The 65,000-nt window shown below is 39.1% G+C and overlaps 3 protein-coding genes and 2 non-coding genes across 5 annotated transcripts; 2 read left to right on the plus strand and 3 right to left on the minus strand.

The window, feature by feature from the left end:
* Positions 1-9,229: 9,229 nt before the first annotated feature.
* Positions 9,230-10,248, plus strand: LOC121299804. The gene is made up of 2 exons (XM_041227894.1): positions 9,230-9,783; positions 9,879-10,248. Exons 1-2 carry the CDS (start codon positions 9,245-9,247, stop codon positions 10,153-10,155), a joined length of 816 nt encoding a protein of 271 aa, XP_041083828.1. The 5' UTR covers positions 9,230-9,244; the 3' UTR covers positions 10,156-10,248.
* A 2,062-nt stretch (positions 10,249-12,310) lies between these two features.
* On the minus strand, positions 12,311-12,417 carry LOC121300407. Its single transcript, XR_005947532.1, has one exon. It is a non-coding gene; the product is annotated as a U6 spliceosomal RNA (small nuclear RNA).
* A 6,596-nt stretch (positions 12,418-19,013) lies between these two features.
* Positions 19,014-19,120, plus strand: LOC121300408. The gene has a single exon (XR_005947533.1). It is a non-coding gene; the product is annotated as a U6 spliceosomal RNA (small nuclear RNA).
* A 1,859-nt stretch (positions 19,121-20,979) lies between these two features.
* Positions 20,980-22,305, minus strand: LOC121299805. Its single transcript, XM_041227895.1, has 2 exons — positions 21,644-22,305; positions 20,980-21,548 (listed from the first exon to the last, which is right to left on the minus strand). Exons 1-2 carry the CDS (start codon positions 22,180-22,182, stop codon positions 21,278-21,280), a joined length of 810 nt encoding a protein of 269 aa, XP_041083829.1. The 5' UTR covers positions 22,183-22,305; the 3' UTR covers positions 20,980-21,277.
* Positions 22,306-46,354: 24,049 nt separating this feature from the next.
* On the minus strand, positions 46,355-57,472 carry LOC121299803 (T-box transcription factor TBX3-like). Its single transcript, XM_041227893.1, has 7 exons — positions 56,467-57,472; positions 54,857-55,124; positions 53,838-53,984; positions 51,607-51,683; positions 50,869-51,011; positions 49,033-49,691; positions 46,355-48,133 (listed from the first exon to the last, which is right to left on the minus strand). The coding sequence occupies exons 1-7, from the start codon at positions 56,862-56,864 to the stop codon at positions 47,690-47,692; spliced, it is 2,136 nt and encodes a 711-aa protein (XP_041083827.1). The 5' UTR covers positions 56,865-57,472; the 3' UTR covers positions 46,355-47,689.
* Between the last annotated feature and the right edge of the window lie 7,528 nt (positions 57,473-65,000).

The following is a 65,000-nucleotide window of genomic DNA, read 5'->3' on the forward strand; positions in this document are numbered from 1 at the left end:
AAAAATACATTAAGGTTGTGCTACACTGCATAGCAGGCTACTGTACACTGAACCAATGTGCTTGGCCATAGCAGTGGAGCCGCTGTCAAAATACTGTAACATCCCCTGTTATTCTTTGAGTAGAATGTCAATAACCCAAGCTGGGAGCCCACTGCATTGAAGCTGTTTTAACGCATGTTGCCGCCTCCATCGTTGGTGAACCGGAAACGTCCGGTACAATGAGAGGCCTTTAAACAAGGGCAGGTGAAGCAAGGCAAAGACACACAAGGTTAAAATTTACCTATCAAGGTTTTATTATACAAAAGCTCAATACAGGCACACAAACTAATCTGTATTCCAAGACAGGCTAACTAGAAATGTCTACTAGAAGGGGCAACACTGGATCTTAAACTCATATTAAATAAACAAACCAGAGATCATAAAAACAAGATACAAATATAGATTAAAGTGTATTCAAACTGTGTTTCAAAACATTATATATTTGCTTGTTTTTATAGTCATGTTTTAAAGGAATAGAGATTTTTTTGAAGAAAATAAACAAGCAGGAGTTATACAATTGATCCTTTTGAAGCAAAATAACAAGAGTGCGACCATGAATGTCTCTACGGAAACTCTTTTGGTAAGCCATCTAAACTGAAAGTTTGGCTGAAAGAATTTTTAACTTTTGCATTGCTGTACAGACTTTACAGTGGAAGGGTCTATATTCCAGGACTGTCCCGGCCAATCTGGGACATCTGGTCACCCTAGGCTAGTATGCCACAGCATTATAAACACACTGCGAGACGATATGCAATATCTGTAGTGATTTAACTATATGATTCCATCTGTGACTGATCAACAAGTGATTGCAATATACAAGGTGGAAAGGCAGGGCCCACATACCAATCCGTCCCATGAAGTTTCTCGGTGGCCCTGTGTATGTGACCTGCGACAATTAAGCATTTTAACGAGAAATGCATTCATTAACGACTTCATCGACTCAATTTCAAAGCATTACCAAATTGATTTAATTAACACATTTCGTTTACAAATCACTTGTTACTATCCCGCAAGTTCGACACAACACTGTTTATTTTTTTTGTTTTGTTTGTTTGTTTGTTTTGTTTTTAATCCTGCCCATGGACTTTTATTATCGCTGAATACAAACAATGTCGTACTGAGTCCAAACAGTGGATTCAGACGCACCCTTTCCTAAAACAGCGCGTTCCGCTGCTACACATTCTCCTATTGGCTGATTTTTTTGTTTTGTTTTATTATTTTTATTTATTTATTCAATCAGCCTCCATTTTTAATGGAAAAAATATCTCCTTCATACAACTTTTTGGTTAACTGACGTGCACGCTAGAAGTCCTCACCACTCAATCAAAAAAGGAATCAGGAAGCGAGTTTTAGGAAGCACTTGCACACAGAGAAAGAAAAAAAAAAAAGTAGTTTAAAATTAAAAACGCCATAATCCACCCACTGATAACACACTGACCCGACCTGAGTCCAAACTACAATACACAAACTAAAACCGACCAGACCCGAACGACACTGATACACATGCTCCATTGGCCATCCGACCCACCATTGCACTGTGTGTCGGGCTCGGGTCGGGTAGCAAGGATCTAGTCTGAGGTGCCTTTGTGACTAAGCAGTCTTTTCATTTATGAACTACTGTCTTCAAATTGCATGACCTCCTTTTTCACCTCTAGAGGGAGCCAAACGCAGATTCTTCCTTTTTTTTTTTTTTTTTTGCCTATAGATCGGAGGTTTAATTAATTAATTTAATAACTAAGCTCATGCTTGGAACAAAGACCTGGACTGGAAGGGCCAATCTGGGTTGCTGCAAATCAGAATGATTGCCTTTTTCAATTCTGAATAAATAATATAGTACAATATTATGCATTATATATTGAACAAAAGCTCTCAGATTGGCTAAGGCAGGCAATCCATGCTTTATCCATCACAGCAATTGTATGCAATCTGCATAGTTAAAAATGTTTAGGTTTTCTGAGATGTGCAATAAAACTCAGACGTATGAAACAGAAAGTTTTTTGGGTTACGACATATGATTTAGATTTAGAAACTGAAATATCATTACATTAAAGCAACATTTAAAAGTGCACAATCCTAAACAGAACTAACTGGAAATGAGATTTCATGGAAAATGAGATCCCCACCCCCCAGATCTTACCAGAATACTTTAATATGCAGGGTAATCACATCTGATCTACAAAGACTTCGGCTGGGCGACTCCAAGGAAGGGGGGAGCTTTATGTCTGCACTCTTTTCCAAGCCTCACTGATGGCGCTGGACAGTCCTTAGGGTCAGATTTACAGTTTTTGTTTTGTTTCAAGATTTGTACGTGCAGTTTGTATATAATTACGTTGTGTACTGTTTTCATTAGTTTTTCCTTTTTGTGCCAGAATTAAACCAACTGTTTTAATTGTCACTATATATATATATATATATATATATATATATATATATATATATATATATATATTATATATATATATATATATATATTTGCTGAAAACTAATATCTATTACATCAAATGAGATCTCTTCTCACTCAGATCATGGACGTGGGCTCAGCAACAGGGATTTATCCTTGTGAGGGGGAGCTGGCATGTGTGCGTGCTTTTGAGGCTGCTTCTAGTTCCGGTCTCCTGCCTGTTATTTTACCAGATCAGTCAGCTTCTCCTGATTCTTTCTCCGACTCCCAATCCAAATTACCAGTGACATCATGCAACTCATTCAGTCTCTCTGCACCCCAGTCTCTTCAGTCACGACCGCCTGGATATGCTTGAAAACTGGAACGCTCGCTTAGAAAGTGGCTTGAGGTGCAGATCCACCTAATTCTTTCTGTCACTGGATTGAGATAATGGGGTGATCTGTATTGAGATAATGGGGTGACCTGGATTGAGATAATGGGCTGAACCTGAATTGTGAGTAATGGGTGACCCCTGACCTGGATTGAGATAATGGGCTGAACCTGAATTGTATTTTGGGCAGTTTGCTGTGTCTTCATCAATGGATAGTTTCAGTTTTTCAATAGTATGGCTGATAGCACTATTAAATTCTTCTGTAACATCATTCAAGTGAACCAAAAGATGATTAGCATACAATCTGCAGTAATGTAGCATTTCAATGTGAAATGTCATGTCCACAAGCATCAGATGTAACTGCTAAACTTCCTATCTACTCAAATTACATTTTTCAGATGGAAAAGTATCTGTGCTATTTAAAACAAACAAAAAAAAAAGATTTAAAAAAACATTTGCCAGGTACATTTCTAGTTTGAAAAATGTTCTCACGGGCAACATAGTAGGAATTTTACAATTCAGGTACCGTGGGAAAGCCTTTCTATTGTAGAGATAATTCATTATCTTAAGAAGGCAGTGTGCTCCAGTGGTTAAAGTCCAGCGCTTGTAACCAAACAGATCACCGGTTCAAATCCCACCTCTGCCATTGACTCACTGTGTGACCCTGAACAAGTCACTTAACCTCCTTGTGCTCCATCCTGCAGATGAGATGTTAAATCAATGTCCTATTATAAGTGACTCTGCATATAATGCACAGTTCACAGCCTAGCTTTGGTGATGGTGGTCCACTATGAAAGGTGCTATATAAAAATACAGATGTTATTTATAAACACTGTTTTTCAGTTAGGAAAAACATGTGATATACTATTTATTAAAACATACTAGACAACACTACTACAATATACATATTTTACACTACATTCTTTTAGTGCAAGCATTTTCCCATTGAACATGGATCACCATCTGTGCAGAACTGCTGGTCTAAACAGGAGTCAGACAGCTAGACAGCACAGGTCTGATCAAAGTGTTAGGGGAAAAGGCGATGTTTAAAAATACTTTAAATACTTTTCCTCCTGCATGGTTGTAAAAAGATAAAACCAACATTTTTTTCTTTTTTTCCCCCCCACTTTCTGTATACCTCAGAGGAGATTCAAGCCTCTCTGCTTATGAAGTCCATTTAATCTGGCTTTGAATCTCCTTCGGCAGCACAAGGAACAAATCTGTGTTTAATTTTCTACTCATCTGCCTTTTTAGTTTGAAAAGAGAAGCATCAGGTCCGTGCCTACTAGCTGACCGAGAATGTGCAGCGACAATCTGCAGACAACACTCTACATTCTCGTGCAGCTAGTCGGGTTGACTACAATAGAGTCCCTAGCCTTTCCATATTATCAGTCAGCTTGCTTTGAAAAGCCCAGCTATTGTACTCCTCATGAATACATTACGCTAAACCAGTTTGTAGCCAGTAAGCTGAGCAAACAAAGCTTTCAGAACTTGCCCTTGCATCCCTGAGTTTGTGCCAGTCAAATGTTGATTGATTTTCAGATCCTGCTTTTAATATTAGATTTTCTTATCATCCCCTTCAGGGAATACAATACCTGGCATTGGGAATATATGGAGGCAGTAAACCACCAGGGTGATTAAGAAAGGTCCTAATAAAAGTATCCTAGAAATAGCAAGCAGTATGGGGATCCCGAGAGCCAGAAGAAGAAACTGAGAAAAGAAGAATTGCAAGAAAGAAAGTTAAGAAAATAAGAATTGCAACAAGGTGGAAATCTCTGACTGAACCATTACTGTTCATGGCAGCACTGGTTTGGAACTGTGTTGTGATAATATATTGTGTGGAGTTGAATAATTGTAATGCTAACAGCCCCCTGAAGTCACAAGTAGCCTGTTAAAATATTTTATGGAAGGTTTTAGTGGTTTTACCTAGTGCACAGTTGTAGGTGTTTTTAGAATAGGTTTTGTATGGAGATAATGTGCAACGTGATTGAAAGGGGGGAGTTTGCAAATAGTCAGATAAAAATAAGTTGTATTTGATTATCTAAGTTTCCTGTAAGAAAGAAATCATTATTTTACTTGCCTGTTTGTGTGGCTCCTGTACACATTCTTTGGGAAGGACTGGTTGGTCTGTACAAAATCCAACACAACCTGCAGGCAAAGAGTTATAAAGACAACTATAAAAAACACATACTTACCTGGAATGAACAGTATAAGAAAGAGAACCCTGACAAGAGACCCAGTGAGCTGTGACATCTGTTTGCATTCAGACTCCCTCAAGGCTGGTTACAACAGCAGTTCACATTTATGGGATAACTCCCGTGGCAAAATATATCTGATTTGGCACTGATTTCTCATTCTACGAAATCAACTTTTTGCACATATAAAAAGGGCTGCTAACCACAGACAATTGTCTCCTCACTATAACGTGTAACCTCCCTGGTGATGTGATTATTGTTGACTTCCATACTCTCCCTTAAAGTTAACTGCTTGGACTTTTGGCTTATGGTTGAGTTGGTGGTGCTGGGCCTAAGAGAGGGGCTTTGAATGCCTTGAGTCTGAGAATGCAGAGAGCTAGGCCAAGAAATAATTTTTAGAAAAGAGGTCACACTTGAATCAGGACTGTCTTCAAAAGATTCAGCATTGGTACTGCTGTGCTTCCCAACCCCAACAGCCCTTCAGGGTGCTTTTAAAACACTCTTTGCTGGGGGCACACTTTTGTATGTAGCCTCAACTAGCACTGGCTTTTCCTACATTATCCTTTCTGACAGAACAGATTCACTAATCGTGGTATGTCTTCCTTTCCCCTGACAAAATCCATTACACAGGAAATTTAAGATTATTGTAAAGTTAAATGTGTAGGGATGCCTGTGTAGAGACAAAAAATCCCCACTGATTTACCATTTTTGCTTTATAGATATTCAATCTTTTCATCTATTACTTGTTCCTACTTCTGACTCCTTAACTGCTACCTGCAGTAAACACACTTATTCGAAAATGAAACTTCAATGAAAAAAAAAAAAAAACTGTTCTACTGATCCCCATCTATCCAAACAAGTCAGTTACCTTAACAACAAATTCAAGCCCATCTCAAACTTCCTGAGTGCAAACAAGCTGATGACATAGGAAAAAAAACAAGTTTTGTAACTATACGGTTCGATTCCCACAATCATTTAGTAACAAGGTGAAACTTTTCAGCTCGATCTTTGAGTCAATGTTGGAACACTTGTTCCAACATTGGGGCCAATCAAATCGAAAGGAGCTTGTTCCAACATTCAGTGGGGCCAATCATGTTGCGAGGAGCTTGTTCCAACATTCACAGGCGGCCAATCAAATCGCGAGCCTGTTCCAACATTTGTTTCAGCATTGTAAGGGGCGGCCATTAAAAAATACTGTTATTCTGAACTGCTTGCAGAGCCAGAGAGGTGAGTTTTGACATTTGGGCAGTATTTTATTAATATGAAAATGATATTTTTCCAACTTTTTAAGCATGTCGACGTATAACCCGTCTTTTACTGTATTCGTGTATTTTTTTTGACGAATAACAAGACTATATTGCCACGAATTAGTATGATTTAATGGTAGCGTAACAGTAAATCTACTCGACTTTTTTATTTTATTTATTATTTTAATTGTTATTATTGTATTACTATGAATTATTAATACATATTTTTTAAACGAGTATTGTGCTTTGTGTTCATTTATTTAATACATATTTTTAAACGAGTGATTTTGCTTTTAACTCACACGAAATATACAAGAATATTTCTTTTGTTTTTGTTAGCGCGTGTATTGGTGGGCTTTCTGTGTTTACGTTTAGCTACGCATATTTAGTCGAGCTAAAGCGCTTATCATTCATTAATGTAATTGCTCTTGATGTATTGCAACGTTTATAATATATATATATATATATAATATATATATATATATATATATATATATATATATATACTATATATATATATATATAATAATAATAATACAGCCCACCCCCCCCAGACACACTCTTTGAAAAACCCTTACGCTCTTTACCATTGCGTTGATTAACAAACTCAACTAATTGTTTGAGTTGTCTGATCACTCAGTTCACAGAAATGAGTTTCAAAGCTTATCGCAACAGGGGAATATCGCTCACATTTTAGCGTAACATCGATGACTTTATCCAAATAAGTAGTTCACTTAATTACAAGTGTAATTAAATTACAAGGAACATTTGAAGCTTGTAAAAAAGTGGACACCCACTTTCAACACCTGAGGAGCGATCAGCCCAGTCAGCTTGATGGGATGTTTTTGTATTATCCATGATTAATTCCTAGGATTGTTTATTTGTGCAGGTTTGATTCTTACACAATTCATTACACATACAGACATGTACCTCTTCAAGTTGTATACATATTTGTCCTAAAAGACATGCCTTTAATTTTCAATCATGCAAATGTACTGAGCAGTGCTGTTCTTGTAGCCTGTGATCTCCTGTGGTGTGAATTTACTGCATTTTTCATGTCTGGTTTCTCTTTTTTTATGCACGGACGTGTAAAGTATGTATCAATAAAATAAGTTCTTATTTTTCTAAGCACATTGTGTCGCTTCATTTCATTTGAAAAAAATAATTATCATAGAAAGGAATTAGCAATATGTCATTTTCTATAAAAATTATCTCTATCCAAGGGTTTTCCATATTGTTATTGATGTTTTAATATGTATTTAGAAACATGTGCATTTTCTATTTGCTGCACTGTGTTATTATATTTTCTATATATGCCCTATTAGGGTTTGGTATACAGTCACTATAAATTTGTGTTTTTATTGTTGTTTTTATGTTTTTGTGCACATATGCAACAACAATTATTACAGTTATTAGTAGCGCTAATTGTGATGGAATTTGTGTGTCGGGCGCCGGCGGGGGATCGAACACGGGTCTCTGCGCTTGTGGGGCCGGAGTCCTGCCGCTGTGCTGGCTGGTTGCCGCTCCGACAAGTAGGCGACCACCGCTGGAGGGGGGTTCCCGGGCCCTGGTAGTATCTCTAGCTCGAGCTGAAGGATAATTTCGTCGTCAGCTCGATTTTTGAGTCAATGTTGGAACACTTGTTCCAGCACTGGGGCCAGTCAAATCGAAAGGAGCTTGTTCCAGCATTCAGTGGAGCCAATCATGTTGCGAAGAGCTTGTTCCAATATTCACAGACGACCAATCAAATCGTGAGCCTGTTCCAACATTTGTTTCAGCATTGTAAGGGGCGGCGATTAAAACAGCAGTTATTCTGCACTGCTTGCGGAGCTAGAGAGGTGAGTTTTGACATTTGGGCAGTATTTTATTAATATGAAAATGCTATTTTTCCAACTTATTAAGTATGTCGACGTATATCCCGTCTTTTACTGTAGTCGTGTTTTTTTTTTTTTTTTTTTTGACGAATAACAAGACTATATTGCCACGAATTAGTAATATTTAATAAGATGTCACCCGTGAATTCCCCGGTCTGTAGACTAATATTAAGTATTATTTTTCCCATGGTAGCGTAACAGTAAATCTACTCGACTTTTTTATTTTATTTATTATTTTAATTTTTATTATTAATATTACTATGAATTATTAATACATATTTTTTAAACGAGTATTGTGCTTTGTGTTCATTTATGCACTACATTCTCGTAGCGAAAATACGTTTCTTTCATCGGAGTATTCCTTTTGTTACGAATTATCGTCTGTATTGGTCTTTTAATGTTTAGCTGTTATTTTTTAAAAAAGAAAACAAAAATAGCAATACGCTGCAACTTTTGTTGAGAGAAAACCATGAACGTTTATTAATGTATTTCTTTTGTTTTTGTTAGCGCGTGTATTGGTGGGCTTTCTGTGTTTACGTTTAGCTACGCATATTTAGTCGAGCTAAAGCGCTTATCATTCATTAATGTAATTGCTCTTGATGTATTGCAACGTTTATCATAACACTGTTTATATATATATATATATATATATATATATATATATATATATATATATGTGTGTGTGTGTGTGTGTGTGTGTGTGTGTGTGTGTGTGTGTGTGTGTGTGTGTGTGTGTGTATATGTATATATATATATATATATATATATATATATATATATATATATATATTATATATATATATATATATAATATACATTTTTTCCTGTAATACAGACACTTTTTGGGACCCAAATGGTACGCAACTAATTGTTTGAGTTGTCTTTCCTTCACAGAACTGAGTCAAAACTTTATCCAAAGGTAAAGTGCCTCCTTTATAGCGAGTAGAAAATAAATTGTAGCTACTGCAATTACAAGTGAATTAAAAGTACTTGAAGCATGTAACAAAATAGCTAGGAGATGAGCTTCATCAAGTTCTGCCATATGTGTTCTTCATCATCATAATAAGTAATAACGTGTAAAATTTGCATTATTCATACCTGTATTCCAGTAATCGACAATGGACAGAGTTCTTCAGAGGGTGACGGGGTCCAAGGAGCTTCTGCTGAAGCCCTCCCCCGAAGCTGCCAGTGTCTCAGCCGCCATTAAGACGGGCACTGTCCGTTTCACAGTCAGGACGGCAGAAGAGGTCCGGAGGGATGCGGTGGCCCACGTCGTGTCGGAGGGAGCCGACCCCGGGAACACCATGCTGGTACTCGCCCAGAGTACCATGCAGTTCGGTAAGTACCGGGGTCAAACCTTCCGGTGGCTCCTGGGCAACGACGTGGGCTACGCCGTGTCTCTGGTGGCCAGTCACCAGAGGGAGCGGGAGGGAGACAGCTCCACGTCACCCCTCATGGCCAACAAGGACGCACTTACCAGCTACACCTGTGCTTTGCCTGACTTTGCCTCGGCTGTCAGGGACCGGAGAGCACAGGACGTAGCCCGGCTGCGCTCCTCCCAGCCTGGTCAGGAGGACCTGCGCCTTGTGGCCTTCGGGGTGCACAAGGACGTCACCTGGAGGGACCTGTACGAGGCTACGGACAAGGAGAGGAGAGGGTTTGTATAGAATAATGATTTTTTTATTTTTATTATGTCACCAAAAACTACAAATAGACACACACACATAACACTCTGTGTATTATGTCTCGTAGGTACGTCAAATGGATCCGGCAGCAGACACCCCGACCTGGAACGCAGATGGAGGCGCTCCAGAAATACTTTCTGCGGCGAGACCAGGAGGCCCAGGCCCAGGCCCAGTCCCAGGCCCAGACCCTGACCCTGTCCCTTCTCGCGCGACCTGGGACCTCAGCTCCATCCCCGACTCCTGTGCTCTCGTCGCTGCCACCACCGAGCGCCCGCCATCTGCGTTCGGAAGCGCTGGAGGTTGGGCCTCCTGCACCTTCAGCTCGAGGAAAGTATAATGCTTAATTTGCTGTACACCAAGACCGGGCAGCTCACGAAGGAAGACGTGACGCTGCCGGTCTACCGCTGCGCGCACGGGTCCACTTCCTTGGAGTCTTTCCATCTTCACCTCAACCGCTTCATCCCAGGTATCCCAGGACCAACAACAAGCAAAGTGTATCGTGTCCTTTTGGCGGTCGTGTCGTGGGAGCCCATTCGGAGTGTGTTTTCATTACCAGAGTGTCCATTTTTCTTGTGTTTTTCAGGTACCAGTGCAAGCGCCATGCACTTTCAGGCGTACCTGCTGGAGGGGCTGGTGAGGTGGAACGAGGACCGCGGCGCAGCTGCAGTGGAGGGCCCGGGACAGATCCTGCACAGCTACAGTGGCTCCCTGCAGCATGCCCTCACCGATTGAGCCAGAAGCTGCTCGGCTGCAATCTAAGGATTTCACCAAGCCCGGAGAGTATACAGGTATGTAACAGCATTTACTTGTTAAGCATTTACTGCTTGTCAACTGCTTGCAACTGTAACTACGAAAACACTACAGCTGCTTACACTTTTTTTGGTTTTGTTTTCTTTCTGTATCTGCAGAAGAGCTCATCGGGGTTGAGTACCTGTACTCTCAAACAGGCTTTGTGCTGCAGGCCGTTGACTTGGACCCGGACGCTCCGGACGAGGCTGCAGACGAGGACCCGGACGTCAAGGACGAGGGGTTTGAGGATGACACGGGCGAACAAGTCGAGGACCCCACCATCCCCGGCCTCATTGACCCGCTGGCAGTGCCGTCCGCTCCCCGAGTCTCGGTCGCTCCGGTCCCGTCGGCAGTCCAGTCCGGTCCGGTTGACGTTTTGTAGACTGCGTTACCCCGGAAACGCCAGCGCTCGGCGCAGGGAGTCTCCTCAGGCTCTCGCTCCTACAGGTTCAGCTGTGAGAGATCCTGAGGTGAGCAGAAGGCGTAGATGTTCGTCTCCCTTTCTGCGTACTGTTACACATAAGCCACAATCTACGCCAACACGGCTCTAAGTTTGGTTTTCTTTCTGTGTTTTCAGGAGTCATGTGGTCCCGATGGTGTCCCCAGGTACCAGCACGTCCAGCTCCTGGCCAGCAGTCTGGTGAGCCTGCGTGAGTTGGCCTGTCTGACGGAGGAGAAAGTAGATGAGCTCATGGAGCTGTGGTGTCTCCTCCCCGAAGGAGATAAGCAGCGCCTCGTCTACCCTGCCCGTCACCAGGACAGGCTGATTCAGGGGCAATTTAAGGCCACGAAGAGCGCAAGCTCTTTCACCCCGGGCACGGACAGCCTGAAACGGTAATTTTGTGTATCTTTTAATCTCATTACAATAGTAACCAACAAACAAACCCATAAAATGTAAACATGTTCATATTGCTACTAAAACTTTTTTTATTACTATTATTTATTTATTAATTTTTTTGCTTGTTTGCGGGTGCCTGCTCGGACAGCGCTCGGGACCTGCCCAGTGGCCGCAGACGAGCCGGGTCGTAGAGGCCGTTTGCATCCAGCTCTGCTGCCTCCATCCGTCCTCCACCAGGTCTGCAGGTGCGAGGACTTCCCGGTGGGCGGCTGTCCTCGGACTACGTCCAAGTCCGAGAGCTGGTGCTGGGCAACCCGAGGCTAATGGAGAAGACCACCCTCCAGCTGTTCGAGTTGAACCAGCACACCCTGTCTCAATGGTAAGGTTCGGCTCTTGTCTGGATACTCATGACATTACACCACAAAGCATAATGGCGACATGTGCATTAAGAATGACCACATCTCACTCACCATAAAATTTGAGGTTAAAGGCTGAAAGAAAAAATGCACAATATCTACACAACTATCACAAACTAGTGACTGTGTTTTTGCTGTACCAGAAAACTGCAATTTTGTGCATTTGCTGGGTTTCAGGCACAACAAACTCCAGAAGGGGCAGGAGTGGGCTGTCCATCTCCAGGGGGTGCAGCCCCCTAGCGCCAGCGCAGTGGGCCCAGAGCCTCAACCCCAGCCGCGCCCGCTGCTACGAGAGGCGCCGACGTACGCCCACCTGCAGTACGTCTTTTTGAGCCCCCCCGAACGCCGTGGGTCTGGTGAAACAGAGGAACCGCCAGTGTATCACAAAACACTGCCTGGCACATAGGGACGACTTGAAAGTATGTTTATTTTTTATTTTTCCTAAATAACAAAAATAAAAATATGGAACGCTTCACGAATTTGCGTGTCATCCTTGCGCAGGGGCCATGCTAATCTTCTCTGTATCGTTCCAATTTTAGTATATGTGCTGCCGAAGCGAGCACGAATATACCCTGAGAACAGGCGCTGTATATACAGTGACACACTACCAAGCCCTGCAGCTGTGGTGGAGCAGTTATCATGATTCCTGTGATCAATAATAGTGTGCTTTGATGTGCACTCCTACATACACACTCAACAAAACACAGTCTGATTACATTGCTTTACTTTACATTACTTTGCACCCCCCACCCTCTGTACCCCCAAAAAACACTTTTCCAGAGCCATTTGTAGTTCTGTGCACGAGAGGTTGCTGGGAGTTATGCAGACTAGGACTTCCCCTTGTTACGAGTGCAACAGCAGTGCAACAGCAGTGCGGCCGAGTCTAGTTCCCATCAGAGGGGCGTGGTTTCAAATGAGGGGCTGCTGTAATTCGATACATTTCCTCATGCTTCAGATGGCTCGGCTTGCCGTTCAAAGCCCCTAGGTGCAGCAGCAGCTCGTCAGTTGAAAGCAGACCCTCGTCCCTCCCCTAAGCCCTTCTCCTTCCCTAGTAGTGCTGTACTGGTTTACAGAAACTTAAACCAAAGTAAAATAAAACTGAAGTATGAAAAAAACTAACAACTGATCTAACAGCAAAACTGCAAACCGCTTCTAGTAAAACGCTTTAACATGAGGACAGCAAACTAAATATCTGCATTACCTTCAAGAAGATTGTTAGATCTTAACTTGTATTGTTATCCAAATGTTTAACTGCTGTTGGAACATTAATGTGTTAATTTTTATTTCACAGATCAGCCCGGAGGTAAAAGATCATCAGTGTGTGAGAAACTGACATGTAAACCTCGCCAGTGCTTTAAAACTGAAACCTATTCCAGGCGTTTCAGAAAAACATCCTAACAGTGGCAGCCTGTCTCCCAGTGGCCATTGTTACATTTTAACAACATGTCTCTTCATTGTGTGCATAATGGATTCAATCCCCATTCGTTCAGCCCCACACTCTGAAAGCCATCTGGGAACCACACTGTGATTCTACAGTAGTAAATCACACCTGTTAGATCTGCCAGACTCTGGGATGTTTACTGCAAGTAACTTTTTTGTTTGTTAGCTACCTCCATGGCCATTAATGGGCAGTCAATGTAGTTACTCCATACCGGTTTGCACTAATAAAAGAGAAACCTGAAAATTCTCCAGGCAATAGAGAAGAAAACGTCGCCTCGGTGACTTCTGACCCAGAGCCGCAGCTTTCTTTCCACATGAAAGGCGATGAAGGATCCTGCCGCCTTTCTGCTCTGCTTTAAATCAATCAGCTTCTAAAAGCAGGCAATGCACAGAGACAGAGAGGGGAAGGGGGAAGAAGAAACTGCCTTCTGTTAACCTTGTTACCTTAGCGCAGGAATCTCCTTCTCACCTTGACAGCATGCTGAGGAAGTGGCTGCTTGTGTGCTTCCTCTCATCTCAGAAGTTCCATGGAGAAGCCTCGAGTTCAGCAGTGAGGACGGGGTCATTGTTTTAAAAGAGGACAGGTAGAGAGGTGCATCCTGAAACAGACTGGGAACACTGCTTTCAATTGACTTTGTAGCATTTTTTATAAATGGATATTCTTCCCCAAGAGTTACTATTTGCCCATTCGAGTCAGTACAAAACACACTGCATTGTGAAGAAAGTGCAACTACAAAAGCTGACTTTGTAATGGTTTACCTTTATAAAATTTGACCATAGTAAAATTGCAGTCATTTAGCAGTTTTATTTCCCATTTTTTCCCCCATGGTTATACTATGCATTTACCATTGTTTACCATGGTTTAAAATATGTTTACCATGGTTTAAAAGCTGTTTACTGTGGTTTAAAAGCTGTTTACTGTGTGCTGGCCATTTGTACAAACTGTCCTTGTGAAACACCCTGATTCAGGCATGTGTCCTCCTGAGATAATCATTCATTTGGACTAACACATAAGCAGTGTACAAACTGGCCTCTAACCCCGTGCAGCAGAGTGGCACTCTGGAAGAGCGCTGCCCCATAACTCAGAGCTTGATGGATTCAACCATCCTCTGCTCATTTTCTTTTCTTTTTTGGTGTAAGTGGAGGAGTTTCAGTTGAGGAATTAACATTGCTGGTGTACCAGGGTGGAGGCTGTGCACGAACCGTAACCGCAAGCGTCTTAAAGAAGAATAAAATCAAAGTTCTGGAATGGCCTAGTCAAAGTCCTGAGCTAAATCCAATTGAGAATCTTTGGTCTCAGTTGAAGAAGGCTGTGCACAAGAGAAGTCTTGTGAATTTGAATGAACTGGAACAATTTTGCATTGAAGAATGGTCAAAAATCACTAAAGAATCATGTTAAAAGCCAATTGACAAATATCCTAAACATTTAAAAGAGGTTATTATTGCTGAAGATGCCTCAACTGGGTATTAATTTCCTTGTCAGAGTGTGAATACTTTTGAATTAGCATTTTCGGAGTTTTGCAAAAAAATTACTGAAATAAATACTCCTATATTGACTTATAGGTAATAGCAGCAATCATCCTATGCCTGACCCTTTTATACTCTCTAATAAAGTTAACCTACAATCAAGCATTTTCTAGACTTTTCTAGAATTAGGTTCTGCATGATCATATTGAAATTTGTAGCACCTTCTAGACAATACTATATTAGCATCAAAGGATATGAATACTTTCAATTGAGCATTTTTGGAGTTTTGTGAAAACATTGCTGAAATAAATTATTCTAGACATCTATTTCTTGTAACTTGTTCTCCTCACCCGCAAAAGCAAAACTTTAGCTACAAAAGATTTATCCTATAATTCTTTGTTTTCAAGAAATTTCTAGAAATTATAGATTTCCATTGGGTTATGTAAACTTTTGACTGTAACTATAAATATAAGTGTGACAGTGAAAGGGGTGGCTTTACGGTCTGCAGCTAGCAGCAGGAATAACAGATTCAGAAGTCAGAATGTGCAGGTCAGAGCCCTTTCTGAGCACATTTATTATTTCAAAAATAAATCAAACAAACAAAAATACAAATCAAAAATCACCCAAGCTAAAGCGATCTGGCTGCACTAACACCCAGCGCCCAGCCTGGCTTGTACTCCTAACTTAACCCTGGACTGTCTCCACTCTCCTCTTTTACACAATGCGGCCAGGCTTAATTCCAATCAGTTAGAACCTGACCACATTCTGCACATGTTTTCCATGTTCCCCTCCAATCAGGACAGACTAACCAGTCCAGCCACATTCTCACATGGCAACCACACATACAGACACACAGTATACAAATGTGCATGTGCGGGGCGTCAGCCACAGTGACATACAAGCAGGTGGATGAGTGGACAAACAGACACCTGCTTTATCTTCAGAATCTGATATTATCAGTAACGTGTACAAATAATGTTAATACCAAGTTTCATGACAATTAGACAGCAGGTTCTCCAGATATAAGCAAAACCTTCGGCTGTGGCCAAAAGCTTTGCATCACTCTATAGAATTAACACATTTTGCTTCATAAAGTCGAATGAAACCTGCTGAATAATGTTGTTAACAGATTGTTCTTCATTGGGTGGCTCTGTTGAAGAGAAGCAGTGGGTGGAAAAACTAGGGGTGAGTGTGCTGCACATTCAATTCTAGTGCTTTGAAAAATCATACTGATGACATCACAATAGAAACCAAATCTCGCTGTCTGAACTACTTGTATCTCCAATATTATCACAATGAGGCATGATGTGTCTTTCTTTTCAGTGCAAGTAATTAGCTTGGCAAAGGCTATGCCTTCATTCATTCTCAGCTGCTTCCGTCTGCTTATTCTTTCTCGGCTTGACTTGGCAATAAAGAGCAGTAAGCATAATTGTAGCTAATGAAATTGTACACTTCTATTTGTTATAATATTTGTTTGCGAGCCATGCTTTTAGATTACACCATGTAACAAATTTTATTTATTTTTTTGTTCCTGGGTAGTAAGCGTTTTTTCCTAATTGCTTATGCCTCAAAAGTATAGAAAATGGCTATTATTCCCCACAAACTTTGCTTTTGTGACCAGTACAGTGATATTTCAAAATATCACTATTTCCAATGGGAAAACGGGCAAATGTGTGTCTTCGTTCACATAAAGTCAGAAAAAAACAACATATGAATCCAAATTAACATGTATTTATACTAAAGTAATACAAAAATGACTAAAAAATTTTTAGAAGTGAGTAGTTTTACGAGATTTACGATTATACTCTAAATACAGTATAGTCGTAAATCTCGAAAAACTACTCACTTCTAAAATTTTTTTAGTCATTTTTGTATTCACAGTGCCACTCTGCTGCACGGGGTTAGAGGCCAGTTTGTACACTGCTTATGTGTTAGTCCAAATGAATGATTATCTCAGGAGGACACATGCCTGAATCAGGGTGTTTCACAAGGACAGTTTGTACAAATGGCCAGCACACAGTAAATTCCAGTTCATTCAAATTCACAAGACTTCTCTTGTGCACAGCCTTCTTCAACTGAGACCAAAGATTCTCAATTGGATTTAGCTCAGGACTTTGACTAGGCCATTCCAGAACTTTGATTTTATTCTTCTTTAAGACGCTTGCGGTTACGGTTCGTGCACAGCCTCCACCCTGGTACACCAGCAATGTTAATTCCTCAACTGAAACTCCTCCACTTACACCAAAAAAGAAAAGAAAATGAGCAGAGGATGGTTGAATCCATCAAGCTCTGAGTTATGGGGCAGCGCTCTTCCAGAGTGCCACTCTGCTGCACGGGGTTAGAGGCCAGTTTGTACACTGCTTATGTGTTAGTCCAAATGAATGATTATCTCAGGAGGACACATGCCTGAATCAGGGTGTTTCACAAGGACAGTTTGTACAAATGGCCAGCACACAGTAAACAGCTTTTAAACCACAGTAAACAGCTTTTAAACCATGGTAAACATATTTTAAACCATGGTAAACAATGGTAAATGCATAGTATAACCATGGGGGAAAAAATGGGAAATAAAACTGCTAAATGACTGCAATTTTACTATGGTCAAATTTTATAAAGGTAAACCATTACAAAGTCAGCTTTTGTAGTTGCACTTTCTTCACAATGCAGTGTGTTTTGTACTGACTCGAATGGGCAAATAGTAACTCTTGGGGAAGAATATCCATTTATAAAAAATGCTACAAAGTCAATTGAAAGCAGTGTTCCCAGTCTGTTTCAGGATGCACCTCTCTACCTGTCCTCTTTTAAAACAATGACCCCGTCCTCACTGCTGAACTCGAGGCTTCTCCATGGAACTTCTGAGATGAGAGGAAGCACACAAGCAGCCACTTCCTCAGCATGCTGTCAAGGTGAGAAGGAGATTCCTGCGCTAAGGTAACAAGGTTAACAGAAGGCAGTTTCTTCTTCCCCCTTCCCCTCTCTGTCTCTGTGCATTGCCTGCTTTTAGAAGCTGATTGATTTAAAGCAGAGCAGAAAGGCGGCAGGATCCTTCATCGCCTTTCATGTGGAAAGAAAGCTGCGGCTCTGGGTCAGAAGTCACCGAGGCGACGTTTTCTTCTCTATTGCCTGGAGAATTTTCAGGTTTCTCTTTTATTAGTGCAAACCGGTATGGAGTAACTACATTGACTGCCCATTAATGGCCATGGAGGTAGCTAACAAACAAAAAAGTTACTTGCAGTAAACATCCCAGAGTCTGGCAGATCTAACAGGTGTGATTTACTACTGTAGAATCACAGTGTGGTTCCCAGATGGCTTTCAGAGTGTGGGGCTGAACGAATGGGGATTGAATCCATTATGCACACAATGAAGAGACATGTTGTTAAAATGTAACAATGGCCACTGGGAGACAGGCTGCCACTGTTAGGATGTTTTTCTGAAACGCCTGGAATAGGTTTCAGTTTTAAAGCACTGGCGAGGTTTACATGTCAGTTTCTCACACACTGATGATCTTTTACCTCCGGGCTGATCTGTGAAATAAAAATTAACACATTAATGTTCCAACAGCAGTTAAACATTTGGATAACAATACAAGTTAAGATCTAACAATCTTCTTGAAGGTAATGCAGATATTTAGTTTGCTGTCCTCATGTTAAAGCGTTTTACTAGAAGCGGTTTGCAGTTTTGCTGTTAGATCAGTTGTTAGTTTTTTTCATACTTCAGTTTTATTTTACTTTGGTTTAAGTTTCTGTAAACCAGTACAGCACTACTAGGGAAGGAGAAGGGCTTAGGGGAGGGACGAGGGTCTGCTTTCAACTGACGAGCTGCTGCTGCACCTAGGGGCTTTGAACGGCAAGCCGAGCCATCTGAAGCATGAGGAAATGTATCGAATTACAGCAGCCCCTCATTTGAAACCACGCCCCTCTGATGGGAACTAGACTCGGCCGCACTGCTGTTGCACTGCTGTTGCACTCGTAACAAGGGGAAGTCCTAGTCTGCATAACTCCCAGCAACCTCTCGTGCACAGAACTACAAATGGCTCTGGAAAAGTGTTTTTTGGGGGTACAGAGGGTGGGGGGTGCAAAGTAATGTAAAGTAAAGCAATGTAATCAGACTGTGTTTTGTTGAGTGTGTATGTAGGAGTGCACATCAAAGCACACTATTATTGATCACAGGAATCATGATAACTGCTCCACCACAGCTGCAGGGCTTGGTAGTGTGTCACTGTATATACAGCGCCTGTTCTCAGGGTATATTCGTGCTCGCTTCGGCAGCACATATACTAAAATTGGAACGATACAGAGAAGATTAGCATGGCCCCTGCGCAAGGATGACACGCAAATTCGTGAAGCGTTCCATATTTTTATTTTTGTTATTTAGGAAAAATAAAAAATAAACATACTTTCAAGTCGTCCCTATGTGCCAGGCAGTGTTTTGTGATACACTGGCGGTTCCTCTGTTTCACCAGACCCACGGCGTTCGGGGGGGCTCAAAAAGACGTACTGCAGGTGGGCGTACGTCGGCGCCTCTCGTAGCAGCGGGCGCGGCTGGGGTTGAGGCTCTGGGCCCACTGCGCTGGCGCTAGGGGGCTGCACCCCCTGGAGATGGACAGCCCACTCCTGCCCCTTCTGGAGTTTGTTGTGCCTGAAACCCAGCAAATGCACAAAATTGCAGTTTTCTGGTACAGCAAAAACACAGTCACTAGTTTGTGATAGTTGTGTAGATATTGTGCATTTTTTCTTTCAGCCTTTAACCTCAAATTTTATGGTGAGTGAGATGTGGTCATTCTTAATGCACATGTCGCCATTATGCTTTGTGGTGTAATGTCATGAGTATCCAGACAAGAGCCGAACCTTACCATTGAGACAGGGTGTGCTGGTTCAACTCGAACAGCTGGAGGGTGGTCTTCTCCATTAGCCTCGGGTTGCCCAGCACCAGCTCTCGGACTTGGACGTAGTCCCTGAGGACAGCCGCCCACCGGGAAGTCCTCGCACCTGCAGACCTGGTGGAGGACGGATGGAGGCGGCAGAGCTGGATGCAAACGGCCTCTACGACCCGGCTCGTCTGCGGCCACTGGGCAGGTCCCGAGCGCTGTCCGAGCAGGCACCCGCAAACAAGCAAAAAAATTAATAAATAAATAATAGTAATAAAAAAAGTTTTAGTAGCAATATGAACATGTTTACATTTTATGGGTTTGTTTGTTGGTTACTATTGTAATGAGATTAAAAGATACACAAAATTACCGTTTCAGGCTGTCCGTGCCCGGGGTGAAAGAGCTTGCGCTCTTCGTGGCCTTAAATTGCCCCTGAATCAGCCTGTCCTGGTGACGGGCAGGGTAGACGAGGCGCTGCTTATCTCCTTCGGGGAGGAGACACCACAGCTCCATGAGCTCATCTACTTTCTCCTCCGTCAGACAGGCCAACTCACGCAGGCTCACCAGACTGCTGGCCAGGAGCTGGACGTGCTGGTACCTGGGGACACCATCGGGACCACATGACTCCTGAAAACACAGAAAGAAAACCAAACTTAGAGCCGTGTTGGCGTAGATTGTGGCTTATGTGTAACAGTACGCAGAAAGGGAGACGAACATCTACGCCTTCTGCTCACCTCAGGATCTCTCACAGCTGAACCTGTAGGAGCGAGAGCCTGAGGAGACTCCCTGCGCCGAGCGCTGGCGTTTCCGGGGTAACGCAGTCTACAAAACGTCAACCGGACCGGACTGGACTGCCGACGGGACCGGAGCGACCGAGACTCGGGGAGCGGACGGCACTGCCAGCGGGTCAATGAGGCCGGGGATGGTGGGGTCCTCGACTTGTTCGCCCGTGTCATCCTCAAACCCCTCGTCCTTGACGTCCGGGTCCTCGTCTGCAGCCTCGTCCGGAGCGTCCGGGTCCAAGTCAACGGCCTGCAGCACAAAGCCTGTTTGAGAGTACAGGTACTCAACCCCGATGAGCTCTTCTGCAGATACAGAAAGAAAACAAAACCAAAAAAAGTGTAAGCAGCTGTAGTGTTTTCGTAGTTACAGTTGCAAGCAGTTGACAAGCAGTAAATGCTTAACAAGTAAATGCTGTTACATACCTGTATACTCTCCGGGCTTGGTGAAATCCTTAGATTGCAGCCGAGCAGCTTCTGGCTCAATCGGTGAGGGCATGCTGCAGGGAGCCACTGTAGCTGTGCAGGATCTGTCCCGGGCCCTCCACTGCAGCTACGCCGCGGTCCTCGTTCCACCTCACCAGCCCCTCCAGCAGGTACGCCTGAAAGTGCATGGCGCTTGCACTGGTACCTGAAAAACACAAGAAAAATGGACACTCTGGTAATGAAAACACACTCCGAATGGGCTCCCACGACACGACCGCCAAAAGGACACGATACACTTTGCTTGTTGTTGGTCCTGGGATACCTGGGATGAAGCGGTTGAGGTGAAGATGGAAAGACTCCAAGGAAGTGGACCCGTGCGCGCAGCGGTAGACCGGCAGCGTCACGTCTTCCTTCGTGAGCTGCCCGGTCTTGGTGTACAGCAAATTAAGCATTATACTTTCCTCGAGCTGAAGGTGCAGGAGGCCCGACCTCCAGCGTGTCCGAACGCAGATGGCGGGCACTCAGTGGTGGCGGCGACGAGAGCACAGGAGTCGGGGATGGCGCTGAGGTCCCAGGTCGTGCGAGAAGGGTCAGGGTCAGGGTCTGGGCCTGGGCCTGCGGCTGGGCCTCCTGGTCTCGCCGCAGAAAGTATTTCTGGAGCGCCTCCATCTGCGTTCCAGGTCGGGGTGTCTGCCGTCGGATCCATTTGACGTACCTACGAGACATAATACACAGAGTGTTATGTGTGTGTGTCTATTTGTAGTTTTTGGTGACATAATAAAAATAAAAAAATCATTATTCTATACAAACCCTCTCCTCTCCTTGTCCATAGCCTCGTACAGGTCCCTCCAGGTGACGTCCTTGAGCACTCCGAAGGCCACAAGGCGCAGGTCCTCCTGACCAGGCTGGGAGGAGCGCAGCCGGGCTACGTCCTGTGCTCTCCGGTCCCTGACAGCCGAGGCAAAGTCAGGCAAAGCACAGGTGTAGCTGGTAAGTGCATCCTTGTTGGCCATGAGGGGTGACGTGGAGCTGTCTCCCTCCCGCTCCCTCTGGTGACTGGCCACCAGAGACACGGCGTAGCCCACGTCGTTGCCCAGGAGCCACCGGAAGGTTTGACCCCGGTACTTACCGAACTGCATGGTACTCTGGGCGAGTACCAGCATGGTGTTCCCGGGGTCGGCTCCCTCCGACACGACGTGGGCCACCGCATTCCTCCGGACCTCTTCTGCCGTCCTGACTGTGAAACGGACAGTGCCTGTCTTAATGGCGGCTGAGACACTGGCAGCTTCGGGGGAGGGCTTCAGCAGAAGCTCCTTGGACCCCGTCACCCTCTGAAGAACTCTGTCCATTGTCGATTACTGGAATACAGGTATGAATAATGCAAATTTTACATGTTATTACTTATTATGATGATGAAGAACACATATGGCAGAACTTGATGAAGCTCATCTCCTAGCTATTTTGTTACATGCTTCAAGTACTTTTAATTCACTTGTAATTGCAGTAGCTACAATTTATTTTATACTCGCTATAAAGGAGGCACTTTACCTTTGGATAAAGTTTTGACTCAGTTCTGTGAAGGAAAGACAACTCAAACAATTAGTTGCGTACCATTTGGGTCCCAAAAAGTGTCTGTATTACAGGAAAATTGTATATATATATATATATATATATATATATATATATATATATATATATATATATATATATATATATATACACACACACACACACACACACACACACACACACACACACACACACATATATATATAATATATATATATATATATATATATATATATATATATATATTATATAAACAGTGTTATGATAAACGTTGCAATACATCAAGAGCAATTACATTAATGAATGATAAGCGCTTTAGCTCGACTAAATATGCGTAGCTAAACGTAAACACAGAAAGCCCACCAATACACGCGCTAACAAAAACAAAAGAAATACATTAATAAACGTTCATGGTTTTCTCTCAACAAAAGTTGCAGCGTATTGCTATTTTTGTTTTCTTTTTTAAAAAATAACAGCTAAACATTAAAAGACCAATACAGACGATAATTCGTAACAAAAGGAATACTCCGATGAAAGAAACGTATTTTCGCTACGAGAATGTAGTGCATAAATGAACACAAAGCACAATACTCGTTTAAAAAATATGTATTAATAATTCACAGTAATATTAATAATAAAAATTAAAATAATAAATAAAATGTAAAAAAAAAGTCGAGTAGATTTACTGTTACGCTACCATGGGAAAAATAATACTTAATATTAGTCTACAGACCGGGGAATTCACGGGTGACATCTTATTAAATATTACTAATTCGTGGCAATATAGTCTTGTTATTCGTCAAAAAAAAAAAAAAAAACACGACTACAGTAAAAGACGGGATATACGTCGACATACTTAATAAGTTGGAAAAATAGCATTTTCATATTAATAAAATACTGCCCGAATATCAAAATTCACCTTTCTGGCTCTGCAAGCAGTTCAGAATAAATGCTGTTTTAATCGCCGCCCCTTACAATGTTGAAACAAATGTTGGAACAGGCTCGCGATTTGATTGGTCGTCTGTGAATATTGGAACAAGCTCTTCGCAACATGATCGTCTGTGAATATTGGAACAAGCTCTTCGCAACATGATTGGCTCCACTGAATGCTGGAACAAGCTCCTTTCGATTTGACTGGCCCCAGTGCTGGAACAAGTGTTCCAACATTGACTCAAAGATCGAGCTGACGACGAAATTATCCTTCAGCCTTAATCCTTAATCACCCTGGTGGTTTACTGCCTCCATATATTCCCAATGCCAGGTATTGTATTCCCTGAAGGGGATGATAAGAAAATCTAATATTAAAAGCAGGATCTGAAAATCAATCAACATTTGACTGGCACAAACTCAGGGATGCAAGGGCAAGTTCTGAAAGCTTTGTTTGCTCAGCTTACTGGCTACAAACTGGTTTAGCGTAATGTATTCATGAGGAGTACAATAGCTGGGCTTTTCAAAGCAAGCTGACTGATAATATGGAAAGGCTAGGGACTCTATTGTAGTCAACCCGACTAGCTGCACGAGAATGTAGAGTGTTGTCTGCAGATTGTCGCTGCACATTCTCGGTCAGCTAGTAGGCACGGACCTGATGCTTCTCTTTTCAAACTAAAAAGGCAGATGAGTAGAAAATTAAACACAGATTTGTTCCTTGTGCTGCCGAAGGAGATTCAAAGCCAGATTAAATGGACTTCATAAGCAGAGAGGCTTGAATCTCCTCTGAGGTATACAGAAAGTGGGGGGGAAAAAAAGAAAAAAATGTTGGTTTTATCTTTTTACAACCATGCAGGAGGAAAAGTATTTAAGAAAGTATTTTTAAACATCGCCTTTTCCCCTAACACTTTGATCAGACCTGTGCTGTCTAGCTGTCTGACTCCTGTTTAGACCAGCAGTTCTGCACAGATGGTGATCCATGTTCAATGGGAAAATGCTTGCACTAAAAGAATGTAGTGTAAAATATGTATATTGTAGTAGTGTTGTCTAGTATGTTTTAATAAATAGTATATCACATGTTTTTCCTAACTGAAAAACAGTGTTTATAAATAACATCTGTATTTTTATATAGCACCTTTCATAGTGGACCACCATCACAAAGCTAGGCTGTGAACTGTGCATTAGATGCAGAGTCACTTATAATAGGACATTGATTTAACATCTTGTCTGCAGGATGGAGAACAAGGAGGTTAAGTGACTTGTTCAGGGTCACACAGTGAGTCAGCGGTGGGATTTGAACCTGTGACTGTTTAGTTACAAGCGCTGGACTTTAACCACTGGAGCACACTGCCTTCTTAAGATAATGAATTATCTCTACAATAGAAAGGCTTTCCCACGGTACCTGAATTGTAAAATTCCTACTATGTTGCCCGTGAGAACATTTTTCAAACTAGAAATGTACCTGGCAAATGTTTTTTTAAATCTTTTTTTTTTTTTGTTTTAAATAGCACAGATACTTTTCCATCTGAAAAATGTAATTTGAGTAGATAGGAAGTTTAGCAGTTACATCTGATGCTTGTGGACATGACATTTCACATTGAAATGCTACATTACTGCAGATTGTATGCTAATCATCTTTTGGTTCACTTGAATGATGTTACAGAAGAATTTAATAGTGCTATCAGCCATACTATTGAAAAACTGAAACTATCCATTGATGAAGACACAGCAAACTGCCCAAAATACAATTCAGGTTCAGCCCATTATCTCAATCCAGGTCACCCCATTATCTCAATACAGATCACCCCATTATCTCAATCCAGGTCACCCCATTATCTCAATACAGATCACCCCATTATCTCAATCCAGTGACAGAAAGAATTAGGTGGATCTGCACCTCAAGCCACTTTCTAAGCGAGCGTTCCAGTTTTCAAGCATATCCAGGCGGTCGTGACTGAAGAGACTGGGGTGCAGAGAGACTGAATGAGTTGCATGATGTCACTGGTAATTTGGATTGGGAGTCGGAGAAAGAATCAGGAGAAGCTGACTGATCTGGTAAAATAACAGGCAGGAGACCGGAACTAGAAGCAGCCTCAAAAGCACGCACACATGCCAGCTCCCCCTCACAAGGATAAATCCCTGTTGCTGAGCCCACGTCCATGAGTAGAAGAGATCTCTTTTGATGTAAGTAAGATTAGTTTATTTCAGAAAATTATATATATATATATATATATATATATATATATATATATATATATATATATATATATATATATATATATATAGTGATTAAAACAGTTTAATTCTGGCACAAAAAGGAAAAACTAATGAAAACAGTACACAACGTAATTATATACAAACTGCACGTACAAATCTTGAAACAAAACAAAAACTGTAAATCTGACCCTAAGGACTGTCCAGCGCCATCAGTGAGGCTTGGAAAAGAGTGCAGACATAAAGCTCCCCCCTTCCTTGGAGTCGCCCAGCCGAAGTCTTTGTAGATCAGATGTGATTACCCTGCATATTAAAGTATTCTGGTAAGATCTGGGGGGTGGGGATCTCATTTTCCATGAAATCTCATTTCCAGTTAGTTCTGTTTAGGATTGTGCACTTTTAAATGTTGCTTTAATGTAATGATATTTCAGTTTCTAAATCTAAATCATATGTCGTAACCCAAAAAACTTTCTGTTTCATACGTCTGAGTTTTATTGCACATCTCAGAAAACCTAAACATTTTTAACTATGCAGATTGCATACAATTGCTGTGATGGATAAAGCATGGATTGCCTGCCTTAGCCAATCTGAGAGCTTTTGTTCAATATATAATGCATAATATTGTACTATATTATTTATTCAGAATTGAAAAAGGCAATCATTCTGATTTGCAGCAACCCAGATTGGCCCTTCCAGTCCAGGTCTTTGTTCCAAGCATGAGCTTAGTTATTAAATTAATTAATTAAACCTCCGATCTATAGGCAAAAAAAAAAAAAAAAAAGGAAGAATCTGCGTTTGGCTCCCTCTAGAGGTGAAAAGGAGGTCATGCAACTTGAAGACAGTAGTTCATAAATGAAAAGACTGCTTAGTCACAAAGGCACCTCAGACTAGATCCTTGCTACCCGACCCGAGCCCGACACACAGTGCAATGGTGGGTCGGATGGCCAATGGAGCATGTGTATCAGTGTCGTTCGGGTCTGGTCGGTTTTAGTTTGTGTATTGTAGTTTGGACTCAGGTCGGGTCAGTGTGTTATCAGTGGGTGGATTATGGCGTTTTTAATTTTAAACTACTTTTTTTTTTTTCTTTCTCTGTGTGCAAGTGCTTCCTAAAACTCGCTTCCTGATTCCTTTTTTGATTGAGTGGTGAGGACTTCTAGCGTGCACGTCAGTTAACCAAAAAGTTGTATGAAGGAGATATTTTTTCCATTAAAAATGGAGGCTGATTGAATAAATAAATAAAAATAATAAAACAAAACAAAAAAATCAGCCAATAGGAGAATGTGTAGCAGCGGAACGCTCTATTTAGGAAAGGGTGCGTCTGAATCCACTGTTTGGACTCAGTACGACATTGCATTCAGCGATAATAAAAGTCCATGGGCAGGATTAAAAACAAAACAAAACAAACAAACAAACAAAACAAAAAAAATAAACAGTGTTGTGTCGAACTTGCGGGATAGTAACAAGTGATTTGTAAACGAAACGTGTTAGTTAAATCAATTTGGTAATGCTTTGAAATTGAGTCGATGAAGTCGTTAATAAATGCATTTCTCGTTAAAATGCTTAATTGTCGCAGGTCACATACACAGGGCCACCGAGAAACTTCATGGGACGGATTGGTATGTGGGCCCTGCCTTTCCACCTTGTATATTGCAATCACTTGTTGATCAGTCACAGATGGAATCATATAGTTAAATCACTACAGATATTGCATATCGTCTCGCAGTGTGTTTATAATGCTGTGGCATACTAGCCTAGGGTGACCAGATGTCCCAGATTGGCCGGGACAGTCCTGGAATATAGACCCTTCCACTGTAAAGTCTGTACAGCAATGCAAAAGTTAAAAATTCTTTCAGCCAAACTTTCAGTTTAGATGGCTTACCAAAAGAGTTTCCGTAGAGACATTCATGGTCGCACTGTCGTTATTTTGCTTCAAAAGGATCAATTGTATAACTCCTGCTCATTTATTTTCTTCAAAAAAATCTCTATTCCTTTAAAACATGACTATAAAAACAAGCAAATATATAATGTTTTGAAACACAGTTTGAATACACTTTAATCTATATTTGTATCTTGTTTTTATGATCTCTGGTTTGTTTATTTAATATGAGTTTAAGATCCAGTGTTGCCCCTTCTAGTAGACATTTCTAGTTAGCCTGTCTTGGAATACAGATTAGTTTGTGTGCCTGTATTGAGCTTTTGTATAATAAAACCTTGATAGGTAAATTTTAACCTTGTGTGTCTTTGCCTTGCTTCACCTGCCCTTGTTTAAAGGCCTCTCATTGTACCGGACGTTTCCGGTTCACCAACGATGGAGGCGGCAACATGCGTTAAAACAGCTTCAATGCAGTGGGCTCCCAGCTTGGGTTATTGACATTCTACTCAAAGAATAACAGGGGATGTTACAGTATTTTGACAGCGGCTCCACTGCTATGGCCAAGCACATTGGTTCAGTGTACAGTAGCCTGCTATGCAGTGTAGCACAACCTTAATGTATTTTTTTTTTTTTAACGTGGGGATGGGCGCAAACGCAATTGGGCATGTGCAGGACAGGGAGTGCACTTTTTTAAAACTTATTGTTATAATGTTGAAATGATTGGTATTGGTTGACCAGAATAATATATATATATATATATATATATATATATATATATATATATATATATATATATATATATATATATATATAATCCCCGGCCTCCCTGACCTCTTGTGGAACTGCACATACATCACTTCCTGTCTCAACGACTAAATAAGATGACTCGTTAACATGCATTAACGAGTTCAAGAAAAAATAATGGAAGCATCATTCACTGTTATGGAGGATATGCTCTCCCACCAGCATATCCTCCTTGTTGCAGTTTGTAACAGAGAAAAAGCTTCTTAATTCTGGTGATCTATTTAAGCCTATATAGGCTTATTTAGTCACAAGATCACTACTGGTATTTAAGTGCAAAGTATTTTTGTCTTGTCACAAAACAAATATTTCTGTGCACTTCACCTAAAATCTAAAAAGAAACTTCAAGTTTGTAACAGTTACGAAAAAAAAAAAAATCCATTGAAAGCAAAAAGCCATGGAAAGCCATAGGAACCCTCTCCCTCCTTTTGGTTGTGGGCATAATAATAATATAACATACTCATTTGCAACCACTAAGTAGGTACCCATAAATTTATTCAAAAATGTTTGCAGCCCAATGCAAATCTAATAAATATTTATCACCTATAGCAACTTGTTTTTTTCCCAATAAATCTATTTTCCTGTAGAAAAATTAAATTAGAAAATTAAGTTCATGTTTCTCAATAGCACACACACAGAAATAAAAGTAAAAATGTGTGTAGAAATAGCGATGTCAGTCAAGCAATGTTTGTCTAATCAGTGTACTTGAATAGGGAAACTTTTGCTCTTGATGCTGCACTGAGGAGAAGCAGGAACAATACGATGCTGATCAGAATGTATGTTAGTTAAAAGTTGAATCTGTATCAATCAACGACACACTAGATGTAAATCGGTCACCTTTGTAGAGGCCTGACTGCCCTATGGGATGTTCTCACTTGTACCTTTGTTTTGCCTGAGATGATTGAATTCTTCCCTCAGTTCCTTGAGCAACACCCTGGGCTCAATGCAGCGACGGAAACTGTGTCCTTGCTGGTCACAATTAAAACATCCATATGTTACTCTCTGTTGTGCAAAACTTTTCTGTTTCTACCGCTATAGGATGATTAATTTCATTAGCTGCATAAAAATGGCACATTTTATTCATGAGATCATCATACGGTGTGGTTGCTGAACACATGGACAGGGCTTGTCGAAGCCTGGGACCTGAGCATCTGCATTAAGAGCGGTTTAAAAGCTAGGTGGTTATGATTGGCACTGATTTTCAAAAGGTTGTCTTTGGTTGTGCTGTTCCTTATTTATTTATTTATTTATTTTGAGGGTGGGGGTCTACTTCACACTCTTGCACCAGGGCCCAGTTAATCCTAGTTCCGGTGTCACACTGAATTTGATTCTCCATGAAAATTGGTCCCACTCCCCTCCCCGGAAGGGTGAGGGGAGGCCTGGACTAAAAGTTTCTAGATTGTCTTATGAAAACACCCCCCCCCCCCCCACTGAATAAAAGTATCTAGAATAGTATCTCACTCTTAATTCTTATCAGAAATTAAGAATAGAACTTTACAAGATTTGTTTTTTTTCCTTTGAACTGAGTAAGCAACACACCACAAAAAAATTATATGCAACAAAACAAGCCTTGTTGTGGCGAAATTGGTACAAATAATAATAATAATAATAATAATAATAATAATAACTACTATTCCCAGAAGACACTACGCGCTGGTATGCCCATTGCATTGTAACACCAGCAGAGTCGGTAGAATGAGATACATTTTCAAAGTTACATACTGTATTACACTGTATACACCACTTCCTTTCTTTGGGAACAAGTCCAGCTGTTGGTGTCACTGTGTTCTCTGTTAGGGTTTGTTGGAAGTCATATTTATATAATTTTAGTCCTTCCATTATTTTAGGCCTATTTGTTTACTTTCCCTAGTACAGGTAACTCTTTCAGTTCTCGGCTCTCCAGAACTGATTTTATATTTCCTGCATTCATGTTAATATTCATTTTTCTTTTATCCCACTTTTTCTTTCAGTGGAATTTGATCTCACTAAATGCAAAGTAAACAAGGGTTTGGCTGAGTTGGTCATTGATGTGTGGATCACTGCAAAGACGGCTGATTGCTTTCTTGATACAGCACAAAGGCAGACTCATTTCAGATCCTGTCAACAGATACATTAGGAAAAATGAAGAAGTATGCAGGGCAGGGAGAAACAGTGGCCCAGAGCCTTGCTTTCAGAGAGAAGAGTTAAAGGCTGTCAATTATTAGAGGTTTGGTTGTTATAATTGTGTGTTATCAGATCTTTCAGGGTATTTGAAAATGTTTTAAGAATGACACCCAACATAAAGCATGTAATACTGTAGTAAAGTAAAAGCACTTCAGAACAGCTCTTTTCATCAGAACAGAATTGCCTAGGGATTGTTTCAGTCTATCTAGAGACTGTGTGAGACTGCAGACTGTTGCTGCTGCAGTCACTCACTCAGATACAAATATTTTGGCATAACTCCAAGACACACTACAAGCAAATGCAGTCTAGTGTTTATTATGTTATTGTTTTGTATTATGTTGTGATGCAATCCATAGGTGAACATTGTCGTGTATCTTACTCACCACCCTATAACATGAATGACCTACAATTTGTAGTTTTAGAAGAAATACAATTAGACACTGTACAATACAGAAGAGTAAAGGGAAATAGCTTGGAAAATTAACCACCTCTGATTGGTTAAACAGCATCACATGACTGTGATGGGAAAATAGTGTATATGTGATCATATCGCACTATATAAATCAATGCGCACCACGACATTCAAAATTCCACAAAAAAACGCCATTGTATTTATTATTTATAAAACCACTGCCACAAATGAGTGACATTTCACCCATTTGTTTAAATGTATTTGGGGATGAAACTTCAAAGAACTGGTACAGCACCAACCTTCCCAGTGAAGACAGTAACCCACAAAAAATCTAATATGAAAACAAAATAAAAACTACAACATGGAATGCTAAAGTACTTAAAGACTGGCTTAAAGACAAAAATAAGAACATTCATTTTAAGGAAATAAGTCCAGAAAACCTCAACAACTTTCTGAGGGAATGTTATGTCAGTGTAAGAAGTTCAACTGGCGACCAGTATAATTCAGTCTCCAGTTTTGTTTTAACGCTTTTTTAACAGTAAAAATATTAACAGCTCTGTTGACAGCAAGTTTAAGACCAGCAATAACGTCTTACTGTCAGTCATGAAAACCTTCAGAAAAGCCAGTAAAGACAAGGACAAGCACCACCCCTGGGTTACCATCCTGGATTTAAAACACCAGCAGGAATATGAACCACTTTCACCAGACTGAAGTCTATAGATTTTAAGAGGAAGTGACAATATGTATAATATAGTAGTGTTGTCTAGTATATGTTTTAATAAATAATCTGTTGCAAAATAATAGAAAATAACTGAACTCAAAATAATAGAAAATATTTATGGCAAAGTGGTTGACAGTGTGCAGGTGATGAATGAATTGACAGACAATTATAATCTAGGTGCAAAGTTTGTTTAGTAATATTTTTGTGTCCAGTGCCTAACGGCAAAACAAACAGTAAACAATAATGATGGTTAGTAATACAGTAGCGTGTATTACTTAATTTATAATCCCTGGGATTGCACCGCAAATTATAGTCCAGTTTTTATTATACACCCACACAAAACACAAGTCTGTTAGTGCTTGAATTAGTTCTAGTGGTACAAGTACAGTTATCTGTGACACAGTGCAGTGCCGTTCCGGGTTTGTGCTGGCCTCTGGCGACAGCTTCGGAACGTGTTAGCTGTCTAGTGATAGCAAACAACAAATAGACAGAGCAAACAAACACTCACGATACACATACACAAAAGATAGGTCCTTCCAGGTCACTTTTCATAAACCAAAATGAAGGAACAGATAACATTGCTTCGGCCCCTATTTATACCGTCACTCATGACCCCTTGGTAAACAATTGCAGCCTTTAATCCACGGCTGCCACATCATTTCCCTTCCTGGTGAATGAGTTAGTGTATCAAAGCTGCATCTCTTTTCTACATGACCGACATCCTTTTAACCCTCAGAACGAAGTGTCAGGCCAAGTAGTCCAGAGTACTCTATTCCCGTTACTTGGTGGCCTCACAGGTCGGGAGGGAGATTTACCACCAAGAATTATTGTCTTTCTGTCACAATATTATAAAAAGAAAAAAGGATAGTAATAATAACTAAGCCAATGAAATGTGAAGCTATTCTTTATAGATGCAATGAGAATTCTTACTGCTTTTCAGGAGTTTTCCCAAACTGCTTGCTCAGTTTTTGAAGTTCATTTTTAAAGCATCGTTATTTGAAATCACTTCAGTCTCCAATGTGTTGTGTAGCATTGTGAGATATGATTAATATTAAAAGATGACATTAGTTAAAGATAGCTCTCACAAGTAGGAGAATTGTGGACCTGCAAAAGATTCACTACACATGGAAAAGAGAAGGTGTCAATAGACATGTTCATTTCTACAAGTATATCCTATGGTAGTTCTTCAACTTCCATAGTACAGATTTCTTTTTTAGCCATCAAAATTCTAAGGTATTTGAAATATACTTGAAATACTTTTAGAAATATCAAAACACTTGCCAAGTAAACAATCTAAAATGCTTATGAGTGTGAATGTGGAAATTATACTTTAGATTGCACTTAATAAATTTGCTGTACAGGGTGAAGCTTGAACTGTAATTCTGTGAGCTGGCACTAGAGGACACTGTTTACTGTAACATTATACTGAAATAGAAATTTCTGTTCTTACTGAATTAAATATCAATAATTGCATTACCACTGACAGGCACCAAATAAAACCAGGCCAAAATGTTTTGAATATCGTTTGGTATTAACATGTCTTCTTGTTACTTATGTGTGTGATGAAATAGTGTAAAATATTAATCACACAAATCATGTTGATGGATATTCTGAAGTTTTCATCCAGATATGACATTTCTTGCAATCCCAAACCACCCACTGGATTGGTTAGAACGAGAGTTGATCTGTGGGAAAATGTCTCAGCTGCAAAATACCGCAATATTTTGCCATTCTAAATTTCTGTCGCTTTTCCGCTACGCTACTTTATTGTCAATCTGAGTTCAGTCTTATAAAAATAAATGGTGAGCAATGTGCGCAACAAAGTGTTGTTTGCTCACTTCCGCTTGGTCCTTCGACATCTTTGAAGACAGCCACAGAACAGCCACTGAATTAACAAAAACTATTTGCACTTTTTTCTCTGAAACTGTCAGTTATAACTTCATAACGATTTAAAATAAAATAGTTGCCGCAGACTAGTTTCCTTTAATCAAACATTACAGCAGCACGATTTTTAGTTGTTACATTTTCTTACCTGCTATTTTCACTACCCTTACATTGAATGCTACCCCGCCCCTCACATCTCAGTATCTCTGCTGAAACAAGTCTAACCTGAATGCAGCCAACATGTATGGCATGACAATTCCTGACTTGTGTGGCTTCAAACTTAAAACCTTTGTGGCTTAAAGCTTTTCCTAATGAATAATAATAATAATAATAATAATAATAATAATAATAATAATAATAATAATAATAATAATAATAATAATAATAATAACAGGTAATAGTGTTTGGCATACAGACAGATATCACTAGATTAAAAGGGTTTTAAATTTCATTGCAATTGGTCTCCTGTTTCCCCTGTAGGGATTATTATTATGCAATAAAACCACGCCAGGCTGTTAGAGGAGGTGAAGCCAAGTGTCATTTCACAACATTACTAGTCATTGAAACACAGCCCCTCCCAAAGAAAAACCTTCTCGTGTAAGACACCCAAAGCTTGGGAATGTAGTGGAGGTATATGTTACACTTCACATTTTACCACGTGTCTGGATTCATGCCATTCTTGTGGAGCTTGGTATTAACTCTCTTTAGCATAAGTTTTTGATAATACATTGGACTGTGGGGTATATATGTTGGTGTCTGTTTGACCGTATATTTGTCAATCTGTTGCACACTTCCAGGAATACTGCTTATTAAAGTGTTTCAAACGTGATATTGTCCTCACTTAGCATAAGTTAATGGGAGGATCAAGATTTAATGAAAATGTTTGCAGTCAAAATGTTACGTACGGGCCGTTGTTATGTGTGTTGTTTCAGGATCAGCCCCCGGTACCTATCCCTTTAAGAACAGAACGGGATCAATTAAGGGGGTTATAAAAGGGCGGATCCAGAGTACAGTAAGAGAGCGAGGAAGACGACATCAGCCGGCAGCCAGCAGCCAGCAGCCAGCAGCCAGCAGCCAGCGACCCAGGAAGATGCAAGCAGCCAGTCAGGAAGAAGCAAGCCGCCAGCAGTGAAAGTGAGAGTGAGAGTGAGAGCGAGAAACACGCAAGCAGCCAGCAGGTAGAGCCAGAACGCAGCCAGCAGCGCAGCCAGCAGGCAAGAAGACTGCGGAGGGCACTGGAGACAGCTGCGCTGACTGGAGCGGCAGATGCGGTTACAGAGGAGAGAGGGGAGGAGCAGGTGCTGCTGAATTGTAACCAGCAACAACCCAAGGGAAGTATTCTCTTTTTCTTTAAATTTAATACCCAGGCTTGGAAGTTGAAAACAAAAACAAAGAAAGAACTTATTTTGCATACGATGTAAACAACAGTGGATAAGGCAGAGGATAGGCAGCTGGAATCAATGTTTCTAGACCAGGAAGTAATCTCGTGCGGTGAACGGTGTCTTGTGTTTTTCAGCTGCTCCATGTAATGTGTGTGCCGCCGAAGATCCAGGGGAGGAGACATGCCCTCGAGAGCCGTCCAGTGAGGGCAGGAGCTGTGTGTTGCACCACAAGTGGGAGAGGGGGTATCCTGAGAGAAGTTATTGTATTTTGTATGGGGGTTTTAGGAATACCAGTGTACTGATTGGGAAACACGATTGTATTGTTTTATGGTATTTATTGGGTGGGAACATTTTTAGTTTGCACTCCAATTTGGGTGCTTTTTCTAAGGGCTTTTCTTTTTTGGTTAGCATTGACTCCATTGTGCTATTGTTTTTAAAGCTGATATACTAAAAAACAGTTGGAGCTTGGTGGTGTGTGGCATACTGAACCGCCTGTCTAAGCTGACCAGATAAATAGTGTATTTGAAAGGTTCCTTTCTATGGAGGTGTGTTTGTCTGGATATCCACTTGTTTGTCACATTTACTACCTTTACCATGGTAGTAAAAACAGTTTCTTTACCTAAACATATCTAGGTCTTAAATACCACTTAGCCAGTTTTCATTAAACTACCCTGCAGCAGGGGTGTCAAACTCTTTTTCTATGTTGGGCCTGACCTGATACCCTGGCGGTTGGCGTGAGCAAAGTGGCAGTTATAAAAGCACAAAGACGAACCCAAAACCTCAATTATCATACATAGCCTGTTTACGTTCCCCTAAATGGCACACATTGTGATTATTTCACTCCCCGTCGCTCTCAGAAAATGTTACTGTGATTGCTGTCAATCGGTGACCATGTGGGTGAGAGACGGCAGTGCATCAGATGGTTCGATTACGACACCAGTGATACCAGAAAAAAAGGTTTTTAGTTCTGATTTGTAAGTTCTGTAGTGACAAGTGTTTTTATCTATGTTTTTATCCGTGAAGAGAAAGGTTACCAAGAGTGCTGCGTGTCCCAAGAGAAATAGGGAATTTCGCATTTCTTTGTGGACATGAATGGAAATCCATCGTGCTTAATGTGTTAGCAACATGTGGCTGTTGTGACAGAATATAGCATTAAGAAGACACTATGAAGCAAACCATGGCAAGAAATATGATACATATACAGGAAAGTTACGTGAAGATAAATACTCTGAATTAGCAGTCATTGAAAAAGCAGCAATCAATGTTTACTGATGCTTGTAGCATACGTGTTACAACTACAACATAACTGTTGTTAGAGTAAGCTATAGGATGGCCCACAAAATAGATGTTTCTTCAAAACCATTTTCTGATGAAAAGTTTTTGAAGAAATGCTACTAAAAGCTGCTGAAATAGTGGGTACTGAGAAGCAGCAAGCTTTCTCCATCATGAATATCAACAAATATAAATTCTCAATTAACTAACACACACCTTAACTTAATACCCAAGATATCCTCCTCCGTCCAATCATTTGCTCCAAATGTTGATGCGCTGGTTCAAGCAGAGGTCCCAGGTATCAAGAAGCAGCAGCAGCAGTAGTCATTAATATTCTTTGTCTTTATCTGCTGGTGAGTGTTAAATAAAGTATTGATCCATATCTATTTATATTTTGTGATTTTTTTTTTCTTTTTGCAATTTTATTTACCAGCATCCCATTTGTAAACTGAAATCTTAGTGGCCTGAATTGAAGTGAATACCTACGTTAGACAAAGACATACAACTACTCCACTGTATTAGTTGGTAGAATGACAGACTGATATGGTGCTCCCTCTAATTGCTTTTAAAAAAGAAAATATCAACACAGGAAAACAACCAGGCTATGCTTCACAATGAAATCCTCTTTTGGCCCCTGTGGTTCTTGTATTGTTGTTGTAGGTGGCTGATTTGGCAACAGCCAATACTTTGTAAACAGGTCCACTGTAGTTAATTGTGCACAACTACAGGTATCTTCTATTTTAAATGAGCACACTAGTACTATATATAAACACATACAATCAATCAATCTGAATTTCTAAAGCAATGTTGATGCTTAAATTGTAATAGAAACGCCTTTCGCTGTTTGTGTGACTTCTAGACTTTCTTACAGAAAACTGTGCAATGTGTGAGTCTGGGAACACATCTGCTACAGCTTTGCTGAACAAGTCACAACATGTGAAGGTCTCTGCACGTGTAACTTTCTCGATCTCTGTTTTTGCTCTGACAACGAAAGCTGTTCTTGCTCCCACAGTTAAAATTAGTCCAGCATAGTTTACAAAAACTAGCATTTTTCAGCGTTGTTTTGGATTGTGTGAGAATATGTTGTCCAAGAAGCTTGCAATTTGCACATTTTTTTTTACCAGGAGGGCTTATTGCATGCAAAGCCATTGTAAATGGTCAAGTATGTGAGCTTGCCTTGTGCACTGAATGCATGCCTGCCACAGGGCTCTGCTAGGTACAGACGGGAATTACAGTAACCACAGACTGTACCTTACTTTTGCAGAAATTAAAGGTTTTCTGACATAAAGGGGTTTAACAGTAGAGTTTTGAGCAAAATACAGGAAAGTTCTTGAAGAATTGTCCAAAAAATGGGAGCGTCCCAGTAAATAAGGGAGAGTTGACAGAGTTGAATACAAAAATGATATTCCTGTGGGCCGCATGTTTGACACCCCTGCTCTACAGTATTCTGTACAGTACTGCATGGGTCACATGGGCTATGTAAAGCATATTACTCTGTATAACACAAGGAAACTTGTAGTACTCCAACAATACTAAAATGTTTCAAACAATGTATTTCTGTACAGTATTGGTATTTATTTCATTATGTTATACATGTCCACAGTCATTGCAATCCTACGCACTCCACAGCTTCTGTCACAGGCATTCTGGCTCACTCGCATAGTTCAAACTTCTCACTGCCTGGTCGGGTTGAGAATGACCGCCACACCTACAAAAAAAAACAAACAAACAAACAAAAAATGCATGCAAGCCAGAAATGAAACAGTAATTGTCTTTTGTGAAGCGGTACCCGGTCTCAGATCATTTCTGTTGTATAAACTGCTTTCTGTTCTCTTTTGTCTGTACACTTCAGTAAAAAGAAGAGTAGCTTCTGAGTAATAAAACATGCTCTAGTTGGTGTTTGCTCACTGATGATTACTTATCAACCCTCTGTTGACCTTCTGTTGTCTGAAGGTGTAGAAGGGGTCACGGTGACAGATCATTAAGGCATCAGGCAACAAGTGAAAGGACAAAAGCCTGCCACACAGTGCAATGAACTCATTAATTCGAAGTGCAAGGCAAAACAGATGAGCAACTACAGATTGACTGCACATTTTCACCTGGGACATGAGCAACCAGTTTCATCAAAAACGGTCCGCTGAGAACTCCACACAGCGGGATACCATAGTCGGGTTTCAGTGCACAAACCGCTCACCACACCTGGCAATGCACGTTTGCGAGTCCAGTGGTGCAAAAAGCACAAGCAATGGACTATCGAGCAGTGGAGAAATGTGATATGATCAGATGAATCATCCTTCACCATGTTCTCGACAAATGAACGAGTGCACGTGTGACGCCGTCCTAAAGAACTCTACAGCCCCGAGTGCTTGGTTCCAACAGTGAAGGGTTCTGGTGGTTCCATAATGTTGTGGGGAGCATTTTCCTGGCATAGTTTGGGTGCACTTATTCACTTAGAAGGCAAGATCAATGATAATCGCTACTTAATGGTACTGAGTGATCATCTTCACCCCATGTTGCAGCATTTCTTTCCTGCCTTGGGGGGTGTCTTCCAGGATGACAATGCCCCCACCCACAGAGTACGTGTGGTCGTCCAATGGTTTGATGAACATGACTTTGATGTTATCCATATGTCATGGCCTTCTCAGTCACCAGATCTGAACCCAATCGAGCATTTATGGGATATTCTGGAACAACGTCTGGGACAGCGTTTTCCACCTCCATCAACCAGGCGTGAGTTGATTGACTTTCTTGTGGAAGAATGGTGCCGCATACCTCCTGTATGTGGTGGCAAAATGCTAACAGATTATGAAGAAAGTTCCATATTAATATACCTGTTAATGTTATTTTGTTAACAGCTGTATTTCGTTGGCGTCTTAAATAGTTTAATAATGTATAATTCTAAGACATGTAGTTTACTGTGTGGTATAACCTACACGTTACATTTCCAAGAAAGCTAAAAAACATTTTATACTGTAATGAAAACATTTATACAAAAACATCAGCTGACAGGAAACGTGCATATGTCCAGTATTGCTAGTGGCGATCCTTGTAAGACAAGGCGCATGCGTTTTGCCAATGTAAACGCTGGTGTTGGTAACAAACTGCAACAAAGTGCCTTCAGCTCTCGTGTATGTGGCAGACGGTTAACTGCAAATGATACATAGCAGTCTGGGTGTACGTACACGAGACCTTTGTGGAACCATAGGATATATCTACATTTGAAACAACCGGCACGGTACCCATTGTTCCAATGAGAGCGGTATCATCACATTTTCTTGGTAATCAGCGTTCAGTGTTTGCTGTGTGTACTCATTTTCTGTTGACGGTAGATGGTCTCTAAATCAGATTTCACATTTCAGCAGTTTGTAACAAATGTAGGCAGTACAAGCTGTAAAGTTGAACCAAAAACGATCCATATTGTTACCTGTACACTAACTTTTTAATAGTATTTTATATTAAAAAAAATAAAAAAATAGAAGAAGGAAAAAAACATCCACATTCACCTCTATAGAGCTATGTAAACGTGGTTCCTAACCGAAAAACATCGTTCAACCACAAACTTTAAATATATGTTACGGTACCTATTTGGTTTATCAGTAATTTGCAACAGATATTTTTTATTAATTATTAATTAATTAATTAGTTAATTAATTAATAGATTTTTAAAGCTATGTTGAGACACTATTGCGCATTAACGGCTTTAATTGTTTTACAAATACACAAATACACAAATATTTACCATAATGTTTGTATATATCAAAAATAGACACTTCTGTAAAGATATGCGTCTATGGACCTGCATGGTTAGGTTTTCTTCCAAATACGTAGAAAACCTAAAGACTTGCATGCATACTGGTACACAATACTTAAGTTCTCAAAAAAGAAAAAGAAAAAAAAAGAAAAAAAAAACTTTAGAAGTAAACCAATACAAATCAATGGCCTCGTTTTCAAAATATTGAATAGGTTATCTGCCAATAATGCATTATCTCTAGTGCTGCTCTATATAGCTTTGTCAAACTCCTGGGATGGGGGATACGCTAACGATGGTGGTTTTAGAGAGCAGGGTACTTCAACAAAGTGCTGCATTATAGGCAATACGTCATGTCTACATATCTTTCTTCCATTTCTTTTAACACAGTTCGTAGACGTATGATGTTATATTGTGTTGTTTGTTTTTACAACATGTCCAAGCATATAGCGTACTAAATACCTTCCTTGTGCCAGATCGGGGAGAAGAGGGCTGTAGTTTGCTTCAGTTCGCTTCTGCACGTGAAAGGGACAGGTGTCCCGTGCATCTTGTGCAAACCTTTTTTTCTTTTTTTTTTTTTTTTTTTTTTTTTTGTCATTGATTTGCTGGGGGTCAAGAAGAGCTATTTCCTTGTAATGACCGGTGGGTAACGTCTCTGACGGCGAAAAGCTCTTCAAATTGAACTTACCATGCAATGCTTAAATAAAGCAATGGTGGGCTTGGTTAGTACTTGGATGGGAGACCTGAGTGCTATAGGCTGCATGTTAAGCTCATACGAAATATATATATATATATATATATATATATATATATATATATATATATATATATATATGGATGCATATATTTCGGAAGAACGAGAATACTGTTTTTGATTACGCCATATGTCTTTTGTGATGAGTATAAGCTTGATAGCTAACTTGAATGCTGGTGGACTTGTGACCTGATAGTCTGATTTGAACTCGGTCACACAGCAGGAGCAGTAGACGGGTTTATTGGCACCAGTACTATAGGACTATACTGAATGTTTGCACTGAATACTTTGACGTGAATGGAATCAATACAGATGCTGATGTTAGAATGTACTGTTTGGCAACAAACATATTACAGTCAAAATCTCTTAACAATACTCCCGTTAATGTTACCGGACCCGTTTATTATGCTGCTTATTCCATCCGTCGTTTATTAAAACACCCCGGTTTATACACTTCCATTCCACGCCCGTACAGATTCCCACCCAATCACTAGCACTTTAGATATAAGCGCAACATTAAAAGCTTTACCTGAAAGTAAATTGCTGTACAATAGCTATTGAGATGTTCAAAATAAAATTATAAAGGTCGTACACTATAGCATGCAGTGACACTGCCAGGTGTATTGACGGTATTCTTCTTCTTCTTCTTCTTCTTCTTCTTCTTCTTCTTCTTCTTCTTCTTCTTCTTCTTCTTCTTCTTCTTCTTCTTCTTCATAATACTAGTAATTGTTATGGACACTATTGTAATCAATGCAATACCGTTATATGTAAAAAATGTCAACACTTCTGAGTTCTTAGTGCCTATGTTGCCGGGTTTTGATAAACTGATTATAAAACAATGATATAGAGCACTTTTTAAAGCGTATTTATTTATTTATAGGGCTTAACATTAGCCTTGGCTTTTGACCTTTAGTAGTTAATTGCCTGTGTTTGGGAGTGTGTTACAAACGCAAATTCATTTGTATTTAAATAATTTAAAAAAAGTTTTTCAAATGATCAATGATCATACCCACACACCCATATGTATGTACAGTAACAATTGTGAGAAAAGTCTCCCTGTTCAAATGGCTCTACCAAAATCCTGACAAGAGTTTGATCCCCACAGCAGGAAACATCGGAAAAAAATTCTCCTAAACTTTCCTTTAACGAAATGTGCGTTTATTCTATAGATGTGGGATTAAATTGGCCAGACCTCCTTTTCTGCTACTCTAATAAACGTCTTATCCATCAAGTCCCTCCACTGGTAAATCGTTATCGTCCACAAGGTGGCACTGCTACCCACCAAAACGTGTATGCACACCAGGAGTAGTAATCGATTAACTTTACCTAATGCTGCATTGCACTAGAAGGCAGAACCACTAGAAACAAGTTAAGTATTGCACTTGTTTATAGTAAACCAATGCAACTCCAGGACAAACTCCAGCTAAATATATGAAGGTTATTATTAGGGCTATATTAACGAATTCAAAGACGCTGCTTAACACTTTGCTTCAAGGTTTACAAATATTATACACTCATGGTGAATGAACGTTTTTCCCCACGGTGCAGCGTTCACATTGTCCCTTCATTAAACCTTTTTGTTAGGTTTTTGGGGCATCTAAAGTATATAGGAGGCTGTGTGGTTCAATGGTTAAAGAAACGGACTTGTAACCTGGAGGTCGCCGATTCAAATCACAACTCGCCCATTGACTCATTATGTGATCCTGAGGAAGTCACTCAACCTCCTTGTGCTCCATCTTTCGGGTGAGACTTGTTGTAAGTGACTCTGCAGCTGTTGCATAGTCGTCGCCCCCCCGCCCCCAAGAGTCTCGTATCGTGTAAAGCGCTTTGTGATGGTGGCCCACTATGAAGGGCGCTATATAAAAATAACGATTATTACCCCTTTTGTTTTGAATATTTAATTTACATACTTTTTGACTTTTTTTTTTTTTGTTAAATTAGTTAAATGCCTACATATTTAGCATCCTCTTTTACGAGGATACTATTTTATTTATTTTTTTCTCCAGCCGTCCTAAATGACGGCTGGAGGTGACGATTGCCTATTAGGCATTTAAATAGGACTACTACTACTACTACTACTACTAATAATAATAATAATAATAATATAATAATAATAATAATGAAAATTCAAAAATGGGACTAAGGACTGTGATCTGATCAACTAATTATTTTGACTGTGAACCATATGACACTTATTGAGTGAATAACTAAAGTAGAATAATGCATATATTATATATAATTATATATATCACTATTATATTAGTATATATATATATATATATATATATATATATATATATATATATATATATATATATATGCATTCCGAAGTATTATAGTGTCGGTTACTTCAGAGGAACGTACTAACGTTTGGCCTTCATTTAAGGTAGTTTAGCCAGTTATTATGGCCAACCTTTCAACGTCATTTTATGCAGGTCAAAATAATTATTATAATAAAAAACTGCAGTTCTTTTCTTTAAAAAAAAAAAAACAAAAAAAAAAAAACATGTTTTAGTAAACCTCACAAAAAAAATATTTCATCAGATTTTGCCAGAAGAAGGAATTAACACGTTAAATAATTTCACCGTGTACTTTATTTCTGTTAAATTATACTTTATATGCACAAAACAGCGTTACGCAAAATAATAATAGAACAAATAAAAATAAACATTACATTGTAAAACATATAAATACAAAATGTGTTTACAGTCTGATTATTAGACATATATTCAAATCCCGAAGCAGTGTGGAGGTCATTTTCATTAAACTGTTGTGTAGCCATCAACGCAATCATGTTTTATTTTTATTTATTTATTTTTATTTTTTTAGCAACCGTGTTCATCCTATGAATACAAATGTGTCAGTTAGATCAAATTAAACATAATTCTTATGTAACATATTTTAAATAAATCTCAGTATTAAGTTTCATTATTCGTCTGTTTTTTAAATAACAGGCTGTTTATTTGCGCGTCCAAAGTCTTTAAAAAAAATAGAAAAGACGTGTTTTACAGTGTTGAATGACAACTTATAGCGACCTATACAGAACACAAGCTGATACAATGCCACCGCATGTCTAAAACAGAGCATTATCATTATTATAAACGTTTAGATAACTCTGTACAAAGATTTAACAATCTCTCAATAACAACCAGCAATACATCTTTTAACAGCCTGCATTGTCAAAAGTAAACATTTCCAGTCACTCTCCTTTCTTGTCATCCAGCAAAGAAAAAAAAAAAGAAATTTCCCCCAGGCCGAAGTCTTTAGAGTTTGCAACTATTTTCAAAAACTCGATTTTCCTTTTAACAAACCATTGAAGTTTTAGCTTAAAGCCTGTTGTTTTCAAAGGATTAAAAGGGCGCAATCAAAGGTATTCATCTGATAATGTTGCCCTCATCTGAAATATATATCTGCTTCGACAGCAAAACATAAAAAACTAATAAAAACATGACATTCTAGTGTAAAGGTGCATTCCCCAGGACATTAGCAGTGACGTTTCTCTGCATGTGGGCAAGACCAGATAACCTGCTCTGTGCTACAGTCGGAAAAGCACTAAAGGGCGCGTCTCGTGTATTATACAGTATACATATTGCGAATGTCAAACTGAGCCTCTACCACAGCGGGAGCCCCCATTTCATAACTCCACAGCGCAGATGAGAGCCTGCGACACCCGAAGGCAAATTGCCCTTTTCATATTTAAGAACACAGGCAATGTCTGTTTTTTCTTTCTTTCAACAACCATTAGAATCACACAGTTTTTGCACTGGAGTGAGGTCAACGTCTTCTGCATGTAATAGAAGCTTTGTGGCATTATGTTTGCCGGATGTTATTGAAGATTTTGACAAGTTTAGAAGGCTTCTAAAATATATACATTATATATTAATTAATTAATTAATTTTTATTTTATTATCTTTTTTTAATAAATATGAAGTAATTTAACGCTTATTGGCGTATTGAAATAAATGTAATCATAAATAAATAAATACGTATAAATAACACAATAAATAAAGAAATTTCAGGAAATTAGTCAAAATACTCTTTAAAACTAAAAACAAATTATTTAGCTTAGGAGGAGCAAAGGTTCACAAGGTATTCCTTTTTAAAAAGCTCCAGTAATTCTTCGCGTAACAGTTAATTGAACGGCTTTTTGTTAAAGCCGCTGGCATAGATTTCCCAAATGGGAATGGTCTCAAAGTACTTATTTGATTGAAAAGCCGCTGCTTATAGAAGTCTGCTACACAGATTTCGCTGTACCTAGGGGGTCTAAAACCCAATCCCACCTAACTCAGATAGTCCATCTCATGCCTTTACTTCTACCTGAGCTCTTCGGAATAATCGGACCCGCACTGTAAAACGAGTTGATATAAATATTCAGAACGTGGTACTGTTTTTAGTGCTGATGTATTTCAGAAACAGAAAAGTGGGCTGAGCACCCAAAGACCTGTAAAAAACATCACAGGAAAAATATGGCATGTGGACAGGGATAATGTGTTATCCGAACAACTAGGAACATATACATTATAGATCTGTGAAAGACAGTTTCAGTTTTGACCAGCTTAGTTCAATATCCTATATGGATAAAGAAAGTTACTGGATATAGGGCTACATATTTTCAAACAATAAATATAGCAAGACCATCTCTGACGACGTCATTTTCCAGGAGAAGGACTCAGCTGGTCTTTCGGGAAACAGAATGACAGGGACTTCTGCGTGTGACCAACAGGTGGCACTCATTCACAAGCGAACAGTTTAGGCAGAGAGTAGCCCTGCAGCCGCCTCATGCAATAAAATCAGTGGAGAGATCAGCGGAGGCGCCAGGTGAGTAATAAGAAGAGTAATCCACATAGATTGCACGCTGTTTACCCCCATCCACAAGCGCCACAACAGTTACTTATTAACGTTACTATATACAAATAAAGATATGCTACTGATAAAAGCTTGTCTCAAGGCAGAATGCACGAGATAAGCACGTTATTCTACATTCTTTCTTATTCCTCGCATGCAGCCAGCGAGCAATATATATATATTTTATATATTGCACACACGCAAACACAAGCTGGCGTTCACACCTACTGAGGGCCCGAGACACTGTCAGACATTGCTATCAATTTGAGGAGCTCTCAATAATGGAAATTATTCAAACCAGAGCTATATAATACAAGAAACTAATTAAAACATATGAATAAATAGAACCATAACCTCAATTCAAACACACGCACACACGCACGCACATTTTTATTTCTGATGGTTGTGGTTAAACTTTGAATATTGTGTACCTCAAACGAGTCAAGTACTTTGTATATGTAGTTTATGTATGCATGTATTATTTTATGGTTTAGGGATTCCAGGTTGATCATCTTATTATTGACAAAGAATGGTGGTATCTCTTAATTTAAAATTAAACGTGGATTATTATTATCCTTTTTTTTTGGGGGGGGGGGGGGGGGGGGGTTCCTGCTTTGGAAAATATGTACACTGACCCGTGTCAATCCTTCTTTTTAGTTATATTTGAGTTTTTATTAATATTTGTTTTATTATCCTTTTATTTATTTTAAAGCTGTTGACTGCGTAAACTGCACGGTCATGTTCAGCCAATCACAGCGTTTGATTTATCCAAGCCATTTTATAAGCATCAAAAACGGGCTTTTTTTTTTTTCAAACTTTTTTTTATTGTTTCTTAAAAATAAATAAATAAATAAATAAATAAATAAATAAATAACTACACGGCCAGACATCCAAGTGTATTTCAATATTTTATTGAAACTTTCAAGAAACATAAAAAAAAAAAAAAAAAATCCATACAAGAAGCCATGAACACTTTTAGAAACACAAAGTAAACCTTCATATTTTAAGCACTATCGGCACTTTTACTTTCAAGCTGCATTAAAAACAAATCCATTCAGCTTTTGACACTCAAGAAAATAGGAGAAAAGAGTAAAAGGAAAACAATCTTCATCGTATTTTCAACCACTGGCGAGCTTGCCTCTTTATTATTTGGAACAGACAGTAGAACTTTTAACACTGATACAAAGCTATAATGGCACGTCATTTTCTTTGCAATTATTAGAATTACACACTGCGAAAGGGCGGTTGGTGCTCTCATGGTATTTGAGCACACAGATTTCCTATTATGAACCTGTTTTAAAGTTTTAAATGTAGACAACTTAAACGAATAAACTGCCTTTATGTACATATATATTTACAACATCAATAAATTAAACATAGAATCTCAAGTACTCTAATTCGATATATTTACACGCAATGTCAAATAATTACATAAATATCTTCTTGTTTATAGTCCAAGGTTCCTTTTATTTTTATTTTCATTTTTTAGTAATTATTTTATGTGTTTTATTATTGTTAAAAATGGTTTAATTATGGACAATTTGTGCTGGAAAAAAAAAAAAAAAAACTGAATACAAGTTAACACTGTTCAAGTTCCATAAAGGCTTCGTCCCAAAAATTTCCATTTTTGAATATGTCATTTTTCAATAAGGGTCCGGGTTATCTGTTGCTTTATCTTTTTTTTTTTTTTTTTTTTTTTTTCCTGCAGTGTAAGTATTGCTACTACTGTTAATCTCGGTGAACTTAAAATAATTAAGAGAAAACAAAAGGAAACCTTGACATAAGGACATGCAAAGTCTTTACTTTTTTCAGACATCATCAAACTATTATTATATATAACCAGGAATAGCTTTACAAACAATCAAAACAAATCTTTAGTAATCTATTATTTCTATTATGTGTCTCAGTTCTTAGCCAGAACCAGAAAAGTATAATTTTTAAGTCATAGAAACACTGGAGGAGATGGCGTAGCAGCAACGTTCTATTTTTATTTTTCATACAATCTCTCCAGTCTCTCCAATACTGCTGTGGTATTCAAAATACAGAAATAAGTGATACGTAGATGTTCAAAGTAGCCGGAGAGATGTATTTATTTATTATTATTATTATTATTATTATTTATTATTATTATTATTATTATTATTATTATTATTATTTACTTATTTATTTTAAACAAAGTGCATTGAAAAGATTGGTTTGATAGATCTGCAAAAAAACAAACCCGCCTTAGCTGGAGACGGAACTCCTTTAATTAGTTGGTTATCTTTTAGTGATTCTTTTTTCACCGTTCTCTACGGAGACCCGCTTCTGTCCTGTTTAGAGTCAAGTCCGCTGACCAAGCGTTGGATGTTTTGTAGTTCGTTGATCGACTTCTTTTCTGAGCACATTTTTGGAGAAAGGGAGACCGATCCTAAAGATACAGTGGAGGACCTGCTGTTGACCTCGGAGACAGAGTCCATAGCTGCGGAGACCGGGCTGGTTGCCATGCTGCTTGCCTTGGGCTCTTCTGCGCTGTTGGCCATAGTGTGCAGTGCCGTGGTAAGTAGGGTGCTGCTGTCCGACAGGCCCATAGGAATGGAGTAAGGACTGTACCGGAGACGGGGGCGCACTGCGTTCAGAAAAGGGTGGCGATGCACAGAGGACGACGCTGCTGAAGAGGCTGAGGCAGCTGCAGCTGCCGCCATGTAGGTGTATGGATAAGGGAAAAGGCTTCCGAATGGAGACATTGCCAGACCCTGCAAATAAAGGAAGCCCATTAAACTAGTTCACATAGATAACAAGCAACTTAGCATTCACCAACTTTCTAGTTCAACAGCAATGGCAAAAAGTTTTGAATCAACTAGAATTATAGGATTGAGACATAATATATATTTTTCAACGTTTGTCAGTTTGTCGTTAAGAATATAGAAAACTGCAAGCTTTATGTATTTCAATATGTTAACATCATTCAGCAGGTTCCATTAGACTTTAAATGAGTTAATTCTATAGAGTGATGCAAGGCTTTTGGCCAGAGCTGTACAATCAAAACCAGCGTTAACATTTTTCTGGATTGCATATCATTCTGAGAGGCCCATGGGGGAATCCTCTGTAACTTAATAAGGCAATGTGGAGTTGGAAGCTGCTGAACAGTGCAGAACTGTACGAGTCCCGCAGTCTTTTTTGTGGTGTTGATAGCATTAGATTTTTCCAACAGGTATGTTACCCAACCAGTCCCGTCGCTGGAATTGCGTTGTGATCTAGAAAGTTACATCTTTGTAACTAGTATTGATAATGAGGCTCAAGTGAAGTCTTGAGATTATATCATAATTTACACTGTGTATACTAGTTTACGAATATGAGATTGGGGTAGTTTTCGACCAAAATGTATTTCATATTAATAACAATAAAACAGCTTGAAATTAACCGGTATTTTATTCCAGACATTTTGGACAGCTGCAGTTGTGTATTATAATGATAGTTTTCTTATAAAACTTTTTGAAAAGCAATTGTAGTTTAATTTACTTGAGTTAATGTACTGTATGTATTTTCTGGTTTTACATAAAAGACTATTTAAGATTAAGATAATCTCCAAGAACGAGGCCCAATTTGGACATTAATAATTATACGTATTACCACGTCCTTAAGCGTGTCTTACCTGTGAAGCCAGTACGTGCTGCTGTAAGTGGAAGGGGAGTGAAGAAGCTGCAGTCAGTCCTTGGGGTGAGGAGGCGATGCTCGCGGTGTCCATCGTGCTAACACCCGCTGACGACACAGCTGCAAGCAAGGGGCCCATACCTGCAGCAGCCATGTTAGAAAACGCGCTGCCCATGTTAAACTGGCTTGGGTGCAAGAGAAATGGGTGCGTAGCACTCAGAGGGTTAAAAAATTGCTGTCCAGTCAAACCAGGTGGAAATCCAAAATGATGCATATGTCCCTGACTCAAGTGAGCGCTGCTGTCCGTTTGAATCGTCAATGGCACATACGTTTCCTTGTTCGGTGGCCTGCACTCCTCCACTTTAGGAGGGTCAAGGATAGGACTTTTAATGTCCTGCCTGCCCGGCATCCCTGTCGTGCTCGAGGTGATGGTGGCGGGGCTCTGTTTGGAGTCTGCGGGTCTCCGTTCAGTCCTCGGGGGCTCCTCTCGACCCCTGCTCACAGGGTCATTAGCGGTAAATACGTATTTTTTGGACGGGCTCTCTTTCTCGTCCCTCGAGTCCTCATTAGTTGTAGTGGAGATCTTACTGGAGTCGTTTCGCTCCGGTTGGTGCCCATCTTTGCTTTCGTTGTCGCTGTCTAAATCACTGGGACAGAGATCTGCCAGGAAAAAAAGAAAAAAAAAAGAATTTGAGAGGCATGTTCGAGTAACACGTAGGATATCAAATCAGAACCAAGAAAACAATGATCCAATATAAAGTATAGGACTCAAGTTGTTCTTTCTGGGTTAACAAGGGATTTTATCCTTTAGAATGTTTACTTGAAGATTGGATTAAATACTTTAAAAATATATAGCCCTGCCTATATACAGCTGGACTGAATTACTGTTGGTAGAAACACCAGCATGGAACCCAAGGGTTCAATAAGTTACATATGAAGGAGAAATAACATGTCTGAAACAACCATATCAGAAAAAGTCTGCACTGAAAATTGTTTGAGAATAAAATCAGATGTAACAGATTTCAATCACACCGTAGTGTTTATTTATTTATTTATTTATAATATTTGAGAAAGGTGCTTAAAAAGTGTACCCAGAAGCTACAAAACATACAAACATGGTCCTAAAAATATGTTGCATATTTAGTGTTGCATTTTGTTTTTTTATTCCACAGAAATAAACAAACAAACAAACAAAAAACTGAATGACAGACAATAAATAATGTTTAATAGTTATGTATGTACACATGTAGGCTAGACCAGGCAAAAAAATACAACTTTTATATCTTGCATATAAAACATTATTATTATTATTATTATTATTATTATTATTATTATTATTATTATTATTATTATTATTATTAGTAGTAGTAGTAGTAGTAGTAGTAGTAGTAGTAGTAGTAGTAGTAGTGGTGGTGGTAGTAGTAGTGGTGGTAGTAGTAGTAGTAGTTATATACTGGTACATAAAACATGGAGTGTATTATTCATATCCTGCAAAGTCTTGCAAGTGAGAGAACTGAGATTACAAAGAACCGTACAAAATACAAATGATTTCAGGAACAGCTGAACGGTGTTGCTAACAAAACGTTTAGTGTTTAAAATACAAAATTCTTTGAAAATGCAAAGGTTGGCGTTTCCCTTTATCTGAATTTATGATTTATCTGAACCTAAACCATTTACTTTGCCAACAGTATCACACAGAGAAATGTGGAAATGAAGACACATCCCTGAGCCGATTTCAGGGATAAAAGATAAAGATCTACAAAGCTTCCACAGACTTTAGAATCGCATTGGAAACAAACCCAACCTGTGTGCGTAGCGTTAGACAGTAGTAGCTAACCTTTCAGAGTCGACATAGCCGGAGATAAGGCCTGACCAAAGCATTTGAAGGTCGCTTGCTCGCTGGAAGACTCGTCCGATGTCCCGTTGTCTTTTTTCTGGTGCTCCTCATAAGATCTCATGGACTGCAAGGCCAACTGTTTCCTGTTTAGTCAAATAACATGTGTTCAAATTTATATATATATATATATATATATATATATATATATATATATATATATATATATATATATATATATATATATATATATAAAACTATATATTATTAAAAAACAGCGGGCAATGTAATTTCTAGAACAGAACAGCGGGAGACTTTATTGTTCACTTACCCTTTCACTTTACTGATAAATTCACTTACTTTTCTCATTACTGCAGTTGCAGAATAACAATTAAACCGCATATCAAAAGGAACCTCAATATGCATTTAAAAAAAAACAAAAAAAACTAAATGCACGCAAAAGAGAACTTATTACAGCCTCAAGACTCGATTATAATATGACTTGTTGAGTGCCACTTTTTTTTATCAGTCTCGTGTATAATATCTGGGGTAACTATAATCATATATACACATTCTCAGTATCGTGTTTCAACGCAGGTTTTGCCTTCTCACTGTAAAAATCAAAGCGTTCTGTGTACATGCAAACAGTTCGCATGTTATAACAGGAACACGGTTTACTGCGTGATCTGTTTTTTATTTTTTATTTTATTTTCTTATTTTTTTTTTATTGCTCGAGCTTACCTCTTCTCTCTTCTGCCGTTGCCGGTGTCACGAAAGCCCTTGGCAAAGGGATTGTGGTCAATTTTTAACTGAGTTATCTGGGGGAAAAATTGAGTAAAATAACATAATTGTAAGGATTTGTATTGCTTCAAATTGTTTACGTATGTATTGCATTCATGGGCTGTATCAACTGAGAGAACTGTTCTTTATGCATTCACAGGAAGCCATCATTATTAGCAGTCATTATTAGCCGCCATTATTAATTTGCAATTAATAATATAATGACACTAATATGTTAGTGAGGTGCTTAGCAATACTTTCCTTACATAAAGTGGTAAGCTTCTTATGCAGTAGAAACGTGACCCGATACCCAAACTACATATTTCTTAGCTTAGTGTAGCTGCCGCTTTGAAGTTTTCAGATAGGGTTGTGTGTTTCATCTACTTGCAGATCATTGTGGTAACCAAAACATTTTAATATACTTTCACCAAGATGAAGTAAACGGAAAATCGTACAGTTCCTGGAGTTTGTCCTGAAGTTTAGGGCTAGTTTGTATTTTTTCTTGTTTTGTCTTAGGGATGTATTTCTTAATTTATTTAAAGCAATTGCAATGTACTCATTTTAAAACATTATACACTGTATTGTAATGTATAATATTTAAACCATTATGACTAGTTATAACGTTTATCGACGATGATTCAATATAGTCTGGTCTATGTGGCAACGTTATTTCAAACTAACACTTCTGACACTGTTTTAAATATATGCAATCGTCTTTGGAATTTATTTTTTGTGCTTTAAATAAATGACCCATGTTTAACCTGTTTTTTGTCTAGTAAATTCAAATAGCACTCGCAGGCTGTTCAAGTATATCAATCTGTTCCTTCCTGTGCTTTGCAGGCAGACCTAACATTTTGCTACTATATTAGTTTACTGGAAAAGTAAACACCGATGACCCTTGCACGCATTTGGATAACAAAATGTACTCCAGATCGTCTATTAGAGACAGTTAAGTAAACACATAGGGTTTCTCTCGTTTTTAATCACATCTTGACCCAATTATGGCCTCTAAATTAGAATTCGGCAAATGATTATGAAAATGAACGTCGAGCACGGGCTGGGTGCTTTTAAGATACATAAGATGGCTGTGTAATTTACACTGTAATCCCAGCTGTGTCATCGCACTGCAACGGCACAGACTTCAAAACCTTGCTTTATTTATTAACGCAACACATCACAGATTGTTTTAATTATAATCTCTGTGTATGCATTCATTTGCACCTGCCACTGTGCATGTTAAAATATTTAAATACGAACATGTTTAATAATTCCGTGTCATGTTGAACCTCATATCAAAACCTATGATTTACAGTATCGCATAGATTTTGATGTTTAATGTGGTAAAGAGTATCGTTTAAATACGACCCAATAAGCGCAAACACACACACACACACACACACACACACACACACACACACACACACACACACACACACACACACACACACACCTTCTACAATTATCACCCTAATACAATTAAAAGAAAAACAATAACAAATAACACAACCATTTAGTCTAGAGAGAAAATTAACTGTTTGTATCACATTATCAATTTGAAAACACAAACTGCATAGGCTAGCTGAAATGTATCGGAAGATGAACCTATGGTTGCACCAAGGCGTGTTTTTATGTTATTATTATTATTATTATTATTATTATTATTATTATTATTATTATTATTATTATTATTATTATTATTTGGACTGTAGTGACAGTTACTGTAAATGGTTTGGTGTTGCGCAATGCTTGCCCCGCGTTAGATAAGAACTGACAGGGTGTACATTTGCCTTTTAAAAAAGCAGACTCAAAGTAATCTTCTCGCTCAGAACAGCAGTTATTGTTTCAATAAAGGGAATGCAATGGGAAAAACGATAAGGTAATCCGCCCAGCAATAAAGGCCAGTGCACAAAATATCTCGTAACAAGCATAGCTTTCACATCTGCTGGATCTGTTAAAACAGCCATAAATAATATAAAAGTTAATATGTGTGTCAGGGGCATGCATGGTCTTTGTGCGTCCACACTGCACAATATAAACAAGCAGGCTCCCAGAAGCAACAAACAAGACATGCATTAAAACCACCCGCTATTAAAACACACACACACACACACACACACACACACACACACACACACACACACACACACACACACACACACACACACACACATACAGTCTGATGATCCTCTTACCTTATCGTTCTGGTATGCAGTCACGGCTATGAAATCGGTTTCTGGGAATACATAAGTCCGAAACGTACTGTACGGAAGCTTTAAAATATCGTTGGCCCTCACGATGTGAAACCTGGGCTGGTATTTGTGCATGGAGTTCAGAATGGTCTGCAAGCAAGAAATAATCATGGGTTTAAAAACGAAACACATCCGCAAGCGCGCGCGCACACACACACACACACACACACACACACACACACACACACACACACACACACACACACACACACACACACACAGAAACTTCCCCTTGAATTACCAGCTAAATTCCATCGAAGCACGTCAAAAACACTATGAAAGATTATGTTGTATTCTATCATATATATAGAAGTATACCTGTATGTATACAGCGTGTTAAGATAACATGTAAGTCTATGTATTTACCCAGATTCTCTATAGTGAAATTTGGAATGGCAAGGGCCTATCAATAACGTCTTCATTAGAAAATATACCATATTTCACTTTCTATTAGAAGTGTCCTTATCACTTAATACAGACGATCTATGGATGTCCCTTCGTGATAATGGTCTATCATGTTTCAATATAGTCTCGCCTATTTGACAAAGCTACTGTAAACTCACCCACTTTCCTGTATTGTTTTATGTCAGATTACCGTGTTCTTAATTTGTCCAAATTTGGTAAATCTATTTTAATTTAAATCTCTGCTACAAGTGCACGTGGCAATGTTAGAATCGCGAATCTTTCGTAGCTTCCAGAAATGACGAAAAACACAGTGGAAAAATACTTCCATGTTATAGAATGTAGGCAAGCAAAAGGCAAACAGATTAATGAAAGAACACATATACAAATGAATTATTAAGAATAAAAAATAACACAGATTTTCATTGCTAAGCATAAATTACATAGTATGCATTTTTAAAGCTTAATAATAATTATCCAAACTCATAAATCTATTTTTTTTTTTTTTTTTTTTTTTTTTTTATATACATTTTATAAATAGATATTTTAATTGCACTTACAAATCCATGCTTATCGGAGATGTTGTTTGTCAGTTTAAGTTTGTGAAAATTGACAACCTTGGACATCCATTGCTCTCCAGTGGCCGGGCTGTCTGGGTGAATGTACATTCGCTTGGGCATTTCGGGATCAGCCTTCCCTGCTACCATCCAGCGAGAGTTGTGGAATTTGTACCTGCAGTCGTCGGCCGCAACGATATCCATCAACAAAATATACTTGGCTTTTTTATCCAAACCAGTGCATCTCACTTTAAACGGAGGGAACATTCGCCTTAAAAAAATAGAAATTATGTAAATAAATATATACATTTATCAAAGTCATTTTCTGTTTTTAATCGATTTCCATTGTAGATTCAATTAAATGCACTCTAGTTTATGTAATACAAAAACCACAGAACATTAAATGGAATAGACAGTTTTCACAGGTAAGGTAACAAAGAGGCTTTAATTAAGTCGGTCATGCACATTATGTTATAATGTTATCTTTATTTTTGTATTTTAATAAGTAAGGAAATAAGTTAAGGTTATATTACATTTGTATATTTTTAATTACAGGGTAAATGTATACACATAGCAGTTTTAATTTCTACTAAACATGAGTGAATAATAATAATAATAATAATAATAATAATAATAATAATAATAATAAATAATAATAATAATAATAATAATACGTCAATTCAGTGGGTAAAAAAACGTCAATTGGCTTAACCTTTACAGATAACGTTTAGCGACCTATAAAATGAGATTCATGTATGATTTATGTATTTTAATAATGCCACAGTATAGATGAAAGTATCATGCTTTAGAACTACATTCGTGTAGCATTGTGCTAGTGCTCTCTGGACTACAGCAGGATGCCACAAATGTGCTTTCTGTTGTACCAGGCTGGTGGCATAAAGAAATCTTCGTTTAAAAGAAAACACATGAAGCCAAGCCAACAAATCTAAAAATACCCGAGAAAGAATATTATATATATATATATATATATATATATATATTTATATATATATATATATAATCGATTATATATATATATATATATATATATATATATATATATATATGTGTGTGTGTGTGTGTGTGTGTGTGTGTGTGTGTGTGTGTGTGTTTCAGTTGAAAAAAAAGGCTGTACAAACTTTGACCACAATTAACACGAAAAGATAAGAGTAACTTGATAAAGTAATCAGGTGATTTTGTTAACCTCGGTTCAGATTGCTGAAGCCTCCACTTTTATGGTTTTATAATCACCAATTGGTGCCATAAAAAAGAAGTGCAAGTTAAAATGTGACTAAGGAAGGTGGTGCCATTGAAATAATTACAGTTTCGGGTTTGCACCAAACGGGATTTTATTATATTATTATATTATTATATTATTATTTCATATTATTAATAATATTATTAACGTACATTTAATTGTTTTATTTTATATTTTCACGAACCCATTTAACGATAACCCAGAATTATGTAATATGTATTCTTTGTTCAAACATAGGCCATAGAGAAGCATTCAGCTGACAAATTCAAAAACTTGGAAAGAAAAGTGTTGAGTCGTATCTGGAGTGTGGGGGTTCACACTGATCTTTGAAGTTAAAAGGAGAGGCTAGGCTTACCTTCCTGATTTCGTGATAACCATTTCAGTACCGCGCTTGTGGAACTGCTCCCAAAGATCCTTAGATTCCAAGTGGACTTTGGGGTCATCTTCAACCTCTTCTTCGGGCTCTAGCGTTTTGAGAGGCCTGAGATGGGCGGCAGCTGCCTGGTGACCAAGAGAAGAGAAGTGCAGGCCAGTCTCTGCAGCGCCAACCAGCTGATCCATAATGGGCTTGCCAAGGGCTCCCGGGAGGGAGAGCGCCGCAGCACCGTTCGGGGGCAACGCAAGAGCCGGGAAAAAGGAATGCTGGTGCCCCAACATAGCACTCATTGCAAAGTCCGGCGCACGGTGAGATAAAAATGGATGATATGCCATACTCGTTCCTGGAAAAACTGGATCTATCATCGGTAAATTCATCCACTCCACCAACGAATCTCCAGGTGTTGCTTATTTTGTGTGTGGTTTTATTTGATCAATACCTCCTTTAGCAGCACATTTTCTTTCGCCAAGGAAAAAAAAAGTTTTAAGTTTTAAGGCTTGCAAGTGTCAAACCCAAAGACTTATCCCACTAAAACTATCCGCTGGCAAGGTAAGAAATCTTGTTTTTTTATTATTATTGTTATTATTATTTATATTTGTTTATCCAAAAAAAAAAAAAAACAGAAAATCAAAATTAGAAATGTGATCCCCTTCTCTCTTCGGCGTTGTGCATTGAAAGTTAAATACGGTTACTTTTTTCTTGTCGCATGGCCAATATATAAAAATATATCTCAAGAATGCGCGTGCAGGGAAGCCAGAGGGATTTAGTTAGGCTTTTTTTTCCTTTAAAAAGGGGTATGCCTTTTTTATCTCTTGCAGCAAAATATTTGCACCAGTAGATCTTTTGAGATGCGTCGCTTGTATAGAACAATTCGTATCTTTCCCTGCACCGCGAATAAAGAAGAACAGAGACAGGCTCCAGTGAGAGGAAAGAGAGAAGGCGAAACCTTAACACCAAGACTTTCCCTGCGCTTGTGTGCGCTCTGGGCTCCGGATTCTATGGATGTGTTGTGTGTTGCAAGGAGTAGGGCCCTGTTGATTGGCTATTTGACGCTTTCGGACCAATTGTGTTGCTCTATAGGCGTGGTTTTGACAGGTCGAGTGGAGGGGAAAGAGCTGAGTTATAAAAAGAAGGTGTCGGAAACTGTAACGTTACAGCTAAGCATCACTACTACTCCGTGCCGTGTGAATATGTCAACATTATTAAGGAGGGAGGGTCTAACTAGCACGGAGGCTCAGCCTCCTCTAGGTGGCTGTATCCACAGGAAATCGCCAAGACCTCTATCTGTGTGCGCGGCTCAAGAGCTGCTCTTCATTTCGAGTATGCAGTCCTAGTGTTAAGCATGCGTTATGCCTGCATGATAGATAGACCCAGCTGCACAGATATGTATCGCATTTCTTTATATTAAGTTGACTATAAAGTTAAATGTGCAATTGTTAAGAACACTTGAAGTGAAATGCAAGCATCATAACATTATATGTTACTTTTTTAAAAGGGATTCTAGATTTTAAAAGAAAACGTTTTCATGTTTTTTTTTTTTTTAAGTCCGTCTGTTTTTGGTTTCTAGGACTGTCTTCAGTTCCTGCTCATATGTGTGTGTCTCCTAAATTCACCTCCACTTACCTCTAATTCTCCAATCCGGGATGGTAATATCTGTCTGGACCGCATGTATGCTACTCTCCCCTCCTATCCGAGGAGTGATCTATGCTTAACGTATAAGACAACCCGTGAACTGTCCAAGCATTGCCATCTTTTTGTGAGGTCGTGGCCCCAGCGATGGTGCAACAGAGAGAGAGAGAGAGAGAGAGAGAGAGAGAGAGAGAGAGAGAGAGAGAGAGAGAGAGAGAGAGAGAGAGAGAGAGAGAGAGAGAGAGAGAATGGGAGGGAGGGGTTGAGAGAGGGGAACCTAATTTAACGAGGTGATTTAATTATCAGGACATGGCGCCTGATTGACTGCTGTTGGTGCCTTGCAGCCTCTGAGTACAGAACAACACTTGTTTCTGTGCTCCGCTGAAAGCGGCTTAAAACAGGGAGAGTGAGATCAGGGGAGCAAGGAAGATGTAAACAAAAAGAAAAGCAATCACATCGGGGATAAATGAATGAACATAGGAGCGGAACATGTAAAGTGATTAGCTCCTCTAGCATTGCATTTTTGGCGCACATGTTTAAGAGAGCTTGGCGCCAGCCCGGTGACTTCCATTTAGTTACCAGCGTCTAGTATCACTTTCCATTCACCAAAATATCAGTTTAGTGATCTTGGGAGGGGGAGCGGTGCTGAATATTGTACTATAGGGCGAGATGTAGCTCTAATGCCGATTATATTCAAACCATTTTTTAACTGAAAGTGATTTGGGGGCTTGCAATTCTCTTTGCTGCAACCTAGTGCCAATAAAAGGAGAACGAACCTGCGTTCTTTAAAATCTATAGTAATAATAATAGTAATAATAATAATAATTATTATATTATTATTATTATTATTATTATTATTATTATATTATTATTATTATTATTATTATTATTTCTTGAAACACGTTTTCCATGCAGCAGGCATATATACTATTTTTTAATTTAAAAAGCTTTATTGAGTGGGCGAAATTAAAATAAATACATCAATTAAATAAAGCGTGTGTCCTATTTTAACAGAAGCATGATTGCTCTAATAATTTAACTGTATGACACTCCCAATGTGTATGTCTGTTACACATCCTTCAACTGCTGAATTAATATTCCCGTGTGGCTTTTACGCAAACTCCAGTTGTTATGATATCAACCATATATAATATATATATATATCTTATATATATATTATATATATAGATATATATATATTATATATTATAATATATATTGTGTGTGTGTGTTGTGTGTGTGTGTGTGTGTGTGTGTGTGTGTGTGTGTGTGTGTGTGTGTGTGTTTAACAAATGACTTGCAACAGGAAGGCTAATCAACAAAAAAAGCTGCGTATTAGTTATTTTAATTTAACGTTCTGTTAATGGTGTACAAACTTCCGCCAATTATAGGTGACCTCCCAGCTAAACTCCCCGGAGAAGTTTGTTATGAGGGAGGCTGCACTGATAGGGGATCAAACGCAGGAAGGTGTGAACTCTCTTTGTCTCCCCCCGGCCGCTTCATGTAAGTGATAAATCTACACTGGCGCCGACTGTGCATTGGATGATTAATTTACAAGTAAACAACAGCACTCGACGGTCAGACATCTTAGTTAAAGATTGGCCCACTTCAACCATCTACCCGTGAGCCTGTTTACCCAGGCCTGGAAGCGATAGCGGGGGTTTTGTGTATAGAAAAAAGCCGGCATTTTTTTTTCGGCAGTTTTTAAACATTAAATAATGAGGTCCATTTCGAGAATATTTTTATAAAGTTTTGTGAAACTTTACCAGAACCCATCGCATATTAATCAGTTGGACAAGCGATCACTGGAATGTGTCAACAATACAATGAATACAACACCTCCTCTGCACAATAAATTACATTATATTTGGTTATTTTAAAAATAAGTACAGTGCTAAACTGCGGACCCATTCTATTATCTGTTTTACAGTCAGACCACATGTAAAACCACATGTTTTCTGGTGTTTGGATAAAGCGCCACTGTTTCTTTGGTATTTTTGATGTTGAATGGGTGTGGTAACCAGTAAAGCATTAATGCTCTGCCTAAGGGTAAAATATGCACATTAACTTGAACGAAAATTAGATAGGATAATCTTGCCAAAAAAAAAAAAAAAAAAAAAAAAGATTTTCTAATCTCACTGAAACACTGCAATCTGTTTTAGTGATTTGACATACACCCAGTCAGTATTTGTGATGTTCTACCTAAACACTCGTGTATAATGTGTAATCATTGCTTGGTGAATTTTATTTCCTCCAGTCTTTAAAGATACAGTTGTATGAATGAGTTTCATTTAACAAAGGTGTGTGTGTGTGTGTGTGTGTGTGTGAGAGAGAGAGAGAGAGAGAGAGAGAGAGAGAGAGAGAGAGAGAGAGAGAGAGAGAGAGAGAGAGAGAGAGAGAGAGAGAGAGAGAAGGCTGTCTGCTACCCAGCACTGTTACTTTAGTGAGTACGCAATTAGTTGCAAGAAGAGAGGCTGGCTCGTTTACTTTGACAAGCTTGGTGTAAATATTCTCTTTTGCGCGTGTGAGGTCTGGCGGGTGCCGATTACACGCGTATTCTTACTTAAACTTTCACCCCTATTTGCAGCACATTTCAATTTAGCAGAAGGTGTCACTAAATAGGAGCCAGTGTTGACACAGCGGTACCCCTTTCTTCTCAGAGACCACCAGCCTTAATTAACTAAGGTACCCTTGGAGAATAGTCAATACACTATATAAACTTTTACAGGGTTTGTTCTGTGAGGGACCCGTGGTGGCAGTAAAAATGCAGTCCTGACATTTGCAATTGATGGCTACTTTTTCAATTGGAAATATTTTCATTTTAAGAATGTAATTTAGGATAGTATTGTTTATGCCTCTCATCAACTCCGACTGTCTATGCAGTACTGCTCTGCACTGGTATTTCTGTATTGCAACCCAAACGTTCTTTTCGTCATATTTTAAAAGAAGAAATTAAATACGTTACAGTACGTATAATTACAAGCCTATCTTCCACTTTTTTTGTTTTGTTTTGTTTTTAGCTTATAATAAGTAGGCTAAATAATAAGTTGAGATACCAGTTGACAGTAGCCATGATGTATTCAAAATGATGGATTGAAAACTATACAAATCCCAACGTGTTATTTACATATTTACGTATTTGTTTGGGCCTATAGTAAGTGAAGCCTTGAACTATACGAGTAACACAAAGCCCGTGCTGCAACATCAAATCCCTTTACACACAAGTGGCTAAGTGGAGGGGTTGGTTTCTGGATGGTACATGAGGGATGCAGGGGTTATGGCGTGCCCTGAGCTCAGCTTAATTCTTATGTTTACACTAAATGGTTGTAGTATTCTCTAGGTCTAGGGTAACTAGTATGGCAGAGCAGGATATGTTGCATTACCATTTGAGCAATTGTGGTTTGAACGCGTCTCCTGTACCCAACAGACGAAACCACTTCTACAGTCTTCCAATGCAGGAGAGACAAAGCAGACCTCTGTATTAATAGCCCTGCATTGCAGTGGGTGTTTCTTCTTGCGTTAGACTTCTTGTATGAAAATGGTATTAAGTTTGCTGCATAAACTGTTAATTATGAAATTGAATTAGTATGGATCAACATATTAGTAAAATCGATTGGGTTTAAAGTATTAGCCTAAGACGTGAATGATATGTTTCTCTTAGCAATGCTATACGACCATATGGAGTCAGAAATAAGGGAGTGCAGTGAAGACAGTCTTTACGCTGCTACAAACGGTTGCATAAATATATATCCAATACTGTCTTATTTCTGTCGCTCGAATAGCAATACAACATTTAAGAATCGGAGTTATTTGTCAAAATCATATTGAGTTATGGTAACCACGGTTTGTTAAATAGAGTGTTAAAGTACAGGTCCCCTCGTACTATTTAACATTTTGACAGCGAATGAAGAGGGATTGTGTGTAGTGTTTTCTCCTATCCGTTCAGCTCGCGGCACCCCCCCTCCCATCCCCCACTCATAATATGTTCTGTGCTGTCCACACTTTATTCAGTGCCCGGTATTTCTCCCCCGTTTGCGTTTCCTCTGTCCCCTCAGGCTGTCACTTGGTGCATGCATGCAATATAAATGCATTCCGTTTCAGAAATAACTCGCTCACAGTTGGGCTATTTGCTTTCTAGTTCTGCTTTTAAATGTATCATGTGAACCAATCTCAGAACAACCCTCGCACAGCGCTCCTTCTCTCGCTTTCTCTCCCACTCTCTTTTTTTGCAACACACAGCTTATGAACCGCCCTCCCCCACCCCGATTTTGAATCCATGTCCTTAGAGCTTTGGCGCCAGTAGATTTAGCCTACCCTTAAGTCTAATCATACACTTTACGTATGATGATCCGCTCATCAATTAACGTGTGTGTGTGTGTGTGTGTGTGTGTGTGTGTGTGTGTGTGTGTGTGTGTGTGTGTGTGTGTGTGTGTGTGTGTGTGTGTGTGTGTGTGTGTGTGTGTGTGTGTGTGTTTGGTAGGAGACAACGTCTCTGAATTAGAGAATGAAATCTCATTTGAGTTCAGCGGCACCTTCCACTATACATGTTGCAGACTAAAAACTTTTTTTTTTTTCCTGTGCAAATTGTACCGAAATTGTACTATGTAAATGAATTAGTGTGCTACATTCTATTTACATCTTACTATATTTATTTCATGAGGGCGTAAGCCTATTTGGAGTTTCCTATTGTAGGCAGGACTTCCATTCAATACTCGAGTCTTTTGTGTATTTGTTTCTGATTAAGCTGGGTATATAGAAAGCGGTTTCTCTGACGCCTATTGTGAAAGTTAATAAAATAGAACCATCTCGTGCTCGTCTGTTTCTTGCAGATGCGGCACCCAAGGAGCACGGGAGTCCTTGCTGTGCACTTTGGCTTATATTTGGGGCATCAATCTACAGGTTTACCCAGGCGAGGTCTTCCATTCTCAGTCGAGCAGGTAACATACTGAAAAAAACTTCGTGTGACGGTGTGTGTGTGTGTGTGTGTGTGTGTGTGTGTGTGTGTGTGTGTGTGTGTGTGTGTGTGTGTGTGTGTGTGTGTGTGTGTTTGCGCTTACTGGGTCGTATTTAAACGATACTCTTTACCACATTAAATATCAAAATCTACGCGATACTGTACATCATAGGTTTTGATATGAGGTTCAACATGACACGGAATTATTAAACAGGGGTATGAGAGAGAGAGAGAGAGAGAGAGAGAGAGAGAGAGAGAGAGAGAGAGAGAGAGAGAGAGAGAGAGAGAAGAGAGAGAGAGAGAGAGAGAGAGAGAGATCAGCTACGTATAGATCGGATCGACTGTCGGGAGGAAATGTAAATGCACTTTACAATATTTTCAAACAGTAGGGTTTAATCTTTAAACATTCCTACTGACCCAAAGCGCAGAACGGCAATTTTCATAATTTCCTTGCTGACATAAATTATTGTGTTTTGAAGTACATTTTTAGCAGATGTGGTTATCTTTTTAAATCGGTCGATACCTTCATATTTTCCTGATACCACCCTAGTTTGTGTCCTGTCTCTATTCTGGGGTGGGGTGTGGGTTGGGGTGTTTTAAATGGGGCAATTGCAAAAGGCCGACAATATAGGCTAAATCTGATTAGGGAACTATGCATAAGATGAACCCTTCACAAACACACACACACACACACACACACACACACACACACACACACACACACACACACACACACACACACACACACACACACACATATGCCTACAGACAATAAATCTTCCATTTTGCGATTGGGAGTTGCATTTCAATTATCACATACAAAAATACAGTTTATTTAAACAGTGTATTATACAGTGAAAGGTAAAGATAAGTGCCTTATTGGTAATAGCTCATTTACATGCTGCACAATAGTGCTGCTGCTCATAAATTTAACACAAACAAAGTTTGTTTTGCGATTTCGAATGTACTTTTTATACTGCATTTGTACTTTGTGAAGTGCCTTATTCGGTAGAATACACGTATCCTGGATTGGTTTTCAAGCTGTTAGAAATTGCTGAAAAGGGCAGCACTCATGTAGAACATATAGCAATCTAAAGGAATTCCTTTTACAAACATGGGCATTATCGCACTCGTGTCCCCTCTTGCCGTACTGTGGAGTCGACAGTTGGAAATTCTTGAGATATGTAAATAAGTCCTTCAGCGCGAATAAACACACGGGGTCTACTACAATAGATACGCACTTTACTGCATTTTCATGTCACTAATGTTCTTTAATCTGCCGTGCTTATACTTGCAACGGAAAATAAGTGAAATAAATACATTTAGAAAATACGTTTCAGACAGCGGCAAAACAACTTCAACAATAATAATAATAATAATAATAATAATAATAATAATAATAATAATAATAATAATAATAATAATACATGAACTGACACCCTTATGGTCTCTGACACAGTGCTTCGAGGCTCCTGCGTTGTTTTTTTAGTTTTCTCCACTAAATGATTTCTCCTGGAGTATATACAATCTGCAGTAATTACACTTTCATTCACGAGTTACATCGCAGAATGTTATGGCTTATTTGTGTATTGGCTACACTAACAAATTATGTGTTAAAATAAGCAAATCCAATTAAGGAAAAAAAAAGCATAAAATCTTCAATTAATAATAACAAATTGTGTTGCACTTAATACAAATTATGTTGCCATTTACTCACATCGCGCTTGTGTGTGCGTGTGTGTTTCGTAACCAGCTATGTTAAGTTATATGTGACGTAAGTGCATATATAGGCTCCCTATATATAAACTGTATCTATCTATGGGGGGGGGGGGGGGGGGAGTAATATCTCCAAATATTAGTACTGCACATTGACAGATAAACTATTTCAACAAACCCGAAATTACTATTAGTTGTGATGCTTAATAAATAC

Source organism: Polyodon spathula, chromosome 25 (genome assembly GCF_017654505.1).
Source record: "Polyodon spathula isolate WHYD16114869_AA chromosome 25, ASM1765450v1, whole genome shotgun sequence".
Classification (NCBI taxonomy): domain Eukaryota; kingdom Metazoa; phylum Chordata; class Actinopteri; order Acipenseriformes; family Polyodontidae; genus Polyodon; species Polyodon spathula.

Bases quoted from the DNA above. Each gene is read 5' to 3' on its own strand.
- LOC121299804 (XM_041227894.1), top strand. From the start codon at position 9,245: ATGGACAGAGTTCTTCAGAGGGTGACGGGGTCCAAGGAGCTTCTGCTG. The intron at 9,784-9,878 runs GTTTGTATAGAA...TATGTCTCGTAG, and splicing joins ACGGACAAGGAGAGGAGAGG to GTACGTCAAATGGATCCGGC.
- LOC121299803 (XM_041227893.1), bottom strand. From the start codon at position 56,864: ATGAATTTACCGATGATAGATCCAGTTTTTCCAGGAACGAGTATGGCA. The intron at 51,012-51,606 runs GTAAGCTCGAGC...TTGACTAAACAG, and splicing joins AACGGCAGAAGAGAGAAGAG to GAAACAGTTGGCCTTGCAGT. The intron at 48,134-49,032 runs GTAAGACACGCT...CTTTATTTGCAG, and splicing joins AGCACGTACTGGCTTCACAG to GGTCTGGCAATGTCTCCATT.
- LOC121299805 (XM_041227895.1), bottom strand. From the start codon at position 22,182: ATGGACAGAGTTCTTCAGAGGGTGACGGGGTCCAAGGAGCTTCTGCTG. The intron at 21,549-21,643 runs GTTTGTATAGAA...TATGTCTCGTAG, and splicing joins ATGGACAAGGAGAGGAGAGG to GTACGTCAAATGGATCCGAC.